The following is a 68,561-nucleotide window of genomic DNA, read 5'->3' on the forward strand; positions in this document are numbered from 1 at the left end:
ACATATTTTGTTTCTCCAGGAAAAAAGTGAAGAAGTAGAATTTGAAAAGTGAGGAAGTACAGGAAGGCGTGAAGGTAGGTCCACAGAGAGCAAAGCTACGGCACAGCGAGTGCACGAGCACACCCTAAAGCCTGCTGCATTGGCTTCAGATGCCAGCCCCAAGGCAAAGCTGTGTGCCTGGGGCAAAGTCTTTGCCTGTGTCTAAGACCCCTACCTGCAAAGTGGGAAATTCATAATGGCTACCTCATGGTATTCTTGTAAAGACTATAAGAATTGTCAGCAATGGTCCTGTTTCATTATATAAAATTTGAAAGATCTATTTGATAATTTATTTGGAATGAATACAGAATCCTAAGGAATAACCTGGTCAAACCCTTTGTGATTCCACAGACCAGAAAATGCAGGGTCATTCTATTACCTTTAGAAGTCATCTGAAATGCACTTTATTATCCACTAGTCTCCCTGGAACATTCTTAATTGACTTTTCATATATTTAAATCTTCCAATAAGCTTCTTGAAGGCAGAAACTCAAGTCTTAACCTCGTATGCCTCTAACAGTTATTAAGCACCCATAGCAAAGCTTAACAAATGTCTGTTTGAGTTCTTAAAAAAATACAGAATTGAAATGGGGGGATAAGGGATAAAAAACATTGGGCATATTGTACAGTGGTCAACGAGGGATATGGGATGTATGGGTTTTTTCTTTTTTCTCTTTATTTCTTTTTCTGGAGTGATGTAAATGTTCTAAAAATGATCACGGTGACGAATACACAACTATGTGATGAAACTGGAGCCATTGATTGTGTACTTCGGATGGACTGTATGTGTGTGAAGATATCTCAATAAAAATATTAAAAGTAAAAATACAGAATTGCAAATTTAGCCCGGTAATAACCATCTGCACGTTAGCAATGACTAGATGATTTTTCTAACGCCTCTTTGAACGACCAAAATGATCCTAGCAGAAAGGTCTGGAGGAATAAGCGTTAACAAAAGGAGGGAATGCCCCAGAAAGAACTATGCCCTGGGCAGCAGGTCTTGTTGGGCCTTGGAATTTGGAAGGAAGAAGGTGTGTTTACTGAAAAAGTTTGATGAAAGCAAAAGAAAGGGACACAAAGATCACCACCTGTGCTTTACACGTCCCGACTGTGTCCAGCTGCAGCCGACTGCTTTATGCTGATTCCACAGATATTAGCGCCTTCTGGTCACATGCCATACATTGGACAACACGGTACAAGGCCAGAAAAGGAAGACAGCTCCTGTCCTCGTGCTGCGCCCAGCCTGCTGGGGGAACCCACACGGAAACAGTCTTACACACAGCCCAGGCTACGGAGAAAGGCCCCGCCAGGCCCGACCAGAGGCTCTGCTGTGCCTAGAGAGGCCTTGATCCGGAGGTGACATTTATGTTTGCTCTTGACAAAAGGTTTGGGAACAGCAGGAAAACGGGAGAGTGGAGCACTGCAGAAAACCATCCACTTGTGAGCAGTTTCGGACAATGACCAGTTCTCTACTGAGGCTTGGGGGGTGAAGAGTGAGAGGCAGAACGGAGGCCCGGAGGCCCGCATCCTGAAGGCAAGAGCAGCTTGGCCTGTGAGGGAGAGAGGGTGTCCTCTGATGGAAAGGAAGGCGTCTTCTTTTGGATGCTTAGAACTGGAGGAAGGAACAAACAGGAGGGAGATGGGGGTGCAGGCTCTGGAGGAAAGGAGCAGGAGGTAATTTTCTGTCCTCCCTGTCAGGTGCCCTGCCTCAGAGAAGTTCTCTGGGAGAGAGAGAGGAGCGATGCAGGGAGAAAGATGGATTCGCTTCAACAGCTGGGAGGCCTTAGTGACAGCGGGAGAACCAGCCCCCAAGATTTGGCATGTCATGTTTCCATGAGGCCCCAAGCGCCAAGGAGACACCGCGGAAGCAGGATTTATGCCAAGTGCTAAGCCAATGCCCAAAGAGGGTACCCACCAGACGAAGGAACCCTACAAGGGCCTCTGGGATGGGTAGCCAACAGTTAAAACTAAGAGAAGCAGCAGGCTGAGAGGGAGCCAGATCTCTCCCTCCCTCCCTCCCAGCAGCAGTGCCCACATCCTGTCCAGCCTGAACCCATCAGTAAGATTTAGCCCTTTCAAAGGGAAAGGTCAGTATGGGATGGGTAGGGTTGCCAGATAATACAGGACATTCAGTTAAATTTGAACTTGAGTTACACAATGAATAATTGTTATTGCATAACATTTATTGCTTATCTGAAATGCAAATTTAAGGAGGCATCCTTTCCTTCTTTCTAAATCTGGCAACCCTAGCTATGGGAAAATATGCTAAGTGATCCTCAACATTCTTGGAGATGACATTAAAGTGGTGAGACCTCATCATATCTTGGCAGAGGTGGCAACTTCCACAAATGGCGCTGAGTCCTCCAGTCCCCAGAATTTGGTTTCTAACTCCGGAAGCCACCGTTCCCTCTGTAAGCATCAAATGCCTCTCCCTCTAGGTCCTGTGGGACAAAAAGGAGGAAATAAATATTCTACACCTGCTGGTGTGATTTGCAAGCGAAAGCAATGGGAAATAGCTCAGGGGTTTCAAACAGCAGGTCACAACTCTTGTTGGTTGTGAACACAAGTCATGCCAGCATTTTATAAAAAGGAACAGAATGCAATTGGGTAGTACAGAAAAAGTAAAGAAAACATCAGTGCATTGCCTGTATATTGTATAGTCTGTGAGTGAGCTCTGCATGCATGCCTTGGCTAACGATGTAAAATGTTTTTCTGAATAAAGCCATGGTCCAAAAGGCTTGAAAGCCACTGGTAAGATTTTATACCCGTGGGACATTACTGTGCAAACCACGTGGCATCAACAGCCACGATGAGTTCTCACACTCACATTTGAAGGCAGGCTTTTCATCCTTCTATACACATCACCCTACTGGAACCCCCTTTTCATGGAGTCTGTGCAATCCCTGGGCATGAATGTGTGTACTTCACGCAAATCATAGTTACAAGTTTTGTTTTATTGTGTTGCCATCACTTTCTAAAGGGATACATAAAGCCTAGTATTGCTGAATCCAATCTTTAGTAATAAATGTACATGGTAACGTGGGACAAAGGGTGCTGTCGAAATGGCCATGATTTTTCGGTTTGTTGCTTTATTTCCTCCTCTAAAGGGAACGTTTTTAAACTGAAATCCTTGGAGATTGTTTGGCCTAATATCCTCAGAGCTGCCCCAAATCGTTTTGAAAGGTTCATGATTTCTCTCAACCGATAAACAAAAAAGTACTGCTTTTTCTTAGGAAGAAAAAGTGTTTATAGTTTCACTTGGAACTTTTTAAAAAATTATATAACAATGGCCCTCACTTCAGAAATCATAAAGCTGTTTATCATCCACTGATATTGAAGGAGGAGACTCTGCCATTTAGTGTTCTATGCACATCCCCCCCCCCCAGGTATAAGGTGTGTGGTTCATTCACCCCAAAAGTTCCTATTCGCAGCACCCAACCTCCCTCTGAAACACCAGAGACACAGCAGTGGCCAACGGTGCATCTCAGACCTCTCAGAGTTTAACAGTTTAGGCTCTCAGACATTGTGTAGTGCAGTGGCACTTGTCCAGAACCAGCCTCTCCCCACAGCTGGGGAACTCTGAATGACCCGGTGAAAAAAGTTTTTTCCCTCGAAAGGGAAGAAAGAAAATCACTCCTCAAAATCCAGCAGATTTGGCCGGGAGGTCTTTCCTCCTGCCCCGTCTTCAGGCTGTGGCTTTGTTTTGTTTTGTTTGCAGTGTTGCAAGGAACCAAAACCCAACCCAAGCTGCAAGAAACAAGACAGTGATGGCTATAAAGGGAGTGACCAGAAATGGTTCCTCTGCCCCTGCATCTGATGTATGTGCTTCACAGAAAAAAAACAAAAATCACATAATAGCTAGATTTACAAAATCCAAGGTTGGTGGAAGGTAGGAAAGGGAGGCAGGAGGGTAAATGGCCCAGGGAGAAAAAAAAGTGTTCAAGTCAATCCAGACACAAGAGCCAGCAAACGCTAGAAAACAGCTGCAGAAAAACCTGCGGCCACTTCAGACTCGCGGTGGCGTTAAAAATCCGCATCCCGGCGTCAGGAGAGTCTGCTTTACGCGCACCAGAGACAAGGATTCCAATTCCTCGGAGGGAAAAGGGTATGCAGGGGGCCTCGGCAGAGTGGGAGGTGCCCTCCCGGGGAGGGGGGGGGGAGGAGGAGTGAACCACCTCCTCCCCATCCCACCCAGCCTCGGATGCAGGAGAGCCCCGGTGCAGCAGTCTTCAGTTTGGCAGGCAACGGCTGGGGAAGGGCGCGCTCAGAGCAGATGCAGACGGACCGTCTCGGGGAAGAGTCTGTCATTTAGAAGAGCTGCGGCCTTGCTCTGCCAGCGGTCTCAGCTTCGCTGGCGCTGATGAAGAGACAAGGAAAGAGAGAGGATAGACAGCCACCGACAGGCAGGAGGCCCGCGCTGCTGCGAGGAAGGCCAGTTTCCTTGTGTATGGCACGGCCGCGTGCACGGCCGCTCCGGTCCCCAACCAGCCGGCCCGCGCGGCGGTGCGAGCAGAGGGAGGCGCGCAAGGGGCTGCCCCGGAGCAGCGATGGGCGGGGCGGGGGCTCACAAACAGCCCCGCGCGAGGCGAGGCGCCGGTCTGCAGCCGTTCTGCTGACCCCAGAGGATGGGTGCGGCTTCTTCCCTGACCCCGCCAACGCCAGGTCAGCAGTGGCCTGAAACCAACTGGCGCGGACGACGTGGCTAGGCACAAGTGGGGAGCACCCGGGGGACCCCGCCAGCAGACGTGCGGAAGAATCCCAGCCACGCCCAACACCCGCGGGTCCCGGGTCACCCGGGCTGCGGCCGGGGACGCGCAGGGATGAGCCCTCGCGGGGCCGGGACACCGGGGCCCCCGCCATCGCCAGCCCTTCGCCCAGCTCGCGGCCGGCGCCAACGCCCCGACGGGTCTGCAACGCCCTTGTAAGGCCCCACGTCTCCCCACCCAACTACCAGCACGAGGGGCACGCGGCACCCCGAAATCTCTCCTCGAGAAGGGGCTCCGGCCGCACGGACGCGCACGGCGGACCCAGCCCCGCCGCGCTCCCCGGCCTTCCCGCACGGCCTGGCCTGCCGCCACTCGCGTCACGGCGCTTCCCGCCCACGCAGTAGCGCGTGGCGCCCCCGGGGCCTGGTTCTGCGAGACCGGGACACCCCCACACCCCACCTCCGCGCCGGGCCGCTGGTCCCACACTGCGCATTTCCGGGCGGCCCGGGGACCGCTGGGAAGTCTGCGGGCGGAGGGCGGGGCGAGGGGTGGGGGCGGGGCCAAGTGGAAGGGCGGGGAGAGGGGCGGGGCCGCTGCTATGCTTTGAGAACAGTCTTATTATTCCAAGAATTTAATTTTTATCTTGTACATTTCTTTAGAAAGCAGCGCACGAACTCGTTAGTCTGAACATTTATCGTCCTGTAACAATTGCTGTGATTCCAGTTCTCCAAACTTGGCATTTATTCATGGGAAAATAATGGATTTGCCACGTGTTTACGATGGACAAGACCGGTTGGCCATAGAATGGGATGTAAAGAGCACAATCTTTTTTTTTCCCCCTTTTTTTAGATAAATTGTCTTCTGTTTTATCACTGGGCACTCGGTGTTCATCCTGCATGCGACCTCTTAATACCCAGGTGTGTGCGGACCTGTTCAAGCGGGAAACCCAACCTCTCCCCCTTCTCTGGCGACCTGGGCGACCTGTCGCACGTGCGGACGGGCCTGCGTCCCGGCTTCTCGTGGGCTTTGGGCTTCGCGGCCCTGAGCCTAGGCCTCCCTTCCCTGCTCTGGGCTGGCGGCAGGCCCAGGGCGTGGGAGGCAGGACCTGCGGGGCTCGACGCGGTACCCGATGCACCAGGACCTGAGATGTGAGCTCCGGGGCCCGCTTCCCGGATGGCGCTGCCATCCCAGGCGGTGGGGCCCAGAGCCTCCCCCAGGGGCCGTCTCCCCACGCAGGAGCCTGCGGGGGCAGCTCTCCACCCTGAGGTAGCGCTGGCTCTCATCCGCCCAGGGCTGCTCCCCCGCGGACCTGCAGCCTCTGGAGGCAGGTACCTTTGGGTTTGAAACTAACCGTGATATGTAGGAACGTGTAAGCTCCTGGAGCCCCTTAGCCGTGGAATGGGTAAACATGGAAGTATCCAACCTCCGGGGCTGCTGCGGGGTTTCTATGGGACAGTGACTGGTATGGCAGAGACGATGCTACGCATGCACTGAATGCCATCCCACTGCCCAGTTCCCTAGCACGGGATCCCGTTTTCTACTTCCTTCTTAGTTTGGGGCCATGTTACTAGGTTCTGGCATGAGTGAGTCATTACTAGGCCACGTATAAAACTGCAGTCACGCACGCACGCGTGCGTACACATACACAGCTCTTTCTTTCCCACCTGACAGCCATGGAGGATCGAGTTCTGGGTGGCATGGTATTAGACTCGGTCATGCAAGGACTTTATGTGGCCAAGAAATCTATCTTTATTTGTGAAGCCGCTGTGATTTGGAGGGTTATTTGTTACTGCAACACAGCCTAGCCTTCCCTGGCTAATACACTTGACATGTAGAAAACAATCAATGAATTTTAGTATTTATGATACCTATTGATCAATATGGAATGATTCCTAGAATATATATTATTTTTAAAAAAAGATACAGAACAGAGTATATAGTATGCTGCATTTTGTATAAGAAAGAAGGGGAAAATAAACACGTATATATGTGTTTGCTTATTTTTTTTTGCAAAAAGAAATGGAAAGTTGGGGAACCCAGAAACTAAGACAAATGGCTACCTATGAGAGGCAGATTGGAACAGGTGGATAGGATATGGGTGGAATACATATTCAAAAATAAATCATAAAGAAAATGTGCCCTAAAATGAACCTGAAGAGAAACAAATGATCTACACTCTACATAAAATTGATAGCTGGAATTCTATAAATAAAATAAATTATGTAAAAATATTAAGACCCCACCCCGATCACGATGATGGATGCCATTTCATCTATGGGTGGGTTTTCCAGGGCTGCTCTAACCACACACTCATCAGCTTAAACAACAGAAACTTGTTCTCTCACAATTTTGGAGGCTCCAAGTCTAAAGTTAAGGTGTTGGTAGCAGTCTGGAGCACCCTGGTGATGGCTTCGTGGCGGCCCACAGCTCTGATTCTGCCTGCGCCACACAGCCTCCTCTCTCCCCATCTGTCTTCCAACTAGTGGATCACGACCCACCCTGATCCAGTGTGACCACAGCTTATCTAATCACATCTTCAAATATCCTAGTTACTAATGAGCTCATGCCCAGGGGACAGAGGTTCAGACTTGAACATATCTTTGTGGAGAACGTGATTCAATCCATAACATTGTGTATGTGTGTGTGTATTTGTGTACATGTGTGTTTTAGTTTGCAAGCTGCCAAAATGCAATATACCAGAAATGGAACAGCTTTTTACAAGGGAATTTATTAAGTTGCATGTTTACAGTTTAAGGCTGTGAAAATGTCCAGATTAAGGCACCAAGAGGTTACCTTTACTCAAGGAAGGCTGATGCTGTCTGGAACCCCTCTGTCAGCTGGGAAGTCACCTGGCTGGGGTCTGCTGGGGTCTCTGGCTTCTGAACACCTCTCTCAGCTGGGAGGGCATGTGGCACCCTCTGCTAGCTTTCTCTCCTCATTTATAAGGCTTCCCCAGGGACGTTTTCCTTCTACATCTCCATAGATCTCAGGCTGTGTGGGCTCTGTTGGTTCTAAAGCTTTTTCCAAAATGGTTCCCTCTTAAAGGGCTCCAGGAAGCAATCCCACCTTGAATAGGTGGAGACACATCTCCATGGAAACCATCCAATCAAAAGGCACCACCCACAATTGGATGGATCATATTTCCATGGAAACAATAAAAAAGATCCCATCGAGCAAAATTGAATGAGGATTAAAAGTCATGGCTTTTCTGGGGTACATAATGGCTTCAAACCGGCACAGTGTGTATTAGCTATTTTCCCTGACACCCTACTGGCAATGAACACAATGAGACCCATATGTTTCACTGCCCAGTGTAATAATTGATCCAGGTAAAAATAATCAATGGATAGTAAAACCATTGCATGAAAGGCAGTTGAGCAATAGGTTCTTCCCACTGGAGCAAAGTATCCCCCCAAACATCACTTAGTATTTACAAAAGGAAAATCATTCCTTTTCCTACTGGATCCAATATATGCACACCTACCCCAGGAGACCTGCCTGCTCCCGGGGCCCACTTGCCCTGACTTCTGGCTTTATGAACAGTGAACTGAGCTCCAGCCTCCACCTTGTCACCTCACCTTGTGCACTGATGGGGTCTCTGCCTTCCTGGGGGGAAAGGCTGGACTTTGGCAAGGCTGTCCTTACACCTGACAATGGGAACCTGCAGCAGTTCACATTCCTGAGACCCAAGAGGGCCTGGCTTTCCCACTGGTGCCCAGAGGCATCTAGTAATGCAATCCAAAAGTACAGGTGCATTCACGTCTATGAAGATAAATTTAGGACTCGTCCAACATGCAGTGGAGTTGCCCAGCACCTCTGAAGCTGTCCCGTAACCAAGCTGCTTATGGAGTCTTAGCCAACAAATCACCACGTGTGTACTTGCTTTCTATCCTTTTCTGCCTCAATTCCTTTTTTCTTCTTTTGCTTCCATAAGATTGCACCCCCCATAAAGCATTAGCATGGAAGCTTTGCCTCAGTCTGTTTCCAGGCAAAGATACTTTCCATGGAGATATGGCAGCTACCTTCTTAACCACTTCATCACACTTAAAATCGTCCCTAGTTGAAAAAAAAAAACCCAAAACCAAAGTATGAGCCTTTTGTGATGTATGATGCCTTATGAAGTATTCAAAAAAAAATCCAAAGTTTAACCCAAATTTAATCAAACCTCTAGACCTAACTTCAATTTTAAGGGAAATGTAGGCCTAAAAGTATAAGTTAAAGAACACCATCAGGAATGTGTGAACTTTCTATGAGTCAACTGGCCTGTCTTCAAAAGGTCAATGTCATAAACAAAAGCCAAGCCAAAATTAAACAGAGGTTAAGGTGGGGGAGACGTTCCAGAGTCACCTCCAAATGTAATCCACAAACCTGATTAGATTACCGGGGGCGGGGGGGGGGGGGTAGAAATGTATAAAAAACTTGGGGGGAAAATTTCAATATGACTCGGATATTTATAGTGATTGTGGAATGACTGTTAACTTTCTTAGTGACGTAGTTATGTAGGAAACTGCTCTTATTCTTAGGAAATTTAGGCTGAACTATTTAGTGATCATGATGTAACCCTGACAGCTTATTTTCAGAACACAGATACAGACCAGGTATATATGTATATAGAGAGACAGAGAGAAGGAGAAAAAGCAAATATAGTAAAATATTTATCACTGTTGAATCTACATGGAAGCAATTTGGGGGGGCTGTATACTTTCAAGATTTTTAAGTGCTTGAAAATTTTCACAATAAACAGTAAGGTGATAAATACCAATAAAAACTAGGTAAATTTCAGGATATATTACTATCTGAAGAAATATTTTAAAATATTTTATTTTCTTCAACCAGTTTCAAGTAAGCAGCCAATATTTTATCAGGGATTAATTCATATACCTCAAAATGGATAATCACACCCAAACTGCTATGCTCCCAAAAGCTTTTCCATATATATATATATATATATATATATATATATATATATATATATTTTTTTTTTTTTTACATGGGCAGGTACCAGGAATCAAACCTGGGTCCTCTGGCATCGCAGGCAAGCATTCCTGCCTGCTGAGCCACTGTGGCCCGCCCCCAAGAAGCTTTTAACTCCCACATATCCCTGGCAATTTACCAGGTGGAAAAAATTCCATGTCATCTCTGCAAACCCAAATTCTTGTTGGCAGAATAATCAACAAGTAGTACCGAGATTGCCTTCCTTTATAAAAGCTGCATTCAGCACACAAACTATAGGTGTCAAGACAGTTCAGCACTGTGGAAAAATTATACTGCAGAGGTAAATTTTGATTGATCTGGTAGAGGCATCAGTTATCTTTCTCATGCATTTCAAACCCTGTACAGGAAACAAATTGGAACAGCTGGCAACAGACAGACACTGGTGAACTATTTAACATGATAAAATATGGAGTAATTTCACACTTCTATTAGCACCGCCTCTTGACTCACTAGGCAAATGCTCCCCAAACTTTTCTGTTAATTTTACAGGGTTTTTTTGTTGTTGTTTTGAAACAGTTTTCCATTATCCTCATCCCTCCCACCCCACGATGCCTCTAGGAGAGTGCCCTAGGCTGTCCCAGCATTCTCACTGGTCCCACACCAGCCACTCCCCAGTGCCCCACTATCTAGTCGCGGACGGCATGCCCTCATATTATGACCGCACTGACGACGCTGGCTAGGTAACACCCGAGACGCCTAAAGGAGCCCTGAGCAGTTGTCTCTGCCCCACTGCATCATGCCCCTACTAGAATGCTCCTAGTCCACGAAAATCTTTTCTTCCCTTCTTGAAGAGAACTCCTCATAAGGTTGAGCTTATAGCCACTGCATTAGTCACAAGTCCAGTGGGTGGGTGCTACATAACAAGCAAACCCCAAATCACAGTGTGTGGCTTACCAAAAAAAGAGCCATTCATTCTTCTTGTAGGTAAGCAGAGGCAGCTCTATAGCCTGAGGCTGTGAACCAGCTTTGGGGCTTTTCTACCTGTCTCTCCCCTTCTGGACCGATGGCCACCTGGAGTAAACCCTCCTCATGGAGGGCGGCAGTGGTGCCAGTGGGGCGAGCACAAAGACAAGAGACCTCTCCAGGCCTTGACTCAGAAGTGACACACTGTCATGTATGCTGGCCAAAGCCCAGCATCAGTGGTGTGGAGAAGCACTCTCCACTTCGGTGAACAAGGGAAGGAGGGAAGGAGAATTGAAGGCAAACATACAATCCACTCCAGCCTCCCTTGCAGCTTGGTGTGTTCTTGCAGCTACATTCTGGCCAATGAGATGTGTGCTGGTTTGAATCTGTCATGTACCCCAGAAAAGCCATGCCCTTTAATCTCCATTCAATATTGCTGGATGGGAGCTTTTTGATTATCCATGGAGATGTGACCTACCCAAATGTGGGTGGTAGCTTTTGATTAGATGGTTTCAATGGAAGTGTGTCTTTGCCCATTCAAGGTGGGGTTGCTTACTGGAATCCTTTAAGAGGGAACCATTTTGGAAAAAGCTTTAGAGCCAGGAGAGCCCACACAGCCAGAGACCTTTGGAGATGAAAAAGGAAAATGCCCTCAGGGGAGCTTCATGAAACAAGAAGTCTGGAGAGAAAGCTAGCAGACGTTGCCATGTTCACCATGTGCCTTTCCAGTTGAGAGAGAAACCCCAAACTTCATTGGCCTTCTTGAACCAAGGTATCTTTCCCTGGATGCCTTAGATTGGAAATTTCTATAGCTGTGCTTTAGTTCAAACATTTTCATGGCCTTAGAACATGTAAACTTGCAACTTAATAAATTCCTCTTTTTAAAAGCCGCTCCATTTCTAGTACATCGCATTCTGTCAGCTTGCAAACTAGAACAGGATGCCAGGGGCAATAACATGTGCAGCCTCCAGACTTTGCCCTTGTAAGGATTAGCCTTGCCCTACCTCTCATCTGCCCACCAGCTGGGGACAGGATGGGACAGCAGCAGTTGCCTGACCCAGACATGGGTGTCACTGCTGTCCTGCCAGTCCTACCTCTGGACTGTTACATGTATCCCATTTACACTGCTGGTGTTTTGCATCTCTATTATGGAATCTTAGCTAGGACACCATTCATTCATTCAACAAGTACCTACTCAGTGTCATCTTTTTGCCAGGCATTGCGCCAGACCTGGAGGAAGTGACAGCTAGCAAAAACAAACTTGGCTGTTATGTCCTTTGGCAGTGATGGTCAGTTAGAAATAGCAATATGATATATGAACTCATGATAATCATATGAATGTGTATGTGTCTCCTAGCTGTGTTAAAGCTGAAGGGCAGTAAATACATAGACACACACACTTTAGTACAAATAAGACTGGGAAAATCAGTACAAGATTATTGCATAGTGTGCTACTTTGAAACTGTTACATATCCCAGAAAAGTCATTTGCTTTCAATCTGAATCCAATCTTGTGGGGTCAGACTATTGTTCAGGGTGGAACCTTTGATTAGATTATTTCCATAGAGATATGACACACCCAATTGTGGTGTGACCTATTAAGTAGATGGAACTGTGACTCCACTCCGTCCTTTCAAGGTGAGTCTTGATTTGCTGACTGGAGCCCTTTCAAAAGTTTGCTGACAGACACAGAAACTTGGAGATGCTTGGAGTGCTGACAGGGAGAGCAGACGCCCTATACACAGATGTTTGGAGATGCAGAGCCCAGCAGACGTTGCCATGTGCCTTCCCATGAGATGCTGACAAGCTGGAGCCCAGAGTTGTGTCCTGGAGGAGCTAAGTGAAGGCCCACAGATGCTTAGAGAGGAAACCACTGGCATCAGAAGCTGGAAGCAACGGAACCGGAAACAAGGACCTGCAGACGCCAGCCATGTGCCTTCCCATGTGAGACACTGGCCTTTCTTGAGTCAAGGTGTCTTTCTCTGGATGCCTTAGTATGGACATTTTTATGGTCTTATAACTATAAACTTGTAACTTAAGTTTTTTAAAAAAGTTGTTCCATCTCTGGTATACTGCATTCCAGCAACATTTAACAAATCAAGACAGATAGTATCAACGTCAATATCTTATTGTGATAATGTACAATAGTTCTGCAAAAAGTTATCATTGAGGGAACTGAGTAAAAGATGCAGAGGCTCTCTCTGTATTCTTACGATTGCACTATCTAAAACAAAAAGTCAAAACAAAACAGAAGTCTTGGAAGGCTTGGACTCTTGGTCTCTGTGCTCACAGCCTAAAACAGGGAATCAAAAAATACAAATACTTAAAACTCATCAATGGCACGCTTGGCACAAGCAGCTGCCCAGCTGCAACCATCCAGATGACAATCCTAAAGTATGACAGAGCATTTGGAAGGAACTGAATGCAGGGTGGCCAGGAATGAATTGTTCAGCAAGAGAGATCTAATTTTCCATATGTAAGGTGTTCATATAAATTATCATCCCGACTGAGACACTTGTGAAAATCATTGCAGCACTTTATATTTATTAAGTAACGTGGGAGGCAGGGAGATATGGGAAGGAAAAACAAACAAAAAGGGTCAAAGCTGGGTTCGAATTCCAAGTCTATCCTCTAGATGTTCTTGGAAAACACTTTTAGTCCTTTGAAATCCAGTGGCCTCATTTGTAAAATGAGAATAAGAATGTTTAGCTTGAGTGATTCTGTTAAAGATTAGACATCATGTAGGCCAAAATCTAGACCTGTGCCTGACTAAAATTGTAGCAATTACTTTTGAATTTGAAAAGGTTTGTTGAACACTTTACAGTTCTTTTTTTTTGTTTAAGGCTTTTGACTTTTTTCATGTTATTTCTGAGGTTTAGCAATATCTTAACAGGAAGGAAGTTCTCTGCCACAATACATAGCTCTGACGCAGTTTTGCCCTCTCTTGGGGCTTGAGCTGCCAGTGGCCAGCTGTGTCCTCAGTTTTGCCTTTCTACTTTTCATGAACCATCACTGATGGCACATGGAACATCACATATGTTAAAAATAAAGAAAGAGTGGAAGTTGGCAGGCAACAATGCAAGAAAAGGAAAAAGAATTCAGATTTTTTTTTTTACTAATTTGCTTTTTGTTACTATATCACATAAATTATTTGTCCACATTTATGACTGATTGGATGTGTGGATTTTTCAGATCCTCTCATCCAACAAAGTTGCTGATTTCTCTGTTGGAGTGAAGGTGAGTGGAGTTTAAAAAGTGGGCCAAAGCCACAGGGCACAGGTGCGATAATAAGAGAAATGATCTTCCATTAGTTGACTGCTGGTGAAGACCTGGAGTAGATAATGTTGAGCACAGATTTTCAAACTGTGCTCCTCTGAGTCTGGGTGTTGTAGTTAGGGAACTGGATAAGGCACTGCACAGAAAAAGTCGACACACTGGCTTGAACAAAACAGGTGTCTGTTTCTCTGTCAGATAACCACCAGATGTGGGCAGGTGGGTGGCCCAGAGCAAGAAGGACGCTGCGTGTTCCTTGAGGTCATCCAGGCACTGGGGTGGCCGGTAGGCTCTGCTGTTATTAATACATGGCATCCACCCATGGCTTCAAGTAGCTACTCCAGTTGTTTTCTTTCTCATCCAGTTGGAAGAGGGCAAATAAAGCAGAGGGCGAGGATTTTTCTTCCTTTTCCTTCTTTTTAAATTTTTTATTGTAAAAAATAACAGATAACAAAAAAGCAATACATTTTAAAGCACAATTAGTTATAGAACTGATTTCAGAGTTTGGGGTTACAGTTTCATAATTCTAGGCTTTCCCTTCTAGCTGCTCCAAGACACTAAAGATTAAAAGAAATATCAGTATAATGATTCAGCAGTCATACTCATTTGTTAAAGCCTATCTTCTCTGTTATAACTCCTCCTTCTCCTTTGATCTTTCTCATAGTCTTCATGGTATTTGGACTATGCCCATTATGACTTTTTCACAATGGAAAAGGGTGTCAACAATATGGGATAGAGGAATGGAACAACTAGTTGATGGTCTGCAGAGGCTGGGCCCTCTAGGTTTCTGGACTTATCTGGTCTAGGAACCCATCTGGAGGTTGTAGGTTTCTGGAAAGTAATCAAGGTGCATGGAATATTTGTAGAATCTTAGATAGAGTCTGTGCTGGTTTGAAACTGTCATGTACCCCAGAAAAGTCAGGTTCTTTAATCTTCCTTCCATATTGCTGGGTGGGATCTTTTTTATTGTTTCCATGGAGATGTGACCCACCCAGTTGTGAGCAGTAACTTCTGATTAAACGGTTTTATGGAAATGTGTCTCCATCCATTCAAGGCATGGTTGCTTACTGCAGCCCTTTAAAAGGGGACCATTTTGGAAAAAGCTATAGAGCCAACAGAACCCACCCGGCCAGAGATCTTTGGAGATGCAGAAGGAACCCCCACCCCCACCCTGCCACCACGCCCGGGGAAGCCTTATGAAACGAGGAGAAAAAGCTAGCAGACATTACCATGTGCCTTCCTAGCTGAGAGAGAAACCCAGAATGTCATCGGCTCTTCCTTTGGAGTTAAGGTATTTTTCTCCGGATGCCTTAGTTTATACATTTGTCTTACAAGTATAAACTTGCAAATTAACAAATTCCCTTTTTAAAAGCCATTCTATTTCTGGTATATTGCATTCCAACAGTTTTAACAAACTAAAACAAAACCCTAGGTATTCTTTAGAGTTGGCAGGAATGGTTTTGGTTGGGGGTTGGCAAACCATGGCAAACAGCAATATCTAGCTGAAGCTTGCATAAGAGGAGCCTCCAGAATAGCCTCCCAACTGTTTGAACTCTCTCAGCCACTGATACCTTATTTTGTTACAACTCTTTTCCCCCTTTCGGTCAGGATGGCATTGTTGATCCCACGATGCCAGGGCCAGGCTCATCCCTGGAAGTCATATCCCACATTGCCAGGGAGACTTTCACCCTGGATATGTCATGTCCCACATAGGGGGTAGGTTAATGATTTTATTTGCAGAGCTGGGCTTAGAGAGACAGAAGCCACATCTTAGCAACAAAAGAGGTTTGCGGGAAGTAACTCTTTGGCATAACCACAGGTAGGATTAGCTTCTCTGCTACATATATACGCTTCACAAGAGCAAGCTTCAAGTTCAAGGGCTTCGCCTATAGACTTGCGAGTCCCTAATGTTTGAGACAGCATCAGGGGTTTCCCCAGTGGTAAAGTTTAATAAAGCCTTCTTGGACCCCGGAAGGAAGCAGCATATGAAGGAGGGTGGGTGATGAAATGGCTATAGCCTGGGTCCCTGATGTCTGCTGAGCCACCATAGTAGTCCTGAGCCACTTTTGCAGACCTTCATTTTGTCCAAGCTACTGTCATTTAGGGAGCTCAGTTAAAGCTGTCAATCACCACCCCAATTAATGTGGAGGGGCCTGTATCTTTTCACCCATCCCTCAAGGGACTTTGCCAATACTTTTAATTATCTGCTCAACATACTTGAATGTAAGGGAGGGAGTTTTCTTTGATCCTGATTCATTCTTGTGGGGGAAGCTATTTCTTTTAATCTTAAGTAAACATTGTAGGGCAGAAATTTAAGATTAGATTATCTCCACAGAGATGTGTCATGCCCAATAGTGGGTAACCTTTTAAATAGATGAGATGTGGCCCCACCCATTCAAGACGGGTCTTGATTAGTTTATTGGAATCCTTAAAAGAGAAAATACTTTGGAGAGAGCTCAGAGTTGACAGGCAGAGCCAAAGCAGACATCTGGAGAGCAAGACAGAAATAGCCCAGGTGCTAAGAAAGGACTCCCAGAAATAGAAACTGAAGAGAAGAAATCCTTGGCCCAGGCAGATGCTAAGCTAAGAGATGAAACCCAGAGTTTTGTCCCAGAGTGGCTATTGTGAATCCTCACAGCTTAGAGAGGAAACTACTGGCGTTAGAAACTGGAGGCAATGGAATCAGCTACAAGGACCAGCAGATGCCAGCCACATGACTTCCCAGCTCACCCTTTCTTGATTCAAGGTATCTTTCTCTGGATGCCTTAGTTAGGACATATTTATGGCCTTTGAACTGTAAACTTATAACTTATTTGATTTCCCTTTTTAAAAGCTGTTCCATTTCTAGTATGTTGTTTTCTGGCAGCATTAACAAACTAATACAGTTCTCCTTCACTTTTTTTCACATCCCATTGGCCAGAAGCTTGAATAGGAGTTGTCAAATATAATATCTAGGTTGGAGGATGTGCTCTGCTAAAATTCCAGTGGGAGGGTTCCTATTACTAAATGGAAGAAGGGGAGAATGGTTGCCATGGAGTAGTTAGTAGTCTTTGCCTAGCTCTTTAGAGATGAGTCAAATCACCTGTATGGCCCAGCTTGCAATACCCCAAAGTCCAGCTCTCTGAATCTACCAGAGAAGCTCCACTTCAATCCATGTTAATTTTGAAATTCTATCTAAATTTTTTTCTGAAAAAATGTGTTTCCATGCTTAAAAAGTTTGAAGATCATTTTATGGAAGATCAACTTACCAAAGGTAGAGAAAGAGCTCAAACTGTTCAGACTCAAAAAGGAAGACCAGGGTAAAAGGCAGGTGGTTCTGTCAAGAGTGGGGTGGCCCCATCTCCTTATACATGGTTCACTTGCTTTGCTTCCTTCCTTTATTCCTCTTCTACACTCACACCAAAGAGTTTTCAATGTAAGGAGAAAAATTCCCAAAGTCCTGAGGTTGAAAAATCCTGTCTTGCTTCAAATGCAGTTACTGGTATGCTCCCATGAAATGGATATACTAGTTCTTCACCCAATATTACTGTTTAGTTTGTAAAAGCTGCTGGAATACGATATACCAGAATGGCTTTTACAAAGGGATTTTATTAAGTTATAAGTTTGCAGTTCTATGGTCATAAAAATGTCCAAACTAAGGTATCCAAATAAAGATACCTTGACTCAAGAAAGGCTAATGTCTGGTACATCAGAAGGCACATTGTTGGCATCTGCTGGTCCTTGTTACTGATTCCTTTGCTTTCAGCCTCTGATGCCAGCAGTTTCCTCTCTAAGCATCTGTGGACCTTCACTTAGCTCCTCCAGGACACAACTCAGGGTTCTGCCTTGCTTAGCATCTCAGGGAAGGGCCATGGTGATGTCTGCTGGGCTCTGCATCTCCAAGTTCTTGCCTAGTCATCTGCTCTGTCAGCACACCAAAGCATCTCCAAATGTCTGCATCTCTGTAGGCTCTGGGGCAACTGTTCTCCAAGCGTTTCCCTTTTAATGGACTCCAGTAAACTAATCAAGGTCCATCCTGAATAGGTGGAATCAGATCTCCATCTAATCAAAGGTAACACCCACAATTGGGAAGGTCACATCTCCATGGAAACAACCAAATGTAAAGGTCACATCCCCATGGAAATAATCTAATCAAATGGTCCCACTCTACAATGTTGATTCAGGATTAGGACAGGTTTTTCCAGTGTCCATAACAATTTCAAACCAGTAGAATTACCAAAGTGGTCCCTCACTCCACCTAGACCTCTCAGGTTCTGTGTGCAGTGGTGGGAGGCTAGCTGTCCTCCTATTCAACTACCTCTTCTACACAAGAAAATAGTGTTCAAAGGGCCTCCTGGTTGACCGAGCAACAAAGGGTGTCTCCTCCTATCCCTCCAGGAAGCTTCTGCTGACCAGCGCAGACCAGATGGCCGCTCCCGGAAAAGTCTTCTGGGACCGAAGGACAGCGTGTGAAGGGGGTGGGTGATGAGACCGCCGTAACTCGGGTCCCTGGTGACTGCTGAGCCACCACAGCAGTCCTGGGCTGCTTTTGTAGATCACCGTGTCCAATCCACTGTCTTTCCAAGGTCTCAATCAAAGCAGCAACCAGCACCCCAATCAGCGCAGGGGGTCCGGCCCGCGCCGCCGCCGTACCTGGCTGGTAGCTCAGCCGGGCGCCCCAGGACAGCTGCGCCCTGTGCCGGTGGAGAGGCAACGGCAGGCGAGGGCAGGGCGGGTTGGTAGAAACCATCCCGACCCACAGGGAGAAGACGAGCCGCGGGCGCCATGGGCCTCTTCGTGACTGCGCTGTGTTCTACATCAGAGCCGGGCTTTTAGTCGAGGCTGGAGGACGCCCCGTTAGCGGCTGGGCGTGATGGCGGCACTCCCGGTCGCGACCGCTTGGGGGCGGGGCTCTCGGGGGCGGGCGCTGCTGCTGTCGCAGGTCATCTCCGTGACTCTAACATAGTAAATTAGTCTTGTTTTAAGCCTCCAAGTTGTGGTAATTTATTATAGTTGAATTAGGAAATTAATTCAACTACACTCGGCAATTTCTTTAAAAAACAAAACAAAACCATCTATTGGTATAAAGCATTATTTTAAACTTTGAGAAGACAATGTCCTTGCTTCCCTCCTTGCGCGCAGCCTACTGATGGCCTGGTGAGCGCGCGAGGACCAGTCGGAGCGCGTGGATTTCAAAGCGGACCGGTTCAAGAACGGCAATTCTGGAAGTGCGGTCTCCAGACTAGCAGAATTATCACCTGGGAACTCTAGAACTAAACTGTCAGCCACTCCAGAATCAAACCCTGGGGGTAAGGCTCAGCAGTTTGTGCTTTAACAAGCCCTGCAGGTGATTCTGATATCGCTCAAGTCTGAACCACTGTTATACGAGCTGGTCCTCCAGGAAAGGGGTGGCCTTTCAGTTCAGGTCCTGCCGGCCCAGCTGCTCTGGTGTGGTTGCTGGCGGCGAGGTGGTCATAGTGACTGGCATTTGCCAGGCTGCAGGCAGAGACTGTTTATAAGGCTGCACTTTCCCTCTTGTGGTCAGAAGTCTCCCAGCTCACCCTTGGATATTTAAAAACTCATCAATGTCTGCTCTGCAGCTGGACACTGATTTTCTTGTGGTTTATCACAAGGTACATTTGTATAAATAAACTCATCATAACCTGGTAAGGGCTTTGCAGCCACACCACCACAGCCATAACCAACCCCACTGTTCTTCCACGGCGAGCCCTTGGGCAGTGTCCTCTTCCAGCTGTTTGCAGGCAAAGTTCCAAAGACTGCATAAAATTTACCTGCTCTGAGCACTAGGGAGAAAGGATTTGGTTATAAGGGATACTGCTTTCACAGAATTATTTCTGGGTTTTTGTGCCATGGTGGTGACTTCACACGCCATAATGGCACTGGTGGCAAATCCATCTACAGGGAGAAGCTTGATGATGAGAACTTCATCCAGAAACATGTTGGCCCTGGTGTCTTATCCATGACCGGCACTGGACTCAGCACAAACGGTTCCCAGTTTTCATTTGAACTGCTAAGACTCCAGTTGGCCGGATGGTAAGCACGTGGTCTTTGGCAAGGCGAAAGCGGGGGGGGCATGAATACCATGTAAGCCCTGGAGCACTATGGGTCTGGAATGGCAAGACCAGCAAGAAGATTCCATTACCGACAATGGGCAAGTCTAATAAATTTGATTTCTATTTTGTCTTAACCACCAGACCATTCTTTCTGTAGCTCAGGAGAGCACCTCACCACTCCTGGTCTGCTCTCAGTATCCCGTCTCCTTTGTACTCTCACTGCAGTTCTTTGGGTTTTACATTGTGCTCTCCTTCCAAGTCCAGCTGGATTCAGAGTTAAATTTATGATTAAGAAATAAAAACTTAGCCAAAACAAAAGACAACCAGATAAGACCTAAAACATAAACAAGGTTGGATGTGGCTGCATTTTGTGGCTTCTCCAGACACTGTGTTTATTCATGTTGAGTGGCATTCATCCTTTCTTGGAGAGCCCTGGTTGGTGGCAGAGTGTGGTAGCTAAGACCTTGTGCTCTTCGGGCAGACTGCCCTGGGTCTGATTCTAATATTTAGTAACTGGCTTTGGAAAGGGTCTTAAGAAATTGTCTTCCTCTGTAAAATTTGGAAAATAGAGTTTCTAACCAATGTCATTATTGCAAGGTATAAATGAGTTAATGTACAAAAGCTTGGTTAACATACGTAAACCACCAGAAGTGTCAAGATTTATTGTTAGAATGTGAAGAAAGAAATGTTTTCAAGTATAAATTTCAGGTACACATTATTTTCCTCAGCCAGTTTCAATTGAGCAGACACTAATATTTCAATGATAGTTTCATCACAAAATTGATGTCACTGCCCAAATTTCAAGTGCAGCATGAAACTGCATTGGAAATGCTGAAAGAAGAAAAAGCAAGGCCATTGGCTCTCAGAAGCCACAAAACAAAGCAAAGATATCACTGGAGGATAATCTGTTTTCCAACCCCCAAACCCGAAATAGCAGCTAAGGTGACTAAATCTACCTCTTTGCATTACAATGTAAACTGAAGTAAGGGCCATGTTGCCTTGGAAAGACTCAATTCAGTGTTGTCGATTCCAGAACCACTGAGGCCAGATGGCAAATCAGGTGTAGATTGTGGTCATGTAGGCTAGTCTTTCCAGAGACAGCAAGAAGGAATTGCCAGAATATTTAATTGATTTCCTCCTGAAGCTAGTATAAAAAATGCATATTTCAGTTGTCAGCTTTTGTATAACATCCCAAGCTCTCTATTGAGAATCTCTGGAAATGAGTTTTAACAGCTGTTTACATGCTGGCATGGACCCAGAAGAAAATCCAATGTTTTCTGCCTGTAGACTTGTGGCCACCTGAGAACCATGGCCAGGTCCCTAGACCTGTGTGTGGTACCTCACACCCAGAAGGATGGAGCAGAATGACAGGTGTGAGCAGTGAGGGCAGGCTACATAGACAGGTAGGTAAATAGCCCTCTGTATGGAGAAATTAATGAAGGGAAATTCCTATTGTTCTGTTAGGATAACTGTTAGCAGAATGAACTCTGTCCGTTTATTGGAGTTTGAAGGACTTTAGTATAAAGTCGGGTTAATGTAATACAGAGGCTCAGGAATCTGTAAGAACTTTCCCCATGGAGGTTTACGGTAATTAAATGTTCACCTTGCTGGTATTTGCTCCATGGAGAGTCTTTCTGGGATGAATTTTTCTCATGAAGAGTGGGGAAAGACATATTGATAATCAGCCCTCCAGGCTCTCATGAGAAAATGCCTTCTCCAACAGTCTGCTTTTCAATTCCTGTCAAAGGCCTGACTGCTCTTGAAAGGATATATTTAGAGTGCCCAGGGGACAAGAGTTCCACCCTCCTCTGGGTCTCCTTGTATCAGCTGATGTTTCTTCACCAAGTACAAGGTCATGCTCTTAGGCTTTGTTAAAACTTCCTTCAAAAATGATCATGGTGATGAATATACAACTATGTGATGATATTGTGAGCCACTGATTGTACACCATGTGTGGAATGTATGTATGTTAAGAATGTATGTGCTTGTACGTTATTTTATGAATAAAACAAAAAACAAAACTTCTGTCAAGAAAGGCCTTAAATTTGTCAGTAAATTTGATGTAAAATTGTTGAAGATATTTATTCCCTCATTAAACATATACTGAAACAAGGCATAAACTTAACAAGGCATAAAAGGACCTGTGAAAAGAAAAATTTTAAAATTCTATGAAGAAAAAGAATTCACTTCCCTTCCTAAATAATTAGGTCCCATTATATGGAACCAAGTAAAGTGGGCTTTTGCTCTGGGCAGGGAGGGAGCCACAGTGGCCCAGGGCTTGGTATTAGAACCCAAGCAGGGTGAGGAGAGGAATGAGGGATATGGTGGTGGTGGTGAGCACGTATGGGTTTTAGAGCCCAAACAAGGTGGGGAAAGGAGTCCACATAAAGGGTTGGGATGTCAGAGCCCAAGTGGGGTGCACAAGGCCTATGATTTTCAAGAGTCAAAGTCCTGAAAATCAAGGAAAAAACTGAATAACTATTGTAGTTCGAAGGAGATTAATAAGATGCAGGAAAGTAAATAGCAATGCGTGATTCTGAACTGAATCTTTTTGTTTCAAAGGGCATTTATTGGATGGTGTCCGGGGATTAGGTGGTAGTAACAGATTAAAGATAATTTCCTCATTTTGATGGTTCCTGCTTGTAAGAAATGCACACTAATCATTTGCAGGGGTGATGAGACTTCATTATTAGCAACTTACTCTCAACTGGTTCAGGAAAAAAAAGTTTTGAGTTGTACCTGCTGTTTCTGTAAGTTTGAAATTGTTTCAAAATTCAAGAAAATAAAATTTAAAAACAGCATGGTACTATCTGTCACAAACAGCTTGGTAAAAAAATATGCTGATAATACCAGTATTGGAGGAGATGTGAAGAAACAAAGCTTCACACACTATGCTGGATGTATAAATTGTTACATTCTTTTTTAGAGGGCAATTTTGCAATTCTACCTTTAAAAATGTATCTTACAAATAAAGTTGTTTAAGGGTGGGCAAATATATTTTATTGCAATATTATTCAATTAGCAAAAAACTGGAAGCAACCAAAATGTTTATCATTAGATAGCTAAATATATTGATACAACATATAGTGATATCCTAGCAAGTCCTTAGAATGAAAATATATATGTATGTTCTTTTGCAAAAATTTTAAAGTTTATAGATATATAGATTCCTTTTGTTAAAAATTGAAAGCATATACATCATCGGAAGAAAAAGTACCCGTCGGAAGGCATGATATGAGCAGTGCCTAGGTGCTGCTGGAACTGGAGCTCTGCTGACACCACAGCTGAGCTCCGCTACAGGTTTGGGGTCTCACCACAAAAAAAATTCAAGGGCCAGAAAGCAAGTAAAGGCAAATAGCAAGGTTTATTGAATTAAAAGTACATGCTACCATGGGTGTGCTCAAGAGAGAGATACACCCTGGGGTGGGTAGGGTTGGTTGGTTTTATAGGGACTTTAGACTACAGTACTTTTTTTTTTTTTTTAATTTTTGCCTCATGATTGTCAGGTGTTCATATTATTTCAGAAGAGTTGATTACCACCTGCACTTGTGGCTTTCTTGTTATATGCTTATCAAATTATTTCAAAGAATTCTTTCTCTTAGTCTAGTTTGCAGCCTTCCAGAAGCTGGAGCTAGTGGTGAGGTCATGTCTCAGTTCATCCTGGGGTGCTGGTGGTGAAATGTTTAACCCTTTCATGACCAGGTAGAGGACTAGTGACCATAGCCAAGATGCCCCATTCGATCCTGCTTCACTGCTTCCCTGTGATGCTGAGTCTGGTTCAGGAATATTCAGGCCATGGATATCAGTGCAGTGGGGCATGTTCCACATTTGCCATCCCATAAACCCTCCCTCACGAATGGGGTGAAGAAGTGATTAACACACTGGACCAGATAACCATTCTTATCAACTGTCTTGATAAGAAATGAGTGTTCCAGATTTGATAGGATCTTACTCCCTTAGACCCTGGCCGCCAAGAACTTCACTGTGATATGCTAAATCTACTCTTTCTCTGATCCAGCCACCATCTTGCTTCTGATAAGATGCTGAATCTCCGGTTAATTAAGTGAGGGATTTAATCTGACTTTATAATGGATGTATGCTTGTTGTCTCTTTCCACTAGTCCCCAGCCCATCTGAAATACTGCTTAAAGTTACATGATTGGCCAGAAGAAAGTGAGTCAGGAAGGCAAGGGAGGTGAGCTGAGGAACCCAGGTAGGGGCCCCACAACAGGTAGCATGGGGCCCTGGGGTCATCAAGGCTGTGTTCTTATAAATAAGTTATAGCCATGGCATTCGTTACTGTCCACCACAGTACAGTGGACCCCTGATTGGTCAGTCAAAGTGGAAAGTGATCTGAACCAAGGGCTAAAGTGCCCAAAGGGCAGATCCCTGACTTCTTCTAAGTACACTGGCCAGGCAGAGGGCAGCTCAGTTCAGAGCAAGTTAAACAGCCAGGGGAATGGGGCTGCCCTGAGGACAAACTAGATAACTTCTGGGTTTCTGGAGGTGAGAGGAGCTGAAAGTGGAGTTGGAAAATCATATATCTATTCCTGTGGAAGTGGCTAACAAACTTTTTTTTGTGGGGTGGAGGGCAGGAAGATCTCAGGAAGAAAGAAAAATGTTAGCCACAATATTACTATTAACTGATAGTATTCTGTTGTAACATGCTTGAGCCAATCTTTGTTTTCAGAGGGGGGGGGAATAAAAAATCCTCCTGAAAAAGCTGGAAACTAGATGCTCCATGGTTTGTGCTCACTGAGGTGTTTTGTTTTTTTTTATGGCATATTCAGAGGACAGGATCTAAGATATAACATTTCAATGAAAAATTTAAAATATTTAATTGAAATGGCCTCAGGACAACTTAACTATTGGTAAACAGCCAATCTCTGAACCTTTTTGATCTAAAAATTTCTAAGCACTGATTAAGCAACATCCCTTTGGTTTTTATATGTAGCATTTTTCAGTATCAGTTCAAAACATTTTCTTCTTTGAATCATGATTTATATTTAGAAATGTATTTGTAAATTTCTGCACACAATGAGGCTGTCTAAAATATCTTATTATTCAGAGAACATGCTCTGATTTCAATCCCTTAAAGTTTGGTGAGACTATCATTATAGTCCAACATATAGTCTATTTCTGAGAATGTTTTATATGCTTGGAAAAAATATGTATCCTTGAAACATGCGTGCAGGGTTCCATATAGCCATTAGATTGTTTAACCATATTGTTCAAATCCCTATCTTTACTAATTTTTAGTCTGCTTGTGCTGACTACTAACAGAAAGATATAAAAAAGCTCCCACCTTGACTGTGGGTTTGTATATTTCTCCTTTTAGCTCTGTATATTTTTGTCAACTTTGGGGCTATGTTATTAGATAGATACTTAAAAGTGTTGTATCTTCTCAGTGTTTCTTCTTTCCCCAAATTTTTGTTTTAATGCAATGTCTCCTTTCATCTCTAGGAATGGCTTATGTCTTACAAGTGGTCATCTAATATTAGAACTGCATCAGTTTTCTGTTGGTTATTATTTGCTTCATATAGATGTTCATTCATTTACTTTCAAAATTTGCATTTCCTTATATTTAAGCTGAGTCTCTTACAAGCAGTGGCATGGAGTTTTGAACACTTGTCCTGTCAATCCATGCCATTTAACAAAATTACAATGAATGTAAATATTGCTATTTTTGGCTTAAGAGCTACTATCTTTTTTTCTTTCACATCCCATGTTTCTTCTCTTTTACTTTCTTTTTAATTGATTTTTTAAAAATAACTTTTCTTCTACTAGTATTGAAACTATACATTTACTTTATATTAACACTAGATTTTACTAATTACATGAAATTAGTAAAATTTAGAACCAAAAAGTAGAACCAAAAACTACTCTCAAACCATATGGGTTAAAATAAATAAATAATAGGGGGAACAAATGTTAAAATTAATTTAGTCGATTGAAATACTAGTGATCAATGAAAGTGAGAGGTAAGGGATATGGTATGTATGAATTTTTTTGTTTTCTTTTTATTTCCTTTTCTGAATTACTGCAAATGTTCTAAGAAAAGATCATGATGAATATGAAAAAAAAACTTTACTCTTCTACTGAAAAATACAAAGACTTGAGAAACCTCAATTTGATCTATTTCCTCTTATGTTGTCAGGTATTTTCAACCTATTTTATTTTAGCAACTGTAGATTTTTATTGTTTCTTATAAACAGTTTAGTTGTATTTGCCCGCAGATTTCCCAATCTCTTTGTCCTTCCTCTTTTTGCATTTCCGAATTCCATCTGGGATCACTTTCCTTTTGTATGAAATTTCCTTTAGTGTGGGCCTCCAGGGAGAAAAATTCTGTTTTGTCTTAAAATGTGCTATTTTCTTCTCATTCTTGAAAGCTATTTTTACTGGGTTATGATATAAAATTCTGACAGTTATTTTCTAGATATCAATTTCATTCCATTCTTTTCATTGTTGCTGCTGAGAAGTCAAATAAGACAAATAACTTTACAATCGTTTTTTTGAAGGTAATTTGTCTGTAGCTGTTTTTAATATTTTTTCTGCCTTTAGTTTTCTGCAATTATACTATGTTTGTAGGTGTGATTTTTATAAATTTCTCCTGCTTTGTATTCTTTTTTTTTTTTTATTCATTGTCCAGGAATTGAACTCGGGTCTCCCGCATACTCTTTTGGTCTTTAAATTTGTAGGCTTGGGTTTTTTCATCAGTTCTGGGAAATTCTCAGCCCCATTTATTTTGCCCCATTCTTCCTGTTCTCTCCTGAAACTGATAAAATTTATACTAAAATTTCCCAGTGAAGCCTCCCTATGTCGTTTCTTGTAATTTTCTATCTCTATCCTGTATTCTGATTAATTTGTTCTCATGTTATCTTTCAGTCCAATTTTTTTGTCCCAATCTGCTGCCAAATTCACTGAGTTATTTTTGATTACTATACTTTGTATTGTTTGAAGTTATCATTGGTTCTTTTCAAATGTGGCATTTCACTAGTAAGTTTTCAGTTCCCCGCAGATACTTAAAATTTTAATTCCCTTTTTAAATATCTTAAGCAGTTATTTGCACAAATGTACCTGATAATTCAGCACATAAAGCCTTGCGTGGGCCTGTTCTAATGGTTTTCAATCATGTTGCCTTTTTTCCTTATGTGCCTGGTTCTTTGACTGCTTGCTGATAATTGTACCTGAAACATTATTTTTAAGGGTTACTTGAGGGTTTAGATTAAAGAAGTCCATTTCCAAAGAAGTTTTGTATTTACTTCTGCCAGGTCTCAGGTTGTGATTACCTGGCGTGGAAGGGCTGGTCTGTGGCTATGACTCGTCAGGGACATTTTCTCATGCCTTTTTTTTTCTACTGTTCTACTCAGTCTCTACAGCCTCTTGGGACTGGAGGAAGAGGATGGGTTTAAACTTATTCTCAGGGTACATCACCTTGGGAACCCAGTTTAACTACCGAAAAGTCTCCTACAGGACTCACCACCTTGGGTATACCATAAGGCCTAAAATTAAGGCCCAAAATTATGTGCCTTGACACCTAGGTAAAACCAGATGACCTTGAACGACCTAAGTACAATTTCCCCCTCACCACTCTGCTTTCATGGATAAGGTCCCCTAGCCAAACAAACCTCTTTTTCATGACAACCAGGTACAGTTTCTGCCGTCCCTGAGTGGCAGGCTTCAGTTTCCTGGCAGTCCATGGATTTATTTAAACAAGCCAATCTTCTCCTGTGGGAAGCAAGGTTCACTTCACCCTCTTAATAAAACAAAGCTCACAAGTCCTGGTTGTTCACTCTGTTCTGTAGTGTACTCCATGTGTGGCCCTGCAGTTTGTTACTAATAATCTGCCATGGATATCCGTGCAGTGGGGCATGCTCCACATTCGCCATCCCATAAACCCGCCCTCATGAATGGGGTGAAGAAGTGACTAACACACTGGACCAGGCCCTGATCTGTCACTTTCACCCCGTGACTGATGAATTGGCACCCAATTGTGCACCATCAATATTCACCGACTTCCATGACTTATTCTAAAAGTGCCCTGGGGTTACCCACTGTCTTTCCAGTCTTCATGCTTTCTTGGGAGGACTGCTGTCTAAATATTTTTTAATGTAGCCTTTTTCATTATTTTTCCATGAGCAATTTATCTAAATAACCTATCTTTCCCAGAAACAAAGTCTTGTCATACCTTTCCTGTTTATTTTCTTTCTAGATTTTTTAGTCATTTATGTACCTTATTTCTAAACTTTTAGTGCTTGCCTATGACATTTTGCCATACATATTTAACTTAAAACAATCTATAGTTAAATATTTCGACTCTTCTCCCAGCACTTCAGGCCACTTTCCCATAGCTTTTCCAGCTTCCAAATTACCTACTATTGAATAATGTTTCAATTACATCCTTATAGCCCTGAAAATTACATTTTCCTCCAGTGTTCGATTTATTCTACATGTCGACAACTTTGCTTATTTCATTTTTCCTTCCTGGATATCATATATTCTTCTGGAAGAGTGGTGTGTGAGATGGTGGTTTCCCTAAGCCAGCGTGCATCCAGAGCATGCCTAAGGTGCACGTGCACCAGTCCCTCGGATCATGACCATGTCTGTCTTGGACAGCTTGACAGCCAGAGGTTCATTATGTCCAGGATCAGCCTGAGGGACAATGATCAGGTCCTAGGTAGCAGTCAAAGCCGGGGTTAAGTGCCCATTTTCCCATGTACCAGAGGACATAGGTCCTCAGGGTTTCTGGACCCCAGTCAGAGGGGGCCACTCTCCTTTCCTTTGTTATTTAACCTGTCTCCCCAAAGGTAGGTGATGCATCAGAACAGACAGAACTCAAGTACTTGTGTGGGGGCAGTCAAGCTGTGCATGCAGAGTGGACCTTGACCCACCATCACACTGACCAACCTGGCCCATGATGGTTACATGGAAACCTCAGGTAACAAAATCACCTAAAATATTCAGAGCTGTTTTCATCTTCAGCAAATGGGACAGTGATCAGAACCCTGTCAACCACTGGGAATTGATACCACAGCCTGCTCACCCTATATCCTTCATGATCCTTGCTTTCTGCTCACCATGCATCAGTCCTGCTTAGGACAGTTGCTCTGGTGGACACCTGAATATTTTCAAAGCTGCCTTTGAAAATGTCATCTATTTCCCACTCTTCTTTAAAAACCAAAATTCACTGAACCACTGGGACATCACCACTGTCTCTTCCTGTCATGGTCAATAACCTTTGAATGTCCACATATGCTAAGCATACATCAATTTTGGGTGGCTTTGCCTGTGGATTTTCCAGTATCTTTTATCTACTATAACCCCCTAGGAGAGGAGATCTTGCTGCCGTCCATCCCACAACTTTTCCTCCGTGCCTAGAATAGTGGATTATGCCTAGCACACCCTCAATAAGCATTTGCTGAATAAACTCATTCAAGTCTGTGGATAGGTTTGCCATTGTTACATGTAGAAGAGAGAGGAAAATGTTTTCACGACATTTCAAAGTGGAGTCACAGAAATGTTGTCTTCTCCTACCCATTTCCTACTCTCCTTCCTCACTCTCCATCCCATCTCACTCCCTTCCACCTCCCAAACATAAAAAACTTACTACTGGGGATTTAGAGATAAAGTGAAAGAATTATACTCCTAGGAGTGAGGCATGGACAGGAAACTACATGGCTAGAGATTGTTCTATTGTAGAGTGTGGATTGAGCCAGCGAAACTTGACTTAGAATTCAGCCTCTACTGAATGGGACCCACACAAAATATTCTTGGCCATGTTACCTAAGTCTCAGAAGTCTCTTTTTACCCTTTGAGCTACCTAGTTAATATTTTGTTAAATTCTACCTGGTCCTGACAAAGTATTTCTGTTTAGTGACTCAATACTCACGGTCTGTCCTCTCCCAGGAGTGATGACTCAGACCTAGAATGAGGATTACACTGTTTACATGTGGTCCCCTCAAAGTCCATTCTGTGCTTCTCCTGGTGGAGGCACCACCTAACTTCTCATGGAATCTGAAATATGAGCCCTATGAAATATACCCTTTCTACGCTGATTTTTATCTGGTATAACTCGCCTCCACAAAAACCTGACACACTGAATGACCTCTGTGTACTGCTTCAATAGTCACAGCCTGTTTACAATTGAGGAAATTATTTATTGAAGAGTTTCACCTTACCTTGTCACAACTACCTGATCTTCATAACAGAAAATGAGCCCTGAACAAAGTATTCATAACATTTTACAATAGACAATATAGACGTATAGTGCATAAAATCTTTACAAGAACACATTCCGAAACGAACACTTAGCAGGATTACTTATGAAGTATGAATTTCCTCTTATCCCTCAATTACTTGTAGCTGCCTGGCTTTTCCTCTTCTTTTTGGCATGGGCAGGCACCAGGAACCTTACCCAGGTCTCTGGCATGGCAGGCAAAAATTCTGCCACTGAGCCACCATGGCCTGCCCACTACCTGGCTTTTTAACACCTACAATTAAATGCCCTCCTTCCCAGTGTTCCTGTTCACAGGAATCCCTGAATCATTTTTTTCTGTTGTATAAGGTGCAAATTCATGAAGATGTGTTCCATATTTATTGAATATGCTGAAATCCTCTCCATGGTGGAATCTTTTATTGTAGCACAATGTGTGAATACTACCTTCAATGTTTTCACATTCATCATTTATCAAAGGGGCTCATTTGTAACTTTTTAAAAAATTACGCAGATTTGACTGGTGTATTGAACATTATATAGTGCATTAAAACATTACAGTAGCCACATTCCAATCAACTTGTCTTCTTTATGTATGACTCTCTTCTATCTCTAGTTAGATTTGTAAAAGTCTACGTTGTTTACTTTTCCTACAAAAGAAACCCAAATTTTGTTGTCAAAATCCCCCCAAATCACTTAATTAAATCAAGTTTACACTTCATAACCATCATTATTAAATACATCTATATTCCCTGAAGCTGTCTCTCCCTGAATTTGCCTACTGGAGGCCCTTGGATTTTTTTCCACTGACCAATATACAATAGAAATTCAAAGCTAAACCCGAATTTCCTACATTTCAGTCACAGAATTTACCCAGATGTGAGCTTTCTGATGGTGATTATGTGATCTCTAATTGAAGTCCTTTCCTCATCTATATTTTCTTTTATGCCCAGAAAGGTCTGTGCTTAAAATGTTTTTCACACTCTATCACTTTGATTGGTTTTATTCCCAATATGAACTATTTTATATTCATATGGGTTCAGCTACTTTAATTCTGTGAAAGCTTTCTTGTTGACTATGATAAAATCACATTGAAAAGATTACTCACAATTATCTAGAATGGTTTCATTTACACTAAGTAAATTACAAGTCATGAAAAAGGACCTCAGATATTCTTACATTCATAAGGTTCTTCTTCCATGTGTGCTCTCTGAGATTTGGTAAGCTCTATCTTCTACAGACAGTCTCATCCTGGTGCCATCCAGAGCATTCCCTCCCTCAAGGGTTCTCTTCTGTAATGTGACACTATGATTTCCCATATTTGTCACATTTAGAGATTCCTCTCCAGTATGGGTTCTCCTATGTTTGGTAAGATTTGATCTGATATTAAAAGCCTTCCCACATGCATTACATCTGTATGGCTTCTTTCCAGTGTGGATCCTTTTGTGTTGGTCAAGGACTGATCTATAATTGAAGGATTTCCCACACTCACAATTATAGGATTGTTTCCCACGATGGATGCTTTTATGATTGATAAGACTCGAGTGTGAGATGTATGCCTTCCCACACTCATCACATTCATAAGGTTTTTCGCCCGTGTGAATCCTTTTATGCACTGTGAGGCCTGAGCTGTTTCTGAATGCCTTCCCACACCTGTCACATATATAGGGTTTCTCTCCAGTGTGGATTCTCTTGTGTTGAGAAAGCAGTGAGCTGTAACTAAAAGATTTCCCACATTCAACACATTTGAAGGGTTTCTCCCCAAGATGGACTCTTTTATGGCTTGTAAGAGTTCTGCTTGAGAAAAAAGCTTTTCCACATTCATCACATGTATAGGGTGTCTTGCCAGGGTGGGTACTTTTATGGTTAATAAGGCTTGAGTGGGAGATGTAGGCTTTTCCACACACATCACATTCATAGGGTTTCTCTCCAGTATGGATTCTTTTATGTACTTTAAGGCTTGAGTTGTTTCTGAAGACCTTCTCACATCTGTCACATTCATAGGGTTTCTCTCTAGTGTGGACCCTTTTGTGTTGAGAAAGGAGTGAGGTGTAATTAAAAGATTTCTCACACACATCACATTTGTAGGGCTTTTCCCCCAGATGAATTTTTTTGTGATTTACAAGGGTTCGGTATGTGATGAAGGCTTTCTCACAGTCATCACACTTATAGGGCTTCTCCCCAGGGTGTACACTTTTATGATTTATAAGGCTTGAGAGTGAGATGTAGGCTTTCCCACATTCTTCACATTTGTAAGGTCTCTCCCCAGTGTGGATTCGCTTATGCACTTTAAGGCCTGAATTATTTCTGAAGGCTTTTCCACATGCATCACACCCAAAAGGTTTCTCCCTAGTATGAATCCTTTTATGTTGTTCAAGGGCAGAACTGTAATTGAAGGATTTCTCACAATAGCTACATTTATAGGGCTTCTCCCCAAGATGGATTCCTTTGTGGTTTTTAAGGCTAGAGCGTGAGATGTACGCTTTACCACACACATCACATTTGTAAGGTTTTTCACCAGTATGGATTCTTCTGTGGACTTTGAGGCCTGCATTGTTTCTAAAGGTTTTCCCACATACATCACATCCATAAGGTCTCTCTCCAGTGTGAATGGTTTTATGTTGAAGAAGAAGAGAGTTATAACTGAAGGATTTTCCACACTCCTTGCATTCATGGGCTTTCTTGCCAGGGTGAATGCTTTTATGGACCGCAAGGCCTGAGCTATAACTGAAGGCTTTGCCACAGACATCACACTTATAAGGCTTCTCTCCTGTGTGAATCCTTTTATGAACTATAAGGCCTGAACTGTTCCTAAAGGCCTTCCCACATTCGTCACATTCATAAGGTTTCTCTCCAGTGTGAATGACTTTATGCTGAATAAGGAGAGAACTATAATTAAAAGACTTCTCACACTCATCACATTTATAGGGTTTATCTCCAAAGTGGATGCTTTTGTGATTTAGAAGTGTTCTGCAAGTAATGAAGGCTTTCCCACACTCATCACATTCATAGGGCTTCTCCCCCGTGTGGATCCTTTTGTGGACTCTAAGGCCAGAACTATTACTGAATGTCTTCCCACAGGTGTCACATTCATAGGGCTTCTCCCCCGTGTGGATCCTTTTGTGGACTCTGAGACCTGAGCTGTTCCTAAAGGCCTTCCCACACTCCCCACATTCATAGGGCTTCTCACCAGTGTGGATCCTTTTATGTTGATCCAAAACAGAGCTGTAATTGAAGGACTTTCCACATTCATCACACTTACAGTTCTTCTCCCCAGAATGGGTACTTTTGTGGTTTATAAGGCTGGAGTAGGACATATAGGCTTTCCCACATTCCTCACACTTGTAGGGCTTCTCACCAGTATGGATCCGCTTGTGCACTCGTAGGCTGGAACTGCTCCGGAAGGTCCCTCCACAGTCATCACACTCATAGCGTTTTTCCCCAGTGTGCATAATCTTATGTTGAACAAGTCGGGAATTATATTTGAAGAATTTCCCACACTCATCACATTTATGTAATTTCTTAATAGCACTGGTATTCTGCTGTAGACTGGGGTGAGAGCTTCCATTAATGCTCTCCACCCATTTGTGTTGTTCACTGCTTTGCTGTTCTATATGGACAGTCTGGTGTGTAACGTGCTTTGAGCTCAGATATAAGCTTTCCTCAGGTGCCTCATCTTCCTGCTCTGTCTTTATATTTGCCATATGCTTGGCTTTGCCAATCATTCCCCTGATGCCACTTTTCTCTTCCTTTATTCTTGTTCCCTTGGGCTTCTCCAATTGATTCTCTAACTTGCTACCCCAATCACAAGTTTCACCAACCTTAGATTCCTGCATATAATCCTTGTGAAGACTTTCTATTTTTGGCCACTTAGATTCTGCATTTCCACAGTTTTCATATGTTTCAGTTGATTCCTCATCTTCAGTACCCCTCATCTTCAAATGTGACACTAAATCAAGAAAATGAAAATGATATCTGTTCACTTTGTTTAGAAGAAACTGGAAGAGTTACATCAAAATCCACTCATTTGCTCAGCAAATATTTATTCAGCGCATGCTGTGTGATATGTAACATTTAATGCACTGCAGTACAGTGGTGGACATGCTAAAAATGCCTGCCCCTGTGTAGCTAATGTTAAAATGTCCTAGATTTTCAAAGGAACAAAGCTTTCCTATTCTTCCAATAACAGCCTAGCAGGAGGGCAGGTTAAAATGGATCTATATGATGCATAAGCCAAGGGACACTGACTGGTTTTTGAGCAATGTCACCCAGTTATGGAAAAATGAAGGGTAGAATAAATCTCTGGAGAATAAGAAAACAGAAAGATTAACAGATAAAATAAAGGTTAGGAGGACAAATCAGCAGAGGACAGGCAAAACTAAAAGAAGCAGAAATCACTATCTTAGCAGGTGTAACAGGGAGGCAGTTACAAAACCATGAGAATGATCATATCAGAGATGAGGAAAAAGCAAGCTCAGCTGCCTGGAGTTGGTTTGGCCTCCTGGACTTTCCCTTCAAGAAAAACATTGACTCTGGAAAGTTGGCAGTCCCCATATAGGGGGAAAATCTATATGGAAGGCAACTCTGGCCTATTAGGGAAAAGGTTTTTATCCCTACTAAAACTAGGCTAACACTAGTCAGGATATATCATAAAATTAGAATTGAAAACACAAACCAAGAAGCAAAGGAAGTAATACTGTCTAAATTCAATTACCTAGATGTACGCTCTTGAGAAAGTTACTTAAACTTTTTGTGCCACACATTTCCTCAATTGTAAAATTAGGGCAAAAAGGCTGTTGTGAATATTAAAGGAGATAACAAATAAAAAAGCATTTAGAACAATGTGTGTGTCACTTGTTGAGTGCTATATGTTATTATTTGCTTTATTATTTATGACAGTTCTTTGATTGTTAAGGAGTTCATATTAGTGGATCAAGGACAGAACCTGGGTAACTCAGGGAAGGGAAGCTCTTTCTCAAAGCAGAATTTAGGGTCTAGGCAGGTACTCTCTGGTCATAAATTACCCCTTCAAGGCACTCTGAACATAACCGCCACGCCATCAGCATCCATTGACAGCCTACACTGATTCCTGAGAACAAAACAAACACTTCTAAGCCAGTCATCCCTCAGCCATGGATGATCAGACATTTGTGATTAGACTTAGTTAAAATTTGAATCTCCTGTTCTTACCCTGGATATTAGACTCTCTTGGGTCAGGACTCTGGAATCCTGTCACTCCTAATTGGAAACTCTCTATCTATGTGAACATGTGAGGAGGAAGTAGAGGCAATAAAAGAAAAGATACATACCTTCAGTAGTCATGTAAAAAGAAGTACATGCATGATTCAACATATGTTTATGGGAATAATATGCTTCAAATTAAAATTTACAGGAAAATTAAATAAAGCATTAATCAGCAGACATTAAACCAAAAGGTGCTTCAGCTGAGAGAACTTTACAGAATGATACATATGTAACAGATCATCAGTGATGAGGAATGGTGGCACATCCTAGTTTCCTGCCTCTCTTTATTACACACAGTAGTCCATCTCACTTGAAGTTTGGCTACTAAGTAGGCAGCAGAATTTCAGAACCATCAACAGCAACACACCTTTTCTCTGTGCTTTAAGTCCTGCACCCACACCACATCAAGGATCCTGCTCCATCCATTTCCCCTTCATCCTTGGGTCCTCCATCTCTGCTGGCCCTCAGTCCTCAAGAGAGAAAGGTATCCAAGTTCCTACAACTATAAAACCAAATCTCTGAAAATAAGCAGACAAAAATTGTTAAGAAATACACAGAAAAGGAAAAGCTATGAGGGAGGACAAGCCATACGAAATACTAAAGCCTTTATAACTGAAACAGTGTCACAGTAGGGTATGACTAGACAGAGAGAGATTAATGGAACAGAACAGAAAGAACAGAAATAGACCCAACCACATATATAAATCAAGGATATAATAAAGATGGTATCTCCAATTACTGGGCCAAAGATGGTCATTTTGAGTGGAAAAAAGCGATTTGGAGAAAGATAAAATTAGGTCCATTCTTTATACTATACATAGGAATAAAGTCAAAATGGAGCAGAAATCTAAATATAAAAAAGTGAAACTATGTAAATACTAGAAGAAAACATGGGTGAATGTCTCCGCAGGATAAAGCTCTCTAACTATGACCCTGATGCAATAAAGAAAGAATTGATACATATAATTGATACATAATTTTTTAATTGTATGACAAAAAAACACAATAAGGAAAATTAAGGGAAAATGACAAAATGGAGGGAAATTTTGCAATATACTTCAAACATAAAGGGCGAAATATCCTTAATATGCAAAATAATTGTCAAAGCCTGAAGAAAAAGATACGAATCCTACCAAAAAATGGGTAAAAGATATGAACTTCAAAAAAAAAGAAACACTGAGAACAAAAGATATCCCCTGAAAAAGCCAACCCAGAGATTTAGCAAATAAAAGACAAGCTCTACTTGGCTTAGAACTCCAGAGGATGGTAGAGACTGGAGAAGGACTCCACAAACACTGAGTCAAAGACAGAGAAAATATCAGGAAGGAGAATTCTGTCCTCGAATGCCTGTTGGTTCCTGTTCCCTTCTACATGGTTCCTGCTCCCTTCTCCCCCTTAGTAGGTCCCATTAGCTTGGGAGTCACCCAGAGGCAGCCTAGCCCAGCTCCCTTCTACCGCAGACTGAGACAGGAGCAAGTTAGAAGCCCACACAAATCCAGGTATAGGGACCTAAGTCCACAGAGACCAAGGGCAGAACATGAGCCACTACAGAGTGCTGAATACAAAAGGGTCCCCAGGAGTTGGGGGAAAAATCCCCATGATAGAAAGTCTGGTAAGTTTCAATTGGCTGGATAATTAAAGGCAAAATGGATGATTCTGAAGTGACCCACTTTTCTGCACTGACTCCATTTGGATCCCTAACATGGTAAACCCTAATGGGAAAGAAACCAGAGGCAGAAAAGCCTCCCAGAAAAAAATTTAAAAATTAAAAAAAAAAAAAAATTTTAAAGGGGGTTGTGGTAGTTAGATTCAGTTGTCAACTTGGCCAGGTGAAGGCACCTAGTTCTGTTGCTGTGGACATGAGCCAATGGTAGGTAAACCTCATCTGTTGCTAATTACATCAGCAGTCGGCTAGGAGGCGTGTCTGCTGCAATGAGTGACGTTTGACTTAATTGTCTGGTGCTTAAATGAGAGAGCGCAATGTAGCACAGCCTAAGCAGCTCGGCATTCCTCATCTCAGCACTTGCAGCTCAGCCCAGGCCTTTAGAGATACAGAAAGAAATTACGCCGGGGAAAGTTGTTGGAACCCAGGGGCCTGGAGAGAAGACCAGCAGAAAATATCCTGTGCCTTCCATTTAAGAAAGAGCCTCAGTGGAAAGTTAGCTGCCTTTCCTCTGAAGAACTAACAAAATAAATCCCCTTTTATTAAAAGCCAATCCATCTCTGGTGTGTTGCATTCCGGCAGCTAGCAAACTAGAACAGGGGTTAAACATAAGGCAAATGGAGCACTGAAGTGAGGGAAAGAAATTTCAAAAATCATAGGCGCTTGGGAGAAAAGTATGCACAAACACAAACAGAACAGATCATGATTCCTGGAGAAGGAACAGAGGGAAAAAAAGGTCTACACTGGAGGTTTAAAAATTGCACTAAAAGTACAATCTTAAAAATCGTAGCACATATCCAAAGGACAAGATATGTGCCACAGGGCAAGAATCACATGAAGAAGAGCTGAGAAAATAAGAACAGTTAAACAGGCTCCTATAAAGATCTGGAATAAGTTGGAGCAAGCGTCAAAGAGCCTGAACACAAAACCAATCAACAATAAAACCTTAAACAAGAGGGAGAACCTGACTTTCAGTTAACTCAACAAGATAATCAAATGCTTAGACATGAGCAAAAAGTTACAAGCCATACAAAGAAACAGAAAAACATGGCTCAGAGGGGAAAAAACTAAAACTTCAGAGGGATTAAGAATTTGGAACAACTAATCAAAGAAGTTCAAACAAATCTTCTAAATCAATTTCAGGAGATGAAGGAAAATCTGCATACAGAGATAAAGGATATTAAGAAGACAATATGAGGGCAGACAGAAGAATACACAAGTATTAAAAAAAATAGATTAAAAATACACTAGAGATTTGTAAGCTCTTACAGCAGACTGTGCTGGTTTGAAATGATGCATATACCCGAGAAAAGTCATGTTTTAATCCTAATCCCATTTTGTGAAGGCAGCCACTTCTTCTAATCCCGTTCAGCATCATATGTTTGAAACTGTAATTAGGTCACCTCCCTGGAGATGTGATTTAATCAAGAGTGTTTATTAAACTGGATTAGGTAGAGGCATGCTTCCACCCATTTGGGTGGGTCTTGATTAGTTTCTAAAGTTCTATAAAAAAGGAAACATTTTAGAGAGATTCAGAGAGAGCGGAGAATGCTGCAGCACCACAAAGCAGAGAGTCCACTAGCCAGTGCTTTGGAGATGAAGAAGGAAAACGCCTCCCAGGAAGCTTCATGAAACCGGAAGCCAGGAGAGAAAGGTAGCTGATGACGCCGTGCTTGCCATGTGCTCTTCCAGCTGAGAGAGAAACCGTGACTCTGTTCACCATGTGCCTTCTCATTTGAGAGAAACCCTGAACTTCATCGGCCTTCTTGAACAAAGGTATCTTTCCCTGGATGCCTCTGATTGGACATTTCTATAGACTTGTTTTAATTGGGACATTTTCTCAGCCTTAGAACTGTAAACTAGCAACTTATTAAATTCCCCTTTTTAAAAGTCATTCTGCTTCTGGTATATTACATTCTGGCAGCTAGCAAACTAGAACACAGACTCACTCAGTCTGGAATTGTAAGCATATTTCTAGATTCTGAGATGATATGCTATATGTGTATATCCTGGTATTTCCCTGGAACTTGGTTACCTGTGTGACACCTAAGACTCAGAGCTGGAGTTCTGCAGCTCTGAAAGTCAACACTGCTATGTACAACAACTGCTAAAGAAACAAAAAAGAGACCAGGCTTCAATCAGAGACATGAATGAAGCCAATCAGGTTGGGAGTAATGTAAATCAGCACGAGTGCACAAACATATACCCCATGAGTGTCCCAGAAGGAAAAGAGAAGGGAAAAGGGACAGCAAGTCTATCTGAAAAAATAGCCGAAAATTTCCCAATTCTTGTGAAAGACATAAATATACATGTTCAAGAAACTCAACATACTCCAAATGGAATAAATTCTAACAGACCTAGTCTGAGACACATACAAGTCAGAATGTCAAATGTCAAAGATTGAAAGCAGCAACAGAAAAGTGATTCATCAAATAGAAGGGATCCTCTAAAAGACTATGTGCCGATTTCTCATCAGAAACCATGGAAATGAGAAGGCAGTGGTATGATATATTTAAGGAACTGAAAGCGAAAAACTGCTAGCCAAAAATTCTTATCTGGCAAAACCGTCCTTCCAAAATGAGGAAGAATTTAAATATTCACAAATAAGTAGAAACTGAAAGCATTTGTCAACAAGAGATCTGCCCTACAAGAATTACTAAACGGAGTTCTCCGGGTTGAAAAGAAAAGCAGGAGAGAGTGGCCTAGAGTAGTGTGACGAAATAAAGATCATCAGTAAATGTAACCAAAAGGATAAATGCAAAACCCAATAGTACTGTATCCTCAATATACAATGCTACTCTTTAATTCATATAAGAATCAGAATACAAATGAAACACTTAGAAAAACAGGAACAGAAGGAACTTTCTCAACATGACAAAACCATTTATGAAACACTCACAGCTAATATCATACTCAATAGTGCTTGCTTGAAACTATTATGTACCCTAGAAAAGCCATGTTTGAATTCTGATTCAATTTTGTGGGGGCAGCCATTTATTTTAACCCAGATTGAACAATGTATGATGGGAACTTCTGATTAGATTATCTCCCTGAAGATGGAAGGCCCCAGCCGTGGATGTAGGCCTTTTGATGAGATTATCTACACTAAGATGTGAGATGCCCAAATGTGGGTGTGGCCTTTTGGTTAGATGGAATAGTGACTCTACCTATTCAAGGTTGGCACTGATTGGTTTACTGGAGTCCTTTAAAAGAGAAAACATTTTTGGAAAAAGCTTTAGAGCAGACAGAAGAAACTGAGCCAACATGAGACCCAGATGTTTGGAGGTGCAGAAAGAAAACGCCTCTGGGGAACCTGTTTGACACCAGAAGCCAAGGTGTTCCGAATGGCATCAGTCTTTCTTGAGTAAAGATAACCTCCTGTTGGTGCCTTACTTTTGGCTTAGAACTATAACTTGCAACTTACTGACTTCCCTTTTTAAAAGCCATTGCACTTTTGGTATATGCGTTCCAACAGCATTAGTAAGCCAATACACCAATGGTGAAAGATTGAAAGCTTTCCTTCTAAGATCTAGAACAAGAAAAGGATGATCCTTGTCACCACTGTTATTCAACATTGTACTCGTAGTTATCGCCATGGCAATAAGGCAAGAAAAAGCAATAAAAGGCATTCAAATTGTAAAAGAAGGAGTAAAACCTAACACTTTTAACAGATGACATGGTCCTATATATAGAGTGTCCTGAAAAATCCACAATGAAGCTACTAGAGTTAATAAACAAATGCAGCAAAGTGTCTGGGTACAAGATCAACAGCAAAAATCAGCAGTGTTTCTATACTGCTAGTATAGAAACTATACTAGTAATGAGCAAGCTGAGTAGGAAACCAAGAAAAAATACCAGTTATAATAGCAACTAAAATAATCAAATGCTTAGGAATAAACTTAACAAAGTATGTAAAGGACTTTTACACAGAAAACTACAAAAGATTACCAAAACAAATCCAAGAAGACCTAAATAAATGGAAAGACATTCCATGTTCATGGATGAGAAGACTAAATATCTTTACAAATGTCAATCCTACCCAAAAAGATTTTCAAATTCAACACATTCCCAATCAAAATTTCAATAGAGCTTTTAGTAGAGCCATGTGAAAGCCAGCGGATGCTGCTATGTTTGCCATGTGCCCTTCCAACTGAGAGAGAAACATTGAACGTCATACCAGCCTTCTTGAACCAAGTTGCTGATATGTGTTCAAGATGAGTGGGATCGGAGAAAATACCTCTGACCCATCCAGGGCAGAGACAAGAAAGCGCAAGGAATGTCCTGATCAGCTTGGACCCAGCCCCAAAAGGAGCACTGAGAAACGTAATCGTGAACAGGAAAATAAATATATAGAAGAACTTGCAGAGCTGATTTTTGCAAATTTTAATGATATAGACAACTTTAACTTTAAACCTGACAAATGTGCAATCTTAAAAGAAACTGTGAAGCAAATTCGTCAGATCAAAGAACAAGTCACAGATGTCAACCTGAATAAAATAAATCTGGGAGCACAGGAGAACTGATTGAGAAAACTTTGTCAGCCCGCCATGGTGGGGCTCTTGAGTGCTGCCTCTCTAATTAGCTGTTCTGCAAGTTCCCAAAAGCTTTACAAATGAAGCGAGATAAGAAAGGATGCTTTAAATGGCCTAAAAAACAGGAATATAAAGAGAAAATCACCAGCTATTTAAATGAACGAGCATTTTCTTGTTTACAGCACTTTGGAAGGCACATTGCTAGCCTCCCAAGAGCATTCTAACTGAAATGGACATGTAGAAACAGAGCAAGTACATACTAGAGTTCAATGCCAATAGTGTGATCTCCCTTTAAGTTTGGAATACCATAAATGATGATCTGTTTTCTTTGATCCATATCCATTGATCCTTAGTTAGTAAAATAATGATAGATATCTTTTGAAAATTTGTAGGAGCAGCTAAGACTATCTATGGAAAATACATGGTGATTGTCCTATACTCTTATAAAAACAAAATTGAAGTATAAAGGGACTAAGACATTTAGGAGAGCTTAAAAAATCAACAAATTTATATTGCCTTGCTATGTGTTTAAGTGATATCTCCTCTACTACTCCAAAAGTAGCTACGTCTTTAATTTTTTTAGAATAGTGATTTAAATGCAATTTTTTTATTTGAAAACCTCTTGCCACTTCATTTAAAGCTACTTTAGTGCAATGCATTTAAATACAGGATATACTTATCAGTTAGGTTTCAAACTTTCAAAGTTATTTTTCTAAAAGTAGTATTAGTGAATAGCTGCAAGTATGAAAAGTATGTTTCAAAAATCTTCATTGGTACAAGCTGAATTAGGGAGAAAATCACTAGTTGTATCAAGCAGCCTAAAAGAACATACTGTTTTCTCATTGTGATTATCCAAGTGATATATATATATTTTTATTAGCGACATTGTGAGTTTACAGAAAAATCGTGCATACAATACAGAGGTCCTGTATACTACCCTATTAATAATACCTTGTATTAGTGTGATGCATTTGCTACAATTCATGAAAAAATGATTTTGTGATTGTACTATTAACTATAGTCCATTGTTTACAATAGGGTTCACTATTTGTCTTACATATCCTGTTTTGTGGGGTTTTTAAAATTTTAATTCTAATAGCATGCAACTTAAAATTTCGCCTTTTAACCATATTTGTATGCATAGTTGTGTGCTGTTAATTAGATTCACAATGTTGTGCTACGGTCACCACTAGTGATAGAATTTTAATGTGTAATGCCACTATGAGAACATTGAGATTCCATATCCATTTTATGCTTGTGAATTTTCTCTACCATTGAGGACATCAAAACATCTGTAAAAAGTATTTATAGAGAGGGCTGAGGGCCATAGTGAGTTTTTAATCTGCTCATGAAGTGTGATTGTTAAATTTTGGGGAATTTCGCAATCATTATTGAAAATTATGTACATAATTAAATAAATTACTTTTAAAAAGGTAAAAAAAAAAAATTCAATAGCCTAATTTACAGAATTGGAAAAGGCAATTATCAAATTTATTTGGAAAGGTTAGGGGCTCAAAATAACCCAAAATATCTTCAAAAAGAAAAAAGTCAGAGGACTCACATTTTAATGGGAGTCAACACAGCATGGTATTGGCACAAAGATAGATATATCAACTAATGGAAATGAAAGTTCAGAAATACACCCTTACAACTATGGCCAATTGATTTTTGAAGCTGCCAGGTCCACTCAATTGGTGAAAAAAATGGTGCTAGGAGAATTGAATATCTATATGCAAAAGAATGAAGGAGGACCCCTATCTCACACTGTACATAAAAATTAATTCAAAATGGATCAAAGACCTAAATACAATAGCAGGTACTATAAAACCTAGAAAAAAATGCAGGGAGGCTTTTAGGATCTTGTGTTAGGCAATAGTTTCTTAGACTACAAAGGCACCCAAAGGCAAGCAATGAAAGAAAAAATAAATGAGACATCCTCAAAATTAAAAACTTCCGACCATCAAAGGGCTTCATTAAGAAAGTGAGAAGACAACCTACTGAATATAAGAAAATATTTGGAAACCCATATCAAATGAGGGATTACTATCCAGAATATAGAAAGAAATCATGCAATTCAACAATAAAATGACAAACAACCAATTAAAAAATGGGCAAAAAACTTGAACAAATATTTCTCCAAAGAGGATATACAAGTGGCTAGAATGCATATGAAAAGATGTTCAACATTACTGGCTAATAAGAAAATGCTAATCAATACCATGAGTATCATTTCACACCCACTAGAATAGCTTCTAAAAAAATCTAAATTACAAGTGTTGAAGAGGATGTGGAAAATAGCAATACTCTTTCATTGCTGGTGGGAATGTAGGTTCAGCTGCTATGGAAGACAGTTTGGCAGCTCCTCAGGAAGGTAAATATAGAATTACCTTATGACCCAGCAATCCCACTACTAGGTATATACCCAGAAGAACTGAAGCTGTGATTCAAACAGATACTTGCACATTGATGTTCACAGTGGCATTATTCACAATTGCCAAGCAATGGAAGCAACCTAATGAATATTCAGCACTGCATGCTTGAAACTGTAATTAGATCATCTCCCTAAAGATGTGATTTAATCAAGAGTGGTTGCTGAGCTGCATTAGGTGGACGCATGTCTCCACCCATATGGGTGGGTCTTGATTGGTTTACTGGAAACATTTTGGGGTATGAGGTTCTGAGAGAGCAAAGAATGACATAGCCATGAGAAACAAAGAGCCCACAAGCCAGTGACCTTTGGAGATGAAGAAGGAAAATGCCTCCCGGGGAGCTTCATGAAACAGGAAGCCAGGAGAGAAAGCTAGCAGATGGTGCCTTGCTCACCATGTGCTCTTCCAGCTGAGAGAAAACGACTGTGTTCATCATGTGCCTTCTCACTTGAGAGAGAAACCCTGAACTTCATCAGCCTTCTTGAACCAAGGTATCTTTCTCTGGGTGCCTTTGATTGGACATTTCTATAGACTTGCTTTAACTGGGACATTATCTTGGCCATAGAACTGTAAACTAGCAACTTATTAAATTCCTCTTTTAAAAAGCCATTCTGTTCCTGGTATACTGCAATCCAGAAGCTAGCAAACTAGAACATATATATGTATGTATATGTATACACAGTGGAATATTATTCAGTTGTAGAAAGGAAAGAAGTCCTGATACATGCAACAACCTGGATGAACCTTGAGGACATGATGCTGAGTGAAATAAGCCAGACACAAAATGACAAACAGTATATGATCTCAATGATATGAAACAATTATAGTAAGTTAGAATCAAGAATATAGGTAACCAGGGGATAGACTGAAGGTAAAGAATTGGGAGCTGATGCTTATTTGTACAAAATTTCTTTTAGGCTTATTGTAAAGATTTGAAAAAGGATGGTGGTGTAACACATTATTATTGAGTGTACTTAATAGTGCTGAATTATGTATGCCAATGTGGTCAAAAGGAAAAGTTTTGGGTCATGTAAATTACTAGAACAAAAGATGATGAAAAACATGGGACTGTATAATACAGTGAGCCCTGCTGTGTATAATGTACAGGGGGTAGTAATAGAAGTATTAAGAATATTCTTTCATGAATTATAACAAATGTAGGCTGCAAATACAAGGTGTTAATGATGGGGGGAAAACACCTAATGCAAACTATGGACTATAGTTAACAGCACTATTTTAATATTTTTTCAATTGTTACAAAATTACCACCTTAACGCAAAGTATCAACATAGGGGGGTTGTATGGAAATGCTATAGTTTTTACAAGACTTTTCTGTAAACCTACAACTTCTGTAATTAAAAAATAATTTTAAAAATGTGCCCAGTGAAAGAAACCAGACACAAAGTACTACATATTATATGACTCCACTTATAGAATATAAATATAAAGAAACCTTAATAGAAAATACAGGTAAGTGCTTATCTAGGGCTAGGAAAGGACAGAGGGATTGAGAGGTGACTGAGGTGTATAGGTTTTCTTCTTTTGGGAGTAATGAAAATGTTCTAAAATTGACTTTGGTGATGAATGCACAACTGCTAATATACTAAAAGCCACTGATAGTACAGTTTGGATGGCTTGTATGGCATGTGAATATACCTTAATAAAACTGCTTAAAAAACAGGAAAAAATCCTGAGGTGGCCTTTATATATGTGAAAAGATTTTCACCTTTACTTGTAACAGAAATACAAATTAGGATGACACAGATATCATTTTTCACTTGTCATATTGGCAAATATTCAAAGGCTTGACTGACTATACCTTCTTTCTGAGGCTGTGAAGAAACAAGTACTCTCATACACTGCTAGGAACACAAATCAACATAACCTTTACTGAGGGAAATTTGCCAATAGCTAACAAAACTCTGCATATATTTAACCTTTGATCCAGAAATCCCTTATCTAAGAATATATACTGAAGAGACACCTCAAACAACACAAAAATATATATGCACATAGTTATTCAGTGAGATCATTTATAATTGCAAAATCTGGAAAACTACTAAATGTTCAAGCATAAAAGACTGGTTGAATAAACTAAGGTGCATAAACACTACAGAGTACTGAAAACAACGTGAAAGTTCAATGCCTAAAACCCCTTGGTCCTGTAGGTATGAACTCACTTTAAACTGGATCTCCCAAGATCCTGTTAATATGAGGCCAAACTGAAACTAAGTGGGCTTTAATCCAATATGACAGGAGACCTCATAAGCAAAGGAAATTTGAACATGCATGTATAAACCACAGGAGACACACAGGGAAAAATCGCCACGTGATGGAGGCAGAGTATGACTGCTAGCAAGCCACCACAATGCTACAGACTTTGGAGAAGGTATGGTCTGCCATTATACCAATTTTGGTCTTCTAGCCTCCAAACTGTGAGCCAGTAAAATCCTGTTGTTTAAGTGCCATGATACGTAAGATCTCTATAAACTAATATGGAATAATTTATAGGATATACTGTAAAGTCAAAAAAAGCAAGGCAGAATGGAACATACATGCTATATTTTATGTAAAAAGAAGGAAAATAAGAAACATATCTGCTAATCTTTACCATAATGATAAACCAGGAAACACTGAAATTCATTAGTTACAAGGGGTAGAATGGGATGAATAGAGCAGAAGCAACAGAGGAGAGAAAGATACGCTTAAGTCTAACGTTTTGCACATCTTTTTACTATGGAAATGTGATACTGTCTTGTCTATTCAAAAAATTAAATCAAGGAAGATGAGAAAGAGGTTAAAAACATCCAGACTGCTTATTAGTTGCAAGAGAAAATATTAATTATACAGTGGAGAAATTAAGGCAATGCCTTAGCCAAATGTTCTAAATTAACTTCATCAATGCAGACAGATGAGCATTATGTGATTCCATAATGGACATTCTGAGAAGCACACATGACCTATGAGAATGCACAACCTGAATTGAATCACAAGAAAACATCAGGTAAATCCAAGATGAAGAACCCTCTACTAAAAGAAGGGGGAGGGCAGGCTTGGACTATATCTTCAAAATTATCACAGAATGTTGTGAAAATGTTCCAGATTAAAAGCTGGAGACTTGACCAATAAATTCAGTATCTGACCTCAATGGGATCCATACAGGAGAGAAAAACTGTTATAAAAACAAATCTGTCAACTGACAAAACAGAAATAAGATGGTAGATTAGATAAAAGTAGTTATCAATATTAAATTTACTTAAGTTGATAACCATACTATAATTATGTAAGAATATCCTTAGTAATACACAGAATAATATACATAGAAGTATTCAGGGATAAGGGGCCATGATGTATCTAAGTCACCTTCAAATGGTTCAGAAAAAAATAATTATGAATGAGTGAGTGAGAGAGAGAGCACAAATGAAGTATAATGTTAACTATAGGTGAATCTGAGAAAACGGTAAATGGGTGCTCTTTTTACTATTTTTATTCTTGAAACTTTTCCATATATTTGAAATTATTTACACAGTTTTTAAATATGTCAAAAGGTAAATTTCAAATTCCCTCAAGTACATCTTCCCCTCCAGGTACTGCTTTCCCCATCCTACCTCCTGCTCCGTTACGCGTTTTGGAAAAGTGGTCTTTATGTCCCATTTCATGCCACACTCAGACCATGTTGCACTATCTTCTTCTGGTCCAGTCACTTACGCCCTAGCCTGTTGCCCCCTGGATATTCCTGGTCCCCTCATTCCATCTTCAATCTTTTCTCTTCTGATGCACATCTCCCCAAACAACATCAGCTACATCTGTGGTTCCTACCACCCCTACAAGTTATCTACCAGGTCCGCATCTCTGGCCCAGACCCCTCTCATCAATCACAGACCCTCATATCCACACCTGTCTTCCCCTTTGCCAAAATCAGATGTGGATTCTTCTGTTTCCTCATACATTCACGTCCAAAACAGCCCCTCAAACCAGGCAATTCTACTGCCTAAATATTTCTCAAGCTCCCCCCACCTTTACCTTCAACCTCAGTATCCTACTGCTAAGCCCTTGTCTTAAGTCCTCCCAAATTCCCTTGTGAAGTACTGAAACTTCTCCTTACTTTTATTCTTCCTCCAACAGCTGTCATGAGTTTTTGTAAAATGCACATCAGGTAACTCCAATGCCAAATCCTCTCAGGCTACCTTGGGTGGTCCCCGAAGCTGTTTTTACCTGGTCTCTAGAGCCCTCTCATTCCCTCTGCTTTCCTACATAGCTCTGAACTCTGGCTACCTGCAGTGACTGCCAGATACCAAATGGGCAATACTTCCACCATATTGAGTATTGGCCTAGACGGACACTGACTGACAGGTCAATTCTTAGCGCCCTCCAGGTCTTCTGAGATTCCGTTTTTTTGACTGCTGATTGGCCTGGTCTGTATTAAACCACAAAATTTCACTTACCTCTCTGACCTAGCCAGAAACCCAGAATTTCTCTGTTCAGGCCTTATTTAACTTCCTTTGTTTGGATGAGAGCACAGTATCCCATCACCTGATGTAGCTCAAGGTCCTCCTACTGACTAGAATCAAAACAGATCAATATAAATGTGGATCTTCACTGAGAACAGATGGTTTGAAATGAAATTCGTGTTAGCCAATAACGAAACTTAGAAAAAGTCAGTCAAAAACACAGGAAGAAAAGCGCTAGGAATTATAAAGCCAGAAACGCTTTTTTTTAATGCCACCAAAATATAAAGACAATCACCTGCAAAAATACTAAATTACCTTGTAAACAATATTGATTCTATTATTAATATTGGTTCTATTATCTCACAAGATACTCATTGAAGCTGTCACCCATGTGACCTACATCCTGTTCTATTTCCCCAGGCCTTGGGCTTGTCCTAGGGACATAGAAATGGGTAAGAATAAGCCCTGCCCTCCAGGGGGAAGAGTTATGGGATGATTTGGGTGTTCTTTTTCACTTTTACTTCTAGTTTCCTTTTTTTTTTTTGGAGTAATGAAAATGTTAAAAAATCGACTGTGATGACAAAAGCACAGTTATATGATACTGTGACCCACAGACTTATAATTTGGATGATTTTATGGTATGTGAATATGTACCTCAAAAAAATTCTTTAAAAAAAAAGGCCCTGCACTCAATAAGCTTACAGACTAGCAGACTTGACAGGAAATAACATTTGATAAAAAAAATTATAGAGCATGGATAGAGGAGAAGTGGCAGAGGGATGGGCTGGCTCTGTCTCACAAAACCAGGAGGAGCAAAACAGATATTTCCAGCAGAGGAAAGGGCAGTTACAAAAGAACTGTGTTCACTCCCTCACAATTGGGGACCTGCAATCAACTCTGGACATCTGGAGCAGACAGTAGCTGGTGAAGCTGGACAGGTGGGGAAAAAGCTGCACTAGGGAAGGGTCTGCCATGACACATACTAAAGATTCCAGATTTGATCTTGATGAGTTTAAGGCAAAAAAGTAGTAAACTTGGATATGCATTTTGGAAGATCACTTATTCTATTAGATCAAGGGTTGGCAAGACTTTCTGCTTGGAGGTCAAAAGTGTCAGCCATAGAATACCACCTACTCCTTCCAAATTATGTGTGACTCAGACCCTCTGGGCACCTCTATGCTTTTTGTTCATGTTCTATCACACCAATGCCTAGTAAAACACCTGGCACAAAGCAAGACCCTGCCCCTAATTCCTGCTGTCTCAGCCCCAGAGAGTTAAGAGCTACTTTTCAAGGATCTTAACAACACTGAGAGAGGAATTATGGCACAACCTGGCTGAAAATCCCTTCCTATCAACAGACTATGGTTGGTACAACAAGCCAACATTTACTGTGGACTTCCAGAGTTATCAACCATATTCCACAAGTCAATCTACCATCACAAGTATCAATTCTGTAGCTTGAGTTCTTGGATGATATTTAACTTGGAGATGACCAGAAAAAGAAAACAAGCGAGAATGCGACCACAAAAAGATTACCAACTCAGAAGAAAGAGTACCCAAGATGGGGGATAATGAGACAATGAAAGATGGTGCTAAGGAGAGAGAAAAGGGACATGCAGAGGAAGAAAGAGGCTATCATTTGTGCATTAATTAAGTACCACTGCACTTAATTAATGAATATTAGAAATGTAAATGGTTAGCAGGAGTTGGTTCTATGCTTAAAAATAGAAACAGGAATAAAACTGGTTTTTTCTTCAAGTAAAATGAAACAGAACATTCTCCATACCTGTACTGGAGAAGAGATTCTGAAAAGGAAACAGAGATTTTTCTGAAGCTAAAGAGTGGGGAATGGCTAGAAAAGAGTCACCGACAAAATTATTCTATGAGGATAATGATAGACTGAGCATTATAAACACATGTCTCAGGAGATAAAAGCTACATGGTTTTATTTGTTCTTTAAACACTTCATATGAGTTACTGTGTTACTGATTTGGCATACTTCATATGCCCCAGATATGCCCTAGTATCACATCATTGAGTGCATCATTGAAGAACAAAAAATTGGAAACCCAGATGTGTTTTCTGACACACAGCGAGAGCTCAGATAAAGTACGTAGAGTACCTCACCACCTGCATGAAAAAAAGGGGAAACTAACCACACTCATATTTGCCAATATTTGCTTAGAAACCCTGGAAGCATATACTAACTAAAAGTAACAACAGCGGTTACCTACAGGGGTGGGGCCTGGGAAGATGGCTGAGCAGAGTGGGAGGGACCATCTTCACGGACATCTTTGAATACTTTTTTTGTGTGTTTTTGGGGGTGGGAGGTGCATTGGTCCAGGAATCCAACCCGGGTCTCCCGCATGAAAGGCGAGCATTCTACCACTGAACCACCCATGCACCCGAATATTTTTAATAGCCAAACCTTACGGATGCATTACACATTAAAAAAAAAAAAAAAAAAAAAAGGCTCGTCCTTTCGAAAAGAAAGCACTCCTGGTGGCCCCCAGCCCAAGTATCGTACAGCCGCACACCCAGCCCCGGCATTCCCCATCCCCACGCCAAGGGTCCCGCGGGCCGCGCTTCCCTTCCACAGCTAACTTCCCACCCTCTGGGCCGTCTTCTCCGGCGCACCCCAGCCAGTCGACAAGCCAGGAGACCTCCGGGGGAGGGCGAGGGTCAGAAGCGCCTCCAGGGCTTCCATCCACACCTGCGGTGGTAGGCGCCCCACAGGATCCCCAGAGAAATAAAAACGGGGTGGATTCCAACCAAATTACCCCTAGAGTCCCCTCTAGCGCTCCTTCTTTTCCCTCAAGTCCCAGGGCCAACCCTGAACTGCGGTGGGGCCGCGACAGGGGCATGATCTTGAAGGGCGCTGTTTCAAGGTTGCCCTCGGGCCCGAGGCCGCCGGGAAGAGTCGAGGAGCCCGGAACCCGGGCCCCGGCCCTTCTCGGACATGGGTCAGACCCAGCAAGACCCAGGCCCGCTCGGGCGGCCTTAGCTGGGCCCACAGGAAGCCCTGTTCGTTCCAGGGCGCCCTACACCCTCGGCCGGCCCAGAATGCGACACCTGACGCAGGTGCTGAGGAGGGGGAGCGCCGCCTCCCAGATCCCGCCCAAGACCTGAGGGGCAGGCAGGAGCTAACCGAGAAAGGAAGGACATGTCAGGAAAAGACCCGCACGGGAGCGCGGGCGGCCACGGACTCACGTACTGGCTCTGGCGGTGCCGCGGAAGCCCAGGCGCCCGCCGGACAAAAGCGCGGACGGCCAGGCCGGAAGAGCCTGCGCCGGCTCCTGGAGAACTTCCGGGTCCTCTCTGGGACTCTGGAGGACTGACTCGATGGTAGTCCCTCACTCCGGCGACTTCGTTGGGGCACGTGACCTGGGGCGCGTGCCAGGACGTGGACGCGGAGGCGGGGCGCCTACGCTCCTATTTCTGGCTTTGGCGCAGGGTAGCGCTTCAGGCGTGGGGAGTGGTCGGCCGTCCCCAGGACTCGAGCTCCGGGTTCCGGACCCCTGAGGGGCTTGAGGAGGCGGGGACGAGGCGCGGCCCCTGGTCGTGGGGTGCTGCCAGCCGGGCTGGGACCCCTGCCCGCCCCCCATTCCCTCCTCTGGCATCAGCTCCAGAGCCCCGACCTGAAAAATCCTCAAAAAACTACCGTCGGGATTTTTACGTTACCGTGAAAACATTTTCTTTCGTCAATTACTGATTATATATGTAGAACGGAATGATCAAAAGTTAAAAATGTTTGTATTTGTTTGGTATTTTAAAAAAAATTAATAAAAAACAAAAAAAAATTCAACAAATGGTACTGTAATAACGGGATACTCACATGGAAAATAATAAAATGTGACCCTGCCACACAGCATACAAAAAAAGTTTTTTAAATAAATAATAAAAATTTTAAAAAGCAAAAATTATATATATAAACAAAAATTGCAACAGATAAGATTTGGGGGGACATTATTAATATTGACAGTTGAGAACTAATCTGTTCATTTTTTCAGGTGTAAGCAATGCACTCTGCATCCCTCAGGGTCCGGTGCCCCTGGAGGTAGAAAAGTTGTGTGTGCCCTGCCCCGAGGGCTGTCCGACTGACTGGGCTTCAGACGGTCCCGGCTGGTGAAGAGCTGGACAACAGCTGGCCTAGGGCCCTAAGCTCGGTCTCCTCCGGCTGCGGTAAGGGGGGGTTATGGATCAGGAGATGGGCAGGGTGTCGGATAATGCCGCAGTGGCTCCGGAGGATGAGGCCAGAAATGATTTAGAATTGGGGTCGGTTAGTTCTGGGTTGACTCTAGGCTTTTCATTAATAAGCATCAGGGGCTGTGTTTAGTGATCACCAGATTCTAAAGGTGAAAAACTGGATAAAAGGGTGCAGGTGGGGGTCAGTCACAAGGTTTTTATAATCACTGTCAGAATGATTGCAGTTCCCGGTGACAGATTTTGGGCCACTAGGCCACCACTCTCCTGCTACCCACCTAGCAATAAACTTCTGTCTTTGAAATCCCAGTGTCTCAGCAATTGGCCATTGAGCGCATTGTGCAGAGAAGTCATCGCTTTTGATTGGTGTCGATATGTGAACAGTGGCTGCCAATATACTAGGCAGCACTGGTCTAGATGCCAGCATCTTTTCACATATTGACACCAATCAAAAGTGATGGGTTCTCTGCTCAGTGTGCTCAAAAGACCAGTTCCTGAGACACCGGGGTTTCAGAGATAGCTTATTGCTAGGCAGAAGCCGGAGATCAGATGGCCTTCAGCATAAAACCCGTCTCCCTGAACTTCATTAACTCCCGTAGTTGTAGAGTATCAAGAGATGGGCAGGTTTTAGGATAATGAGCACTGTGTCTTGAGATGACAATGTTAGAGGTGATCTAGTTAGTGAGCATGCACAGATGATTACATGCTTGATCACGGAATGTAAGACAATGGGGGCCTTAAATGCTGATGGGTATTATTTTTAGTACTGGAGTGAGGCATGGGTTAAAGTTGAAGCTCCCACGCCTGTCAGGCAGGCCCATTTAGGTTACATCCAGCTCTGTCTAGGAAGATGATTATGGACTTGGGGTGGGTTAGTTCTGGGCTGAGTCCAGGCACTACATTAATGAACATTAGGGGCTGTCTTTAGTGATCACAAGACTCTCAAGTTGAAAAACAGGATAAGGGGTACAAGTGCAGGTCATTTACAAGGCTTTTACAATCACAAGTTAAAGGCTATGTAGTTATACAATCATCATCAAAGACCAAGACAGCTGGATTGCAGTTGAGTAATTTCAGGTATTTCCCCCTGGCTATTCTAATATACTAGAAAATAAGAAAAAATATCTATACAATGATGCAGAAATCATAATCATTTGTAAAATCCTAAGCTCTCGGTTACCGTATGGCTCTTAAGCATCTGAAGTGTAGTTATAGTCTGAATTGAGATGCGCTACAGATCAGACTCCTAAGATTTAGTAGGACAAAAGAAGGTAAAATATCTTACTAATAATTTTTATTTTACTTACATGCTGGAATGGTAATATTTTGGCTATACTAGCTTAAATAAAATATAATATTAACATGAAATTCATCTGTTTCACTGTACTACGCTAATGTGGCTCCTAGAAAATTAAAAATCACATGCATGGCTCATGTGACATTTCCATTGGGTAGCACTGCTCTAGGCCAATAGGTGCTAATGTCTCAGCTTGCTCCCGTTTGGGGGCCCACCTGCCTCCCACTGGAATACACATTGATGCTGAGCCAAACCCAGAGGGGTTTGATTCCAACTCCACTTTTCACCAGTGAATTTGATTATAAATTTATTTTAAAACGAAAGTCCCCTTCATGCTATAGCAAAATGTCAGCTCATTATATAAAATTTGGAAAACAAAGAAAAGCAATTAGAAAAAATACTCACTTGTCATCCTGTTTCCTAGGACAACCGCTTAGTAATCTTATTTCCTTTTCTGTCTGTCCATTTATGGACATTTTTCAGATGGTTGTAGTTGTACTGTATCAGCAACTTTTACGTGGCTTTTTTTTTTTAACAAATGTTATTATATACGGACATTTTCCATGCTGTTAATCGTTGTGATTTTTCCATTGAACCATAATCTCTTTATTCTTATGTTTTTGATCACTGAGCTTCTTTCTAAAGTAAGTGTTTTTAGAAATTAATGCTGTAATGAATAATAGTGTGCATAAAGCTTTTTCTGTGTTTAAGAGAATTTTCTTGGAATGGTTTACTAGAAAAGGAATTGTTGGATCAACAGATTAAAAAAATTTAAGATTCTTAAATCAAATGATAAGCACTAATATGCTTAATGAGGAAACATTGGAAGCAGAGTAAAGAACCAGATAAAAGACGTTAGTCATCACTACCATTATTCACCCTTGCAGCTGGATAAGAAAAAGAAATCAGAATGTAAACATTGGAAAGCGAAGGATATAATTATCCTTTTTTCAGATAACAGGATTTTATTCCTGGAAAGCCCAAGAGAATCAACTCAAGTAACTAAAATAAACACTAAGAGAACTCAGTAAAGGTGTGTGGAATCAAAATTAATTTTCAGAAGGGAATAGTTTCCTTTTATACAGACTACAATTAGAATAATGAAAGGAAAGACGACATTTACTATAAAAACAAAGACAAAATATCCAGAAATTAGAAAAATAGGTGCAGTATCTGTATAAAGAAAATTTGGAGTGCTCTGAGGGCACGAAAGGTGACCTTAACATATGGAAAAGTCTTTGGATGTGTGATTCACATAGATGGAAAGACTCAGCTTCAGATGTTAATCTATGACTCTAATGATCCCAATAAAAAGAGCAGTAGAATCCTCTTTGGAAACACACAATTGATTCTGAAGTTTATATGGAAAAATGAACAGGCTCTTACTGTTTCAAGCCAGAAAATGTCTGAAAAAATATCTATGAGTGATAGGGGATCACTATTAAAGCACATTCATAATTAAGCCAGTGTAATTCTGGGACATAAGAGCAAGTCTAAAAACAGACCTAAGTAGTCATATGAGTATTTCATATCTCATAAAGGTAGCTTTCAATTCAGTGGGGAAAAGATGGTGTAGGCACACCTGGGAGGCATTAGAAAAAAATAGTTAGATTCAATCCTCAGCCCTCATACTAGGATGAGCTCCAGATATATCGAAGACTCCAAACACTAAAAACACTAACCACCACCACCATCCTTGCCAGTACCATCACCTCCATAAAAGTATTAGAAAAAAACACAGGAGATTTCTCTGATCATATTAGAGCTGGTAAGCTTTTTCTTATCTATGAAACAAAATCCAGAAGCCACAAAACTAAAAAGTAATCAAGTCACATCCATAAAAATAAAATATTTGTGTGACAAAATCACAGATCAAACAAAATCAAATGAGTAACGGGAAAAATATCTGTGTCTTGTATCATAAGAGGCATATTTCTGTAATATGCAAAAGCTCCACCAAAACTAAAATCAATTTAAAAAATGAGTTCACAGAAAAGTAAATACAAATCTCAATAAAAAATTGCAAATCCAAACATGGAGATATCATTTACCTCATATCAGATAGCCAAAGATTGAAAAGCTTGATATACTATTGTGGTGAAAGCAGGAAAAACTCTTTCCTGCCCTGCTGGGGGGACACACATATCGACTTAAACTCTAGGAAGGGAATTGACAATGTGAGTCAACACACAGAAAGCGTTTGACACAGCAGCTCAGTGTAGCAAGTCACCATGCTGGTATAGTCACAGACTCACGACATGGCATAGGACAGGGTTATTCGCTTCATGTTTTTTGTTTGTTTGTTTGTTTAAGTAAAAGATTGCAAAAAACCTAAAAGTCCAAAGTAGGGAAGTGGTTAAATGAGATACTGTATATCCACTGAATGGAATACTAGACAGCCATGAAAAAGAAACAGCTCTCTATGAAATGGTATGAGAACATCTCTAAGATGAACATAAGTAAAGAAATCAAGGGGTAAATAAGTGGGAATACTATGCTAAAATTTGAGTCAGAAAGGGTGAAAAAGAACATGAACATATTTGTGTATGTGCATAAAAATATTCCTGAATGTATAATGTTGGCACCAGAAATGACTATTGTTGGGAGGACTGAGGGAAGACGCAGATCAGAGAGAACCAGGAGTCAGCCCCTCTGTGTGAGTCTGTGAGCTGCCCAGTGTGGTATACCAGAAACGGAACGGCTTTCGAAAGGAGGAATTTATTAAGTTGCAAGTTTATTAAGTTGCAAGTGTACGTCGTCAAAATGTACAAATTAAGGCATTGAGGGAAAGATACTTTAACTCCAAAGAAAGGGCCGATGAAGTTCAGGGTTTCTCTCTCAGCTCGGAGGGCACATGGGGATGTCTGCTAGCTTTCTCTCCTCATTGCATAAGGCTTCCCTGGGGCGTTTTCCTTCTGCTCCAAAGGTCTCTGGCTGTGTGAGGTCTGTTGGTTCTAAAACTTTTTCCTGAATGGTTCCCTCTTAAAGGACTGCAGTAAGCAACCCTACCTTGAATGGGTGGAGACGCATCTCCATGGAAACCATCTAATCAAAAGTTACCACCCACTGTTAGGTGGGGCACATCTCCATGGAAACAATCAAAAAGCTCCTACCCTGCTATTGAGGCCCAGAAGCAGGCCTCTGACTGTTGGCAAAGCACATCAGAAAAACCTTGGAGGCACGGCCTCTTGGTCTCCTCTGAAATGAGGCCCAGCCTGTATGCACCTCTAATCTGGTCTTACTGTGAGAAAGTTCTGCCTCTGCAGTTTCAGGCAGGTTAGTCAATACTCACTCTGCGCTCAAGGATGCTGACTCTGGAGCCCAAAGAGAGCTGTGTAGAAAACATTCGGAAAAGTAATAAACGGTTCCTGGGACAGGAACTGTGAACCAAACTTTGTAGCTTTGCAGGCATGACAGATATTAATTCTAATCTTGCTTTGTTATACTCCCTAAAGCAGTTCCCATGTAAGAGCACAATAAATATGTGGATGTCAGTTTATTCAGTACTCTTGCTCCTGATGAGCTTGAGTCCACTGACCCCACTTAACTAACTTATTAAGTCATTTCTTAATCCTGCACAGTGCAGGATGGTAGAGACTGGAGACGAACTCCACAGATGCTGGGTCAAAGAAAGAGAAAACTATCAGGTAGAATTTTCTGTCTTGGACCCGCCAGTCTGCTCCAGATCCCCTCTCCCTCCCTCAGTCCAGCACAGCTAGGGAGTTGCAAAGAGGCAAGTCCCAGGTCCCTCCCATTGCACACGGAAACTATAGAGCTGCTCACAGCAGTGAGTTAGACCTCATGCCTATCCAGGCACAGGGACCAAGTGTGCAGAGACTGAGGGCAGAACACAAGCCCCTGAAGAGTGCCGAATGCTGCACAGAAAAGAGGAGGGGGCAGGGAAGAGAGAGAGAGAGGGAGGATGGCTGCACTAGAAAGGCTGGCAGCAGTCATCAATCTAGTTTCTGTTGACTAGACCACATAAATGCAAAATGGACTTTTCTTTCTTTACAAAATATATTTATTGGGATATTTTCATGTGCCATATAGGGTATCTAAAGTATACAATCAACGGCGCACACTCTCATCACATAGCTGTGTATTCATCACCAGGATCATTTTTAGAACATTTGCATCACTCCAGAAAAAGAAATAAAAAGAAAAAAGAAAAACTCTAAAAATCTCATGCCCCTTACCCCTCCCTCTCATTAGCCACTAGTATTGCACTCTATCCAATTGTTTTTAACTCTTATCCCCCCTAAAACTTATTTGTTGTCCTTATTTTGTTATTCATCTGCTCATACCCTGGATAAAGGGAGCATCAGTCACAAGGGCAAATGGACTTTTCTGGAGTGACCAACTTTTCTTGATTGACCCCATCATGCTCCCCAGGGCAGGATACCCTAAAAGGGAAGAAACTGAGGTACAAAAGGCTCACAGAGTGGGGAGAAAAAAAAATAAAGGGATTAAACAACACCCATAAGACAAGAGGATCCCAGATCAGAAAAGTATAATGAAAAAAGGCACAGAGTAAGGGGGAGAGTTTAAACAAATCATAGGAGCTGGGAGAAAATTCTGTATGAAAAGGAACAGAAAAGATCAAGATTCCTGGAGAAGGAACAGAGAAAGGAAACTTTTTCCTACAGGTGAGACAACTGCACAAAAAAGAAAGAAAAAATGTATAGAATATCCAGGACATGAATCAGATGAAGAGCTGAGAAAATCTGATCAGTTAAACATAAGCCAAAAATGCAAAACCCAATGGTACCATTCGGTATACTCAATGGGAAATTCTACTTTAAATTCATATAAGATTCAAAATACAACTGTACAAGAAAAAAGTCATATTTCCTGATAACTAACATGCAAAATATAAAGTGGCAAAGTGGGACAACAGCAACATAGAGAGGTGAAGTAGAGGGTCAGAGACTATACAGCCACTCAGCAAACTTGTATACTATTGAAACTAACTTGGTATCTTTTCACATTAGTAGGTTGTAGATGTAGGTTGCATGATTTAAACCCCAGGTTAAGCACAAAGAAAGTCTAGAAATAACAAGAATATAAACAAGAAAGGGATCAGTCAGATGCATCACAAAAGATTGACTATACAGAAAATGACATTGCAATAGACAAAAAGAGAGACAAAAAGATACAATATATAGAAACAAAAGGCCAAAATGGCTGAAGTAAATACTGCCTTTACAATAATAACACTAAATGTTAATGGATTAAACTCCCCAATCAAAAGACACAGATTGGCAGAATGGATTGTTGTTTACAAGAGACTCACCATAGATGCAAAGGTACATATAGGTTGAAAGTGAAAGTTAGGGAAAAAAAGATATTTCATGCAAATAAAAAGAGCTGGGGTAGCTAATAGATGAGTTTAACAAAGTAGCAGGATACAAAATCAACAGTGTTTCTATATACTAGAAAGGAGGAGGAAATCAAGAAAAAATTCCATTTACAATAGCAACAAAAAAAATCCATTAATCTAGGATTAATCAAGAATGTAAAGAACTTATCACAGAGCACTACAAAAATTTTTGAAAATAAATCAAGGAAGTCCTAAATAAATGAAAGGGCATTCCATATTCATAGAGTGGAAGAGCAAATATCATTAAGATATCAGTTCTACCCAAGCTGATTTACAAATTCAATGAATTCCCAATAAAAATTCCAACAGCCTACTTCACAGAAATAGAAAAAAACAATCACCAAATTTATTTGGAAGGGCAAGAGTCCACAAATAGCCAAAAACATCTTGAGGAAGAAAAACAAAATGGGAAGACTCAAGATTCCTGACTTTGAAGCATATTACAAAGTTACTGTGGTCAAAACAGCATGGTACTGGTATAAGGATAGATATATTGGCCAACGGAGTCAAACTGAGAGTTCAGAAATAGACCCTCTCATCTATAGTTAATTGATTTTTGAAAAGGCAACCAAATTCACTCAACTGGGACAAAACAGTCTCCTCAACAAATGGTGCTAGGAGAACTTGATATTCATCCAGAAGAATGCAAGAGGATCCATATTTCACACCATAAACACAAATGAACTCAAAATGGATCAAAGAACAAAACTTTTAAGCTAGGACCATAAAACTCCCCCACCCCCCAAAAATGGACAGAAGGCTCTTCAAGATTTTGTGGTAGGAGGTGACTTCTTAGACCTTAAACCCAAAGCCCAAGCAATGAAAGAAGAAATAGATAAGTGGGATTGCATCAAAATGGAATACTTTTTACTTCAAAGGATTTTGTCAAGAAAGTGAAAAGGTAGCCTACTCAACAGAAGAAAATATTTGAAAACTACATATACAATAAGTGTTTAATATCCAGAGTATATAAAGAAATCCTACAACACAAGAGTAAAAATACAGACAACCCAATTAAAAAGTGGGCAAAAGACTTGAACAGACACCTATCCAGAGAAGAAATACAAATGGGTAAAATGCACATGAAAAAAAAATAATGCTCAATGTCACTAGCTAACAATCAAAACCACAATGAGATACATTCCACACATACTAGAATGGCCATTAGAAAATAGATAAAATAGAAAACTACAAGTGTTGGAGAGGATGTGGAGAAATAGAAATACTTATTCACTACTGATGGGAATATAGTATGGTACAGCCACTTTGGAAGGCAGTTTGATGGTTCTTTAGGAAGCTAAGGATAGAACTGCCATGTGATCCAACATTCCTGCTCCTAGGTGTATACTCAGAAGAACTGAAAGCAGGGATGCAAGCAGACATTTGCACACTGATGTTCATTATGGTATTATTTATGTCTGCCAAAAAAATGGAAACAGCACAAGTATCCATCAACTGATAAGTGGATAAACAAACTGTGGTATATGCGGCTATAAGAAGGAATGAAGTTCTGATGCATGCAACAACATGGATGAACCTTGAGGACATATATGAGTGAAATAAATCAGACACAGAAGGACAAGTGTATGATCTCACTAATATGAACTAATTATAATGAGCAAATTCTTGGAGTTAATATCTAGAGGATAGGTTATCAACAGACAAATGGGGGTAGAGAATGGGTAGGTGATTCTTAAGGCATACAGAATTTTTAATAAGGTTGACTGTAAATGTTGGAAATGGATAGAGGTGATGGTAGCATAATACTGTAGGTATAATTAACAGTGTTGAGTGTGAGTATGGTTGAAAGGAGAAATCTAGAGTTATGTATGCCACTAGAAAGAAAGACAGCAGATAAAACATGGGACTGTATAACATTGCAAAACCTGTTGTGGACAATGACTGTTGTTAATTGTACAAACATAAGGATGCTCTTACATGAACTAGAACAAATGTATATCACTATTACATGGTGTTAATAATAGGGTGGAATATGGGAAAACCAGTTAATGCAAACTAAGGACTATAGTTAACAATAACATTGTAATATTCTTTCATCAATTGTAATAAAGGTAACCAAAGCTAAGTGTCAATAATAGGGAGCTATAAAGGGTATGGGATATTTTTTCCTGGAGCAATGAGAGTGTTCACAAATTGATTTTGTTGGTGAATGCATAACTCTGTGATCCCATGAAGAGCCACCGATTGTACACTTTTGATGGATTTTATGGTATGTGAATATAATAGATATTTCAAAATAATGGATAGAATGTAAAGACAGAAGATCAATAAAGAAATAAAATACTTGAATGATACTCTAAAACAGCTAGGCCTTACAGATGTATCTATGACAACTCACCCAACAGTGGCAGAATGCACATTCTTGTCGTGTGCGCATGGATCATTCTCCAGGATAGACCATATTCTAGGTCACAAAATGTCTCAATAAATTAAAAAGTATTGAAATCATAAAGCGTATCTTCTCCGAGTACAATGGATTGAAGCTAGAAATCAGTAACAGTGAGAGAAATGAAAAAAATTACAAATATGTAGAAACTAAACAATGTACTGCTAAACAACTGTGATGGTCAGCGTCATGTGTCAATTTGGTAAGGACTGGACGGTGCCCAGTTCACTGGTCAAGCAAACACTGGCCAAACTGCTTCTGTGAGGACATTTTGTGGACCTCAATCATCAGTCAGTTGTTTGCATCTATGGCTGATCACATCTGCAATCAACTAAGGGAAGTGTCTTCTGCAATGAGAGACATTTAATCCAATCAGTTGAAGGCTTTAAAAGGAGAAGTGAGGTGGGCCATGATGGCTCAGTGGCAGAGTTCTCGCCTGCCATGCTGGAGACCTGGGCTCATTTCCCAGAGTCGGCCCATGCCAAAAAAAAAAAAAAAAAAAAAAAGGAGAAGTAATGACTTCAGCAGTCAGAAGAGATCATTTTCATCTCTTCTGCAGTCAGGCTTTCCTGGGAATTCATTGAACACCTGCATCGGAACTGCCAGCTTGTAGCCTGTCCTAAGGAATCTGAACTTATGAATCCTCACAGCTGTGTAAGACACACTTATAAATCTTATGTCTATAGTTATCTCCTTTTGGTTCTGTTTCCCTAGAGAAGCCTGACTAATACAACAACAAATTGGTCAAAGAAGAAATCATAAGCAAATTAGGTAATATCTTAAGACAAATGAAACAGAAATCAAAATATACAAAACCTTATGGCATACAGCAAAGGCAGTACTGAAAGGGAAATTTATGGCTCTACATGCTTACCTTAAAGAGAAGAATGGTCTGAAATCAGAGACCTAACCTCAAAACCTGAAGAAGCAGATAAAGAACAAACTAAACCCAAAGTGATTAGAAGGGGGGCAGTAAAGATAGAGTAGAGATAAATGAAATAGAGAGTAAAAAGATAATAGAGTGAATCAACAGAACCAAAAGTTGGTTCTTTGGAAAAAATGAATAAAAGTGACAAACCTTGGCAAGACAGACAGAAAAAAAAAAAAAAAAAAAAAAGGAGGGGACCCAAATAAATTAAATATAAAATGAGAGGGGGACATTACTACTGCCCACACAGAAATAAAAAGGATCATAAGAGGTTACTATGGACAACTGTACACCAACAAATTAGATAACCTAGATGAAGTGGACAAATTTGTAGAAATGCAGAAACGACCTTCACTGACCCAGAGTGGATGTAGAGCACCACAGCAGAGCAATATCTAGTAAAGAGATCCGATCAAATACTTCCTGACAAAGAAAAGCCCAGTGCTAGATGGCTTCCCAGGTGAATTTTACCAAACATTTCCAGAATTAGTACCAATCTGCACAAACACTTCCAAAAAATTAAATAGGAAGGGATACTACCTAAGTCATTCTATGAGGCCAACATCACCCTAAAACCAATGCCAAAATATGATACTATGAGAAAAAAAGAGCAATATCTCTTATAGAGATGCAAAAATCCTCAAGAAAATATTAGCAAACTTAATTCAACAGCATATTTAAAGAAGTGTACACCAAGACCAAGTGGGATTTATCCTAGGTATGCAAAGGGTTTAACATAAGAAGCATCAGTTCATGTAATACAGCACATTAACAGAACAAAGGGGGGAACACACACGATCATCTCAACTAACACAGAAGATACATTTGACAAAGCCAGCACCCTTCTCAATAAAAACACCTAGAAAACATTTTGCAACATAAATAAAGGTCATATGTGAAAAATCCACATCTGATGTACTCAACTGTATGAGACTGAAAGTTTTCCCTCCAAAATCAGGAACAACAAAAAAGTGCACTATATCAATACTGTTGTTCAACATTGTGCTCTAGAACTTCTAGCTAGAGCAATAGGCAAGGAAAGGTAACAAAAGACATCTTAATTGGAAAGGAAGAAGTAAAACTCTCATTTGCAAGTGACATGATCCTATATTTGGAAAATTCTAAGAAATCTACAAAAAAGCTACTTGAGCTAATAAACAAATTCAACAAAGTGGTAGGATACAAGATTAATGTGCAAAAGTCAATAGTGTTTCTTTACACTAGTAATGACATAACCAAGGAGGGAATGAAGGAAAAAATTCCATTCACAATAGCTATAAGAATCAAGTGTCCAGGAATGAACTTAACCAAAGATGTAAATGACCTGTGCACAGAAAGCTACAAACCACTGTTAAAAGAAATCAAGGAAGATCTAAATAGTTGGAAAGACATTTTGCATTCATCTATAGAAAGGGTAAATGTTGTTAATATGTCAATTTTACCCTAATTGATCTACAGAGTCAGTGCAATGTCAATCAAAAGTCGAACAACCTAGTTTGCAGACTTGGAAAAGTTAGTTATTAAATTGATTTGGAAGGGAAAGTCACCTCAAATAGCAAAAAGCACCCTAAAAAAGAACAATGAAATGGGAGGATTTACACTTCCTAACTTTAAAGATTATTATAAAGCCACGGTGGTCAAAACATTATGGCATTGGCAAAAAGACCTATTGTGTCATGGATCAATAGGCATAATGATAAATGGGATCCAATTGAGAGTTCAGAAATAGACCCACTGATCTATGTTCAATTGATTTTTGACAAGGTCCCAAATCCAGTCAACTATGACAGAACAGTCTTCAATAATTGGTGCTGGGAGAACTGGATACCCATGTCCAAAAGAATAAAAGAGGACCCCTAGCTCAAAATCTACATAAAAATTGAATCAAAATGGATCAAAACCTAAAAAAAAAGGCCAGTACCATAAAAAAAAAAAACAAAAACTCCTAGAAGAAAATCTAGGGAAGCATTTTCAAAATCTAGTGGTAGGAACTTCATACCTATTAAGAATGGCTGCTATTAAACAAACAGGAGAGGATGTGGAGAAATTGGGACACACACAAAAAAGATCTAGTGGTATGAGATAGTTTCTTAAATCTTGACCAAAGGCCTAAGCAATGAAAGAAGAAATGGATAAAGGACATGTCCTCAAAACTGAATACTTTTGTGCTTCAAAGGACTTTGTCAAGAAAGTGAAAAGGCAGCACTACTCAATGGGAGAAAATATTTTGAAACTACATATCTGATAAGGGCAAACAGGAAACTACAAGTTTTGGAAAGGATGTGGAGAAATAGGAACACTTATTCACTGCTGATAGGAATGTAAAATGTACAGCCACTGTGGAACACAGTTTCATGGTTCCTCAGGAAGCCAAGTACAGAATTATCATTAGATCTAGCAATTCTGCTACTAGGTACATACCCAAATGAACTGAAAGCAGGGAATTGAACACATATTTGCACTCCAATATTCATATCAGCACTATTCACATTTGCCAAAAGATAGGAAAAAACCCAAGTGTCCATCAACCTATGAATGAATAAACAAAATTTGGTATGTGTGTATATATATATATATATGATGGGCTATATATATATATATATGATGGGCTATATATATATATATATGATGGGCTATATATATATATATATATATGATGGGCTATATATATATATGATGGGCTATTATTCAGCAATAAGAAAGAATGAGATTTTTAAAAATATTTTTACTGAGAAGTCATCACACACATACAGTCCATCAGAGTATCAACCAGTGGCTCACAAGAGCATCATCACAGTTTTGTTTTCATCACCATGATCATTTTTAGAACATTTGCATCACTCCAGAAAAAGAAATAAAAAGAAAAACTCATACATCCCATACCCTTCACCCCTCCCTCTCATTGACCACAAGTATTTCAATATACACAACTTTTACCCCTTGCATCTCCCCCATTATTTATTTATCTTCTGTCATTTTTTAACTCAACTGTCTGTACCCTGGATAAAGGGAGCATCAGCTGCAAGGTTTCCACCCCAGTGGCTTAACATAAGAAGGCATATTTGTGGCCCATGTAAATGTCCAATACAGGTCAAGCTGCCTTCTTCCATCTTGCATAACTTCTAGAACATATAGCCTTCAGAGTTTCCACTAGTAAGGGAGAAGAAGGCTGGGAGACCCCATGGATGTTTTAAGTGCTGTGAATGGAAGCGCCTTATATCACTTACATCCAAATCTCTGCCAGAACCACGTCCCATGGCTCCATTCTAACTGAGAAAGAGGCTGTGAAGCAGAGGAGTATATGAATATTTTGTGAACACTAATAATCTTGGCAATAGTCAAGGGGCTTCAAAAAGGAGAATAGAGGCCCTATAGCCACACTCAACTCTGGGACCACTAGCTGGAAGCATCCAAATATGTGATCAAAGTGGCCTCATTTGTCACATGAGCTTGTGAAACCTGAGAATGTTCAGGAAACAGCAATCTTTTCTTAAAGTTTAGAGGGTCCTTTCCCCACCAAGCTCTGTTTCTGTTTTCTTCTAATTTTCTTTCTTTCTTTCTTTCTTTTTTTTTACATGGGCAGGCACTGGGAATCGAACCTGGGTCTCTGACATGGCAGGCGAGAACTCTTCTACTGAGAAAGCACTGCACCACCCCTAATTTGATTTTTCATATTTAATTTTTTAATCTTTGTACACATTATCTACAGCTGTGTTTTAGCTGTTATTGCTGCCAGAAATACAATATACTAGAAATGGGTTGGTTTTCATAAAGAGTATTTATTACATTAAAGGTTTACAGTGCTAAGGCTATAAAAATGCCCAAAAGAAGGCATACAGAGAAAGATACCTTGGCTCAAGAAAGGGCCGAAGTTGTTCAGGGTTTCTCTGTTAGCTGGGAAGGCACATGGCAAAGTCTGCTAGCTTTTGTCTTCTGGGTTCTCCTTTCAAATGGCTTCTCTGGGGGCTTTTCTTCCTGCATCTCCAAAGGTCTCTGGCTGTGTCAGCTCTGAAGCTTTCTCCAAAATGGTTCCCTCTTAAAGGACTCCAGTAAAAGACCTCACCTTGAATGGGTGGAGACACATCTCCATGGAAACCATCTAATCAAAAGGTCCCACCCACAGTTGGGTGAATCACATCTCCATGGGATCATTTTAATAAAAAAGATCCCACCCAACAATATTTAATCAGTATTAAAGGGCATGGCTTTTCTGGGGTACACAACAGTTTCAAACCAGCACAAGCTGTATCACACATTACCCCCAAACCTTTGGGTCAGGAATTGAAGAGCATTTTAACCAGATGGTTTTCAGTCAAGGTCTCTCATGAGATTGCAGTGAAGATGGTGACTTGGGCTGCAGTTACTTGCAGGCATGCTTCCAAGATGGCTCACTCCCATGGCTGTACGGCAGGAGGCCTCAGTTCCTCACCTCTCCATGGGGTGGCTTGAGTGTCTTCATGGATGACAGCAAGTGATCCAAGACAGAGAGGACAAGACAGAGCCAAGTGCTTTCTATGCCCTTGTCTCTGAATTTGCACACCATCACTTGACCATATTATTCATTAGAAGTGAATCACTATGTCCAGCCCACACTCATGGAGAGGGGAGTTAAATTCTACCTTTTAAAGAGAGGAATATAAAATAAATTGTGAACCTATTGCAGCCCATAGAGATCACTCCTGGCACAACCCAAGAGCTGCTGGGACAAGGGAGGTGCCATGTTGCCTCATGAGCACATTCAGGACATTTGCCAGAACCAGAGGAGAGCAGTGGAGAGAATGTGAGGATTCTGACTGCGGTAGGAAGGTGTGCCAGTTTGAAACTATCATGTACCCCAGAAAAGCCATGTATTAATCCTGATCCAAACTTGTGGGGCCAGACCTATTGCTTAGGGTGGAAAACTTTGATTAGATGGTTTCCATGGAGATGTGACACACCCAGTTGTGGGTTTGACCTTCTGATTAGATGGAGATGTGACTCCATCCATTCAAGGTGGGTCTTGATTAGTCTACTAGAGTCTTTAAAGGGGGAGACATTTTGGAGAAAGCTCAGATGCAGATGCTTAGGGAATAGTTGCCTCAGAACTGACACAGATAGAAACCTTTGGAGATGCAGAAACAAAATCCCCCCATGGAAGTCATTTGAACTGAGAAGCTGGGAGACAATGCTAGCAGATGTGCCTTCCTGGCTGTTCTAGTTTGCTAGCTGTCAGAATGTAATATACCAGAAACAGAATGGATTTTAAAAAGGGAATTTAATAAGTTGCTAGTTTACAGTTCTAAGGCTGAGAAAATGTCCCAATTAAAACAAGTCTATAGAAGTGTGCAATCAAAGGCATCCATTCAGGGAAAGATACCTTGGCTCAAGAAGGCTGATGAAGTTCAGGGTTTTTCTCACATGGCGAACACAGTCAGGCTTCTCTCTCAGCTGGAAGGACACATGGCAAACATGGCATCATCTGCTAACTTTCTCTCCTGGCTTCTGGTTTCATGAAGCTCCCCAGGAGGCGTTTTCCTTCTTCATCTTCAGAGGTCACTGGCTGGTGAACTCTGCTTCTCGTGCCTATGTCGTTCTTCTCTGCTCTCTCTGAATCGCTTATTCTCCAAAATGTTTCCTCTTTTATAGGACTCCAATAAACCAATCAAGACCCATCCAAATGGGTGGAGACATGTCGTCACCTAATCCAGCTTAACAATCACTCTTAACTAAATCACATCATCCAGGGAGATATGATTACAGTTTCAAACATTCAGTGTTGAATAGGGATTATTCTACCTTTATGAAATGCGATTTTGATTAAAACATGGCTTTTCTAGGGGCATACTTCCTTTCAAACCAGCACATTTCA

At 41.2% G+C, this 68,561-nt stretch overlaps 1 protein-coding gene across 6 annotated transcripts; it reads right to left on the reverse strand.

Moving 5' to 3' along the window:
* Positions 1-26,137: 26,137 nt before the first annotated feature.
* On the reverse strand, positions 26,138-51,821 carry ZFP62 (ZFP62 zinc finger protein). Of its 6 annotated transcripts, none has more exons than XM_077138248.1 (3): positions 51,713-51,821; positions 35,791-35,925; positions 26,138-34,128 (listed from the first exon to the last, which is right to left on the reverse strand). In XM_077138248.1, the coding sequence occupies exon 3, from the start codon at positions 34,112-34,114 to the stop codon at positions 31,361-31,363; it is 2,754 nt and encodes a 917-aa protein (XP_076994363.1). In that variant the 5' UTR covers positions 34,115-34,128; positions 35,791-35,925; positions 51,713-51,821; the 3' UTR covers positions 26,138-31,360. The 6 variants fall into 6 exon arrangements, with proteins under 6 accessions (XP_076994363.1, XP_076994364.1, XP_076994368.1 ...); XM_077138249.1 differs by having other exon boundaries at positions 35,791-35,941; positions 51,713-51,785; XM_077138253.1 differs by having other exon boundaries at positions 51,709-51,782.
* Positions 51,822-68,561: the final 16,740 nt, after the last annotated feature.

The sequence above is a fragment of the Tamandua tetradactyla genome, chromosome 20 (genome assembly GCF_023851605.1).
Source record: "Tamandua tetradactyla isolate mTamTet1 chromosome 20, mTamTet1.pri, whole genome shotgun sequence".
Classification (NCBI taxonomy): Eukaryota; Metazoa; Chordata; class Mammalia; order Pilosa; family Myrmecophagidae; genus Tamandua; species Tamandua tetradactyla.